General features: G+C 34.1%; 3 protein-coding genes and 1 non-coding gene across 5 annotated transcripts; 2 read left to right on the forward strand and 2 right to left on the reverse strand.

Moving 5' to 3' along the window:
• The first annotated feature begins 23153 nt into the window (after positions 1 to 23153).
• LOC108473500 (potassium channel SKOR-like) lies at positions 23154 to 45274 on the forward strand. The gene is made up of 13 exons (XM_017775094.2): positions 23154 to 23543; positions 30463 to 30687; positions 30764 to 30827; positions 31434 to 31773; positions 32334 to 32629; positions 36610 to 36690; positions 37278 to 37376; positions 38314 to 38538; positions 38743 to 38931; positions 42916 to 42991; positions 43094 to 43388; positions 43888 to 44009; positions 44862 to 45274. The coding sequence occupies exons 1-13, from the start codon at positions 23314 to 23316 to the stop codon at positions 45101 to 45103; spliced, it is 2484 nt and encodes an 827-aa protein (XP_017630583.2). The 5' UTR covers positions 23154 to 23313; the 3' UTR covers positions 45104 to 45274.
• A 12-nt stretch (positions 45275 to 45286) lies between these two features.
• LOC108473501 (uncharacterized) lies at positions 45287 to 49714 on the reverse strand. Of its 2 annotated transcripts, XM_017775097.2 has the most exons (11): positions 49270 to 49714; positions 48917 to 49016; positions 48673 to 48823; positions 48401 to 48458; positions 48192 to 48313; positions 47984 to 48076; positions 47553 to 47825; positions 47339 to 47403; positions 47149 to 47244; positions 45945 to 46148; positions 45287 to 45671 (listed from the first exon to the last, which is right to left on the reverse strand). In XM_017775097.2, exons 1-11 carry the CDS (start codon positions 49389 to 49391, stop codon positions 45567 to 45569), a joined length of 1389 nt encoding a protein of 462 aa, XP_017630586.1. In that variant the 5' UTR covers positions 49392 to 49714; the 3' UTR covers positions 45287 to 45566. The 2 variants fall into 2 exon arrangements, with proteins under 2 accessions (XP_017630586.1, XP_017630584.1); XM_017775095.2 differs by having other exon boundaries at positions 47149 to 47372.
• A 7739-nt stretch (positions 49715 to 57453) lies between these two features.
• On the forward strand, positions 57454 to 59100 carry LOC108471492 (uncharacterized). Its single transcript, XM_017773103.1, has one exon. It carries the CDS (start codon positions 57454 to 57456, stop codon positions 59098 to 59100), a length of 1647 nt encoding a protein of 548 aa, XP_017628592.1.
• A 9813-nt stretch (positions 59101 to 68913) lies between these two features.
• Positions 68914 to 69030, reverse strand: LOC128291056 (U5 spliceosomal RNA). The gene has a single exon (XR_008280833.1). It is a non-coding gene; the product is annotated as a U5 spliceosomal RNA (small nuclear RNA).
• Positions 69031 to 72089: the final 3059 nt, after the last annotated feature.

Genomic DNA, 72089 nt, shown 5'->3' on the forward strand with positions numbered 1-72089 from the left:
ATGACCTTCGCTTTCCCTTGCTTGATTCTCCTTCTTTAACTCCTTGAGCTTAATCAATAAATCAACTAGTTTAACCCTCTTGCTAAACATTCATAATTCAATTACACATGCATATGTATGTTTGTATATTCGCAACCATCCTCACTTATTACCCATTTGGTCAACAATCTAAGCCAAGATAAGGCTTCAATATGGTTGCCTCTAACCTAATACATGCACACCAATCTACTTCCTTTGGCCGAATATGCATGTCTATGTGGAGGCCAATTTTACACTTAATACTACACAAAAAAACAGCATACATTTTCCTAATTAACGATTACATATTGTAGTTCTATACACATCTCTCATTTATTTCATAACCAAACAACATCACAAGCAAATAGACACCTTAAAATAGTATGCATGTCATACCAATTCATCATGTGCAAACATATATTCATGTAGGTGCAATGGCGAATTCTCAAGTGGCTTATATCCAAATATACACACATATCCAAAGCTTAAATCTTACTTACCATGCAACATGCATGAATCATACTTATGGATATAACATGGCGAATACCACAACACCATACCGCTTCAATTTGGTCATGGTTAAACAAAGAACTTAGTATCTCATTCAAAAATGCTAAAAGAAAATCTAAGAATCCCCAATCCACCATCACATGAATCATTATCAAGCTTGATATTTAGCATGCAATGGCATTAACACCATATTCACTTTGGCGAATTTCATTCCCATGACATAACAAAGATTTGAACCATGGGCTAACAAGAACATCAAGCTAGCAACTAAAATATACATGAATCTCATGGCAAAACATCAAACTTACCTTAATCTAGGTACAAGTATGGCCAAACCTCCTCCTAAACCTCTTCCAAACCAACATGAAACAAGAATTCCTTCCTTCTTCCTTAGAATTTTCAGCCCAAAGGAAATGAAAATGATGAACAAAAATTCTTCTTCCTTTCTCCACACTCACGGAATGGGCATGCATGAGACCATTTTTTTTTTTTTTTTTTTTGTTCCTTTCATTATTAAATTCCCATGCTCACTATTTTATTTTTTCTTACATACACCATTGTCCCAACATGTTTTATGACATGTTTTTACCCATAATCTCTTGTCATGGCCGGCCACTAACTATTAGGGGGAAATTTGACATGCAAGTCCTCCCCTTTGACTACATGCACTATTAGGTCCTTATAGATTAGCCTATCACTTTTCAAAAGTGTCACACAAGTCCTACTAACTTAATTCACATGCTATCGGCTAAATCGAAGCTTGAAATTTTCACACATTCATAATTACATATTCTAGACAATAAATATTACGTTCAAACATTTCGGTGACTCGGTTTAGCGGTCCCGAAACCACTTCCCGACTAGGGTCAATTTTGGGCTGTCACACGATAGTGGTCCGAATGGTTTAACGGTGAAAGTAGTTATTTTAGCTTAATGAAGAAAAGTATAACCATGTTGTGAGTGGTACAGGTACCTAATTGGTACGTATGAGATATAAACTTTATATACATGATTTGTGGGTTGTATGGACGGTAATGAGTAAGTTATACTTATGCCTACCTTGGTATCATGAGCATGGTGATTGTTGATGCATTATTGTTGTATATTACTTATATGCAACTTACTAAGCTTTAATGCTTACTCCCTTTCCTTTTCATTTCCTTTCAGTGCTGCCTAATTAGCTCAAGGATCGCCGGAAGTCAGAGATATCGATCACACTATCAGCCGAAGAATCGGTATAGCTGGATTTATATTTTTGAATATGGCATGTATATGGCTTAGACTTTATCATTTTGTGTCTTTAAGAATTAGCCAATCGCAATGAATTGGTTTTGGAACCCTTCATTTTGTATAAAGCCTTGAATGATGGCTAACACTCATTTTGATTTATAAAAGATGTATTGTCTTGGTATTGGTTGGTATTTGCATGGAACTAGGTATATAAGGGTGGCAATGAGGCTTGGTAAATAGCCTTATATTGTCCATATGGGTAGACACACGAGCGTGTGTCTAGGCTGTGTGTGACACACGGTCTGCCGCATGGGCGTGTAGCTCGGCCATCTGTCCCCTACACGTAAAAATTTCAAGTCAGTATGCATGGTATTAAACACAGGGACAGAGACACGACCGTGTGTCTCAACCGTGTAGAGGACACAGCCTAGTACACGGGCGTGTGTCATGGCCGTGTGACATTTTAGGGATGTTGACGTCAGAAACAAAATGTCCAAGTTTTTGTACAAGGGCGTGTCATGGCCGTGTGAGGGACACGGGCCATTGACACGGGCGTGTGTCCGGCTGTGTGAAAACCCCTGTAGGTGTGAATTAGAATTTAATTCCATACGGGTATTGGACACGGGCATGTCCCTAGGTACTTAGGCCATGTGAGCCACACGGGCCATCAGTACGACCATGTTAAAATGGTCACACGGGCGTGTTACCCTTTCACACGGGCGTGTGACTTGTTCAAGGACAAAATTTTCATAGTTAGTTTAGGGACCCGGAATGGTCTCAATTAGTTTTCAATGATCGATTTGAGACTCGTAAGCCCATAATAAGAAGTTTAAAGTAGATATAGAAAAATTTTTAAAATTTGACTGAATCTCGGTGACTTGAGATTGATCGTAAGTATGAGATCAAGTGAGGTAATACCTTGTACTCCGCCCGGCGTGGGTTACGGGTATGGTGTGTTACACGACTGATCTCCAACCTTCGTGAGCTTACGAGCACTATAAAACAGAGAAAATAAAACTTAGTAAGCATTTAATGCTTAGTAAGTTCATATAATAGGAGTTAAAACTTACCATTTACATTTATTAATATTAAGTATACAATTAACATGCTTTTCATCAATTTGACAAGTTTACCTAAACACATATACTCAATCAAGCAAGTTAGTCATACAATATAGTTTTACATCAAATAAGCATAGATGAGCTCATTATATAACCCTTCATCAAATAATTCAAAAGCATTCAAGGCATATTTCAATTTACCGTGTAACAGCCCTATTTTGGGCCTAGTCGAAACAGTGGCTTCGAGACCATAAATTCAACATTGAGAAATTTATTTTTATTATATTTTTATGGTCTACAATTTTAGGAAATGTCTTCGTGAAAATTCCGTTTGAAAATTTTGACGTTTGGGCATTCAATTTAGTCAAAAGGACTAAATTGTAAAAAGTGAAAAAGTTGAGTTCTACATGCTAGAGGTGTCCAATTGTTATGAAATTTGAGATTGGAGGTCCTTATATGGTAATTAGACCATTGGTTAAGCTGGTGGACAAAAATGGACATGGTTAGGCATGTTTCCAAAGTTTTCCATTAAGAGCATTTTGGTCATTTAGTTATTAAAATGAATTAAAAACAAAAATAAAAGCCCAAAAATTTGTCCATCTTCCTCCTTGGCCGAAATTTGCAAGAGGAACCCATGGCTAGGGTTTTCTAAGCTTTCAATCTTAATTGTAAGTCCGTTCTTGACTTTTTTTTTTAATGATTTTTACATTTTTGAAACCCTTGTAACACGATCTAACTATTTATACTATAACATCTTAATTTTGGGCCTAGTCAGAACAGTGGTTTTGGGACCACAAATCTGATGAGGAAAATTTTATTTTTTTATATTTTTATGGTCTACAATTTCACGGAATGATTTCGTGAAATTTTCATTCGAAAATTTTGACGTTTGCGCACTCAATTTAGTCAAAAAGACTAAATTGTAAAAAGTGCAAAAGTTGAGTTCCACATGTTAGAAGTGTCTAATTGCTATGAAATTTTAAATTGGAGGTACTTAAATGGTAATTAGACCATTGGATAATTTTTGGAAAAAAATAGACATGAAATGGGTGAAATAAAATATTTTTAAGTTAAGGGCATTTTGGTAATCTAATAATTAAAAGAATTAAAAAGGGAAAATAAGTCAAATTTGTCCATCTTATCCTTGTCCAGCCGAATCTACCATGGAAGCCATGGCTAGGGTTTGGTTCAAGCTTCCAAGCTCATTTGTAAGTGATCCTGAACCCCGTTTTTAATGTTCTTTACATTTTTGAAGTCCCGGTAACTCAATTTACCTATTTCTACCATTAATTTAAGCTAGGGTTCATGTTTAAAAATTGACCCATGTGTGACATGCATGTATTTTGATGTCTAATGGTAGAAAATAAGTGTTGGGCGTTAAATAAATGACTTTTACTAAGCAATTTTCAATGAAAACGTCCAAAAGGACCATTTTGTAAAAGTTGTAAAAATGGCATATAAGGATGTTTTGATGAGAATTGTAGTTTTCTATAGTTATGAAAATGGTTCAGCTAGGCCTATAGAGTGAGAAAATTGAATAAGAATCACTTTACGAGCCTAGGGGAAAAGTGTAATTTTGATAAAGTTTAGGGGCAAAAACATAATTTTTCCAAAATATGATTTTTGGATCACATTAAATAATGTGACTATTAATTAGATTAAATGTGATATTATAGATCAAGGAAAACGAGGATTGGACATAGATCGGGTGAAAACTGGAAAATCGACGATTAGAGTCCTTTTTGCTATTTTGGTGCCGAGGTAAGTTCGTGTGTCAATAATATTGCAATGCTATATTTGAATTGAAAATTCTATATTATTATTGCATGAATGGCATGATTTAATATATATTGAAAAGTGATGAAAGAATGGTAAATAAAATTTATGAGAACAATGATATATGTCTAGTAGCACATGACATATTTGATGGTTCAATCATTGATGGCTTGCTATATAATAGCTGAATATATTGAGAATTTGATTTAACATGATGTTTTATTAAGTTGGATAACTTGTGAAAGAGTGAAAAAGGAAGGTAAGTCCATTTTTAAGTAAATACAATGTGTGAGGTACGTTAATTGCTCAAATGATGATTATATGATAAATGTATGCTCTTGACAAGGATATTATTTGAATGCTCAATGTATGAAAATTTATGAAACATTGACATGATTGATAATAAGAGGAAGAAAAATCTCGGTTGAATGAAATAGGATATTCGACGGATTCTTGAAAAGGAATTGATGGTAAAAATGATCTTGCCCGGACAGGTGATCCAATCCCTATATAGCCCTCCTGAAGAATATGTGTGAATGGATTTAGCCCGGACGGGTAATCCGAATTAGGTTCTGGATTTAGCCTGGACTGGTAATTCATATCTGATCTCATTTGAGTATATGTCGTTTAGGGGATTTAACCTGGACTGGTAATCCTGACAAAACTCTATGAGTTTATATTATAAGGGATTTAGCCTGGACTGGTAATCCTGCTGTAAGAAAAGAGGCTCGCTGGAGTGTGCTATTTAGAAAGGGAAAATACGAATTGACGGACATGAACTTGTAAAGTGATCTAGCCTCCCAAAGAATATGTGTGCAATATAGATTTAGCCCGGACGGGTAATCCGATTAGGGTCTGAATTTAGCCTGGACTGGTAATTCAGATCCGAGCTCATGAGAGCAATTGTCGTTAGAGGGGATTTAGCTTAGACTGGTAATCTCGACATTTACTCTATAAGTTTACACTATGGGGGATCTAGCCTGGACTGGTAATCCCACCATAAGATGCGGTGTTCGTAAGAGTGCGTACTTGAAATTATCACTTGTACGATTTGACGGTACATGGGATATCAATCGAAATTTCTGAGAAAATTCAACGACATTAATATGAGAAATGAAATAAAAGGTTCTTGCCATGATAAACTCATTTAAGTTATATGATGCTTATGAATTGTCATGTTTGGACGAGTGTTATGCTAAATGATAGCACAGGTAAGTACACGACACCCATGGACTTGTGATAAGAATGAAAATGAATGAGTGATACTTATGAGAGTAATTTCATGAAAATCTTCTGATGGTATCATTATATTGTACTAAAATAGTTTGGACAGCAGCAGTAGTCTTACTTTGAAAATCCACCGAAAATTGTGAAAGTCGAATTAAAGGCTGAATTAAATATGAAATGAAATCTTATTGAGCCTAGTTTCACATAGAATGAATAGTATAAGAAAAAGGAATTTCATATTATGATATATTTGAATTCTTACGAGACAGAGTCAGAATGAGTTCGGAATCCCCTATTTTGACTTGGGAAAATCACTAGAAATTGTACAAAAATAATTATGGACTAGAATTCATATGAATAAGTCCTTAATGAGTTTGTTTTTAAGAGAATTAGATAGGCACATTATCCGAATCCTGTACTAAGAGATAAATAAATATTCGTGAAGAAAGGTCAAAGCTATCAAACAGCAAAATAGGGGAGATTTTAAAGAATGAACTGTACTAATTGGCTAGACCAAAAGTTCTGAAAATTTTATGGTAAGAAGATATGTGAGTCTAGTTTTAGGGAAAATTAGAGGATCTTAGTTTGGAGTTCTTTAGCTCCAGATATAAATAATTTAGTGATTGTGACTCGAGAAAATAGCTTAACTAAACTTTGAATAAATAAAGAGAAATTGAAAAATAGCATGTTAATACATTGCTTATTTTCATACGAGCTTACTAAGCGTAAAGCTTACTCCCTCCTTTCCATTTCTTTTAGTGTTGTCAGGTCGGCTCGGGGTTGGAGATCATCGGAGGCAACATCACACTATCGGGACATCATCTTTGGAGTATTGATATATATATATATACTAGCAATTTCAAGTGAGTGGCATGTATAGGGACTTAGATTTATGATAGATGTCGTTATGATTAGCCAAATGTATTGGCTTATATTGATTCATTGTATATAGCCATGAGATGTGGGTTATAATGGTTATGGCTTGTAAGCCTATTTATCCATGCTAAGTTATAATGCTTATGATGTGAATATGCTTGTTGAAAATACATGATTGGTGTATAACATGTGTGTATGATGAATGTTTCATGACCAATCAAACTGGTCATTGCTATGAGAAAGTGCATGATAGGGAAATAAGATGATGTTGATTGAACTTAAATGCTTAAGGTCTAAAGAAATAAGTGATGAGTGGATAATTCTAGATTATTAGTAATAATGGTGCAATAGTAAGACTAATGGATATGGATGATTGCATCTAGACTTGATATTGCACGAGTATGCGAAATACGTGAATGATGACATGTTAATGTTAAGAAATATATCTTAATGAAGAAGGCTAAATCATTAAAATGATGCCATATGGAATTAAGGGTAACACGAAGGCTTGGAAAATAGTCTAAGCGTTGGCTACACGGGATGAGACACGGTCGTGTGTCTCAACCGTGTGAGGGACATGGCCTAGTGACACGAGCGTGTGGCCTGGCCGTATGGTTCAATTTATTTTCTGATGTCATAAATAGAGAGTTACACGACCTGAGAACATGGGCGTGTTGATGGCACACGAGCATGCCCCTGTGTCCACACGGGCGTATGACTCTGTTTCATGAGAAAAATTTCTAAGTTGTTCTCAGAGCTTTCCAAAGTTCTCAGTTTAGTCCCGAACCATTTCTAAAGTATGTTTTAGGCTTTGTAAACCCAAATAAAGGACTATGTGCATGTGATTGAATGTTTTACAATATGAATGAAATTTTATGGCCCGGTTTGCATGATTGTTTGTGTTTAAGCCTGGTAATACCTCGTACCCTGTCCCGGCGTGAGACACTGGTAAAGGGTGTTACATCTACCATTAATTTGAGATATGATGAAGGTCTAGGTTTTGACCCATGTTAGAAATTTGTGTATTTTGATGTTTAATGGTGGATTATGCATTTTTATGGTTAGAGAAACGACTTTTACTAAGTGATTTTTGATGAAAATGCATAAAAGGACCTATTTGTAAAAGCTATGAAATATGTGTTAAAAATCTAATTTAATGGAAAATGTGGGTTGCTATAAGCATGAAAATGATTCGGCTATGCATGGGTAGTCAAGAAATTGAATGAAAATCATTTTACAAGCCTAGGGGCAAAAGTATAAATATGTAAAACTTTAAGGAAAAATGTAATTTTGCCATAATGTGATTTTTGGATCACATTGAGTAACGTGACCAATAAATAGGCTAAATTTGATATTATAGATCAAGAAAAATGTAGCTCAGACCTAGAACAGGGTAAAAAAATGAGTAATTGACGGTTAGGTCCTTCTTTGCCCTTTTTTGTGTCGAGGTAAGTTCGCGTGTAAATAATTCAACATCATGTTATTATGTATTTGATGTTTTAATATTGCATGAAATGTATATTTATCTCTATGGACTTGATTAATGATAACTCAATGACGATTCGACGAAGTATTGATACCTCCAAATCCCAGTTGAACCTTAGGAATAGTTAGGATACAAATGTCATGACATTAGGGTTAAGTGTGATCCCATGTAAGACTATGTCTGGGACATGGCATTGCCATCGATATATGTGATTCGATGTAAGACCACGTCTGGGACATGGCATTGGCATCGATAGATGTGATCCCATGTAAGACTCTATCTGGGATATGCATTGGCATGGATATATGATTTCGTGTAAGACCATGTCTGGGACATGGCATCGATATGAGACATCATCTAAGACCATAGCTGGGCTATCAACTTCGATTTGTGATCCCATGTAAGACCATATCTGGGATATGGCATTGGTATCTTACTATGTGTATGAGAATTTCTGAGTATCCTTTAGTATTCCAAATAGTTCAACGGAAAATTCACGGGTATGTTAAGAATGAGAAAGTATGAGACTATATTACAAGGGGTACAGGTATGTACACAGAACTCATGTGAATTGAATTTGGTATATGATGAATTCTTGGTAAGAATGCACACGAATAAGTTGTTCTTGTGAGATATTGATAATCTGGTGATTAATGATCTACATTTATGATGATTGGATGCATGATAAGATTTAAAAATGATCATGTGTTAGGCTTATGAGCCTAATTGGGTTGTGATATAGTACGATGTATATACTTAAATTGTGATTCATTGGATATGAGAAAAAGGAAAGACAAGCGTAATCATTGACTTAAAGTCATTATGAAAACATAGAGAGATATAAGCTATAGATAAGTGAAAGATTGTTAAGCTATATGCTGAAATTATGATTACTCGTAAATAATGTGCATGTTGTTAAGAGAGTTGAAATAACGTGTTAAATAATGTGACATGCTATAATAGGGAGATTATGGTTGCTAGTCTAATGCCAGCACATGCAATTAGTGTTTGTAAGATAAAAGAGTAAGCATTATGGATGAGTAAGTGGTAATCATAATATCCTTATGGATGGGTAAAAACAAATGAATGTTAATAGTTTTTTATTATTTGCATATGAACTTGCAAAGCTTTGAAGCTTACTCCCCTTCCTTTCCCATCTCTTATAGGTTAATTTAGCTAGCTCAGGTTGGAGATCGCCGGAGATACTATCACACTATCAAGCTATTATCATGGGGTAAAAGTGAATACAAACCTCTTAAGTTTATGACATGTATAGGTACTTAGTCATTTGAAGTATGAGTCATTATGATTTGGCTAAATGTATTAGCTTGTGACGGCTAAAGGTTGAATGTAATTTGTAGCCATGCAAATTAGCCTATATTGGCTAATTGGTTGTAAGCTCATATAATTATGCATGTGCATATATCAATGTTTTGTGATATGGTTTATATTTGTATGATATATATAATGGATATGAGTTTATTCATATGTTAATGTTCTTTGGTTGTGAATTTAGTATGATATGAATTGGTAAGGCATGATGTTATAATGCAGGATAGATGATGGTATGAAAATGATATGCTATTGCTTGATAGTAGTTGTTTTGAAGGCATTTATATGCCATGAATTGTGCTATGCAATGTTGTGTGTATGTGTACAAGTAAGGGTCACAAAATGGCTTGGAAAATAGCCTTGTATTTGTCCATACGGGTAGACACACGGGCGTATGTCTAGGCTGTGTGTGACACACGGCCCACCCCATAGGCATGTGATCCGGCCGTGTGTCCCCTGCACCTTAATTGTTGCAAAACAGAATGTTCAGTATCGAGCATACAGGCAAAGACACGGGTGTGTGTCTCAGCCATGTGAAGGACACAGCCTAAGCACATGAGCGTGTGACTTAGCCGTGTGACTTCAATTTGTTGATGATGTCATAAACAGAGAGTTACACAGGTTAGGGACACGGGGTGTGTGACTGCATGGCCTACCCACACGGACGTGTCCCAAGCCACATGGGCGTGTGACCTCTGTTTTTATTAAAAATTTACTAAATGTTGGAAAAGTTTCCAAAATTCTCGGTTTAGTCCCAAACCACCCCTAATGCATGTTTTGGGCCTCGTAGGCTCGTTTAAGGGACGATATGAATGTTTTTGAAAAGTTTTAAATTTAACTGGAAATTCATGTCTTGGTTTCGATTCTTTGTTTGAGTTTAAGTCCGGTAATGCCCCGTACCCTGTTCTAATGTCGAATACAGAAAAGGGGTGTTACATATCTCATCATTTTTCTCATGTCGAGAGTTTTATCCATTGAATTATTGAAATATTGATGGATACCCAAACAGTACACTCAAGGTGTACAAATCTATAATTTGTCAATTCATAATTATGGGTACCCAGTAGGGCACTTATTCAGAAAGCCCACTCTCGAGCCATATATCAGGATGCTCAAGTGAGTCATGTAATCATGCAACAAGACACTTATCCGAGCTAATCAGTAAACTCATAAGAGTTTTATTCAGGGAGCTCATAAAGCTTATTAGATATCTCTGAAGAGAAACTATTAGGGAGCACCAGATAAGGTAATAGGGAGTTCAAGCAAGCTTAACAGGACGCTCACAAAGAGCTGCGGTAATGCGCAACACATGCTATATCACTACTGATCAGGATGCTCGTAGGAACTATACATCAGGATGCTCGAGAGGCTATATCAGGATTACTCGTCCGAGCTAAATCCTGTCTGCAACATATGCAGATCATATTCACACACAGGAAATTACACATATCCATCGATTTCCATTATTCCAACGAAACTTAACATTTTAAAAACATTTCCAATCATGTGATCATTTCATGTATTTATAACATTCATATAAATCATATAAACATATACCACACTGAAATCATATACAACATTCAATTGAAACATATTAACATGCATAATTATGTTACACAAACTTACCTCGATAATAGTTCGTATAAGAAAATCAACTAATCCGAAACTTTCTCTTTTCCTCGATCTAGCTTCGAATTTGAGTTATTAGAATCTATATAAATGAATTTAATCATCATTTTAATACAGTTCATATTCAATTATATTCAATTTATACTTTAGGCAAAATTACCATTTTGCCCCTAAACTTTTCATAAATTCTAAGTTCGTCTCTAGGCTCGAAAAATGAAATTTATGCAATTTAATCCTTATTTCAAACCTAACTGAAATTTTAGTATAACTTTTACGGCACATATATTTCAAAAAATTCAAAATTTTCTTTAATTTTCACAACTTTACAATTTAATCCCTAAATCACAATTTTATAAAAATTCACTTTGTAAAAGTTGTTTATCTATCAACAACCTTTCATTTTCTACCATAAATTTTAAATTTTCAGCATATTCATCCATGGAAAAATTTCTATACTTTGATAACTTTTCAAATTGATCCTCGGTTTAAGTAGATTAGGTTATCCCAATCTCAAAAATATAAAAATTACTAAAACCAGGACAAGAATACTTACCCAATTAAGCTTGATCAGTTTCTTTTCTCTCTCCTAGGATTTCCATGCAATTTTGGGGGAAGGTGATGAAAATAAGATGATATTTTCTATTATCATCTTTTAATTAATTCAATTTCCAATTTAGTCCTTGCTCTTTTTCTAAATTTCCATAGATGAATCATCCAAAAATATCTACTAACTTTTCATCAATGGTCTAATTACCATATAAGGACCTAAATATTTGAATTCTATAGCTATTTGATCCTTCTAGCTACTAAAATTCAACTTTTGCATTTTATGCAATTTAGTCCTTTCTGTAATTAAGTACATAATCAGTAAAATTTTCTTATCATAATTTTCATATGACATTCCTATCATAATGCAGACCATATAAATCTATTAAAATAAATTGTCTTTCTAGCTCGGATTTGTAGTCCCTAAACCACTATTCTGATTTCACTAAAAATGGGTTGTTACATACATACATATTGTAACTCCTCAAAAAGATATGCTCATCTATATAGACATCAACCATACAAAGAATCATTATAGATAACATGTAAGAGATGGGTCTTGAGACTCACTAGAGACCTACCTATACCTCGACCTGGAGTTCTGTTTTAATTGTTCTTCCCAATGCAGCAAAAACTACTTAAACGATAATTGAATTTCCATTAGAATCCCCATTTTTAGATAGTTTACTAATGTTTCAACTACATGCGACACCTACGTAGGGTCTTCCACTCACACCTGACTATTCTTACATCTTTTAACATCCTTACTCTTTAACATTCAAAACATATAGAGCTATAAAACTTACCAAAAAGTTGAATCATCCCCTGATTAAATGAAACCTTAGCTCTAGCTTAACAAAAAAAAAGAAAACATTTAGGTCAGAAAGAAAGACCAGAATGTCGAGCAAAAATAAAAACCATCTAGAATATCCCCCTCCCTTCACTTTATATACTCCTAGTCCCTCTGATTCCCTACCAAATCTAGGGTAGGTAAAAGAATATCTGGTAAAAATCTACGTTACTGTTTGACCAGTCATGGGAAGGGTCAAATCAATTCAATTGACTCCCAACTAATCCCGTTACAAAAACCAACATAAACAGTTCTCATGCAAATCAAGCATACTATACCTTGGTAGTGACTTGCTTATGGCAAGGTTTTAAAGACAATTAAGTCTCTTATAGCTTCCTCATATAATTGGTAGGCTCTTCGTGCTCAACCAAAACTTTAGGGCGTAGTCTTCATTGGGTGTATTCTTTCTTCACTTGAAGACTCCTTCTAATTAAATCCTTATATACCGCTAATGGGTGGATACTTTAACGCTAATATGCGCCAATACTCTAATGCATTGGCAAGCCAACAAGGTGGCAAATTATGCTACCATGGTGCGCCAAATAATTAACATGCATACCAAACTCACCTTTTTGGATCCATCGTTTTTAATGTGTGACACATTGTATCTACAAATGGTATTCAGGTAGATCCGAATAAGATAGAAGCTATACTCGATTGGAAGTCACCAAAGAATGTGATAGAAGTAAAAATTTTTCTCGATTTTTCCAGCTACTATAAAAGATTCATTAATGGGTTTTCTATGATTGTGTCACCCTTGACAAAGTTGCTGAAGAAAAATGTGAAATTTGAATGGACAAAAGGGTGTTAGAAAATCTTTGGAAGATTAAAAGTAGCATTGACAGAAGCTCCTGTGTTGATCCAACCAAAATCTAGTAAAGTATATGTGATTTATAGTGATGCTTCCTACAGTGGCTTAGGTAGCGGCATATGCTTCTAGAAAGTTGAAGCCACATGAAAAGAACTACCCAACACATGATCTTGAATTGGCTACGATGGTGTTTGCATTAAAGATATGGAGACATTATTTGTACGGAGAAAAATGCTACTTCTACACAAACCATAAGAGTTTAAAGTATTTGCTAACCCTTGAGATAGAGAAGATGGATTAAATTTCTAAAGGACTATGATTGTATCATTGATTATCACCCTAGGAAGATGAATATAGTAGCAAACGCTTTAAGAAGAATATTGTTGCCAACCTTAAAAGCAATTAATACACATTTAGAGATGAAACAAAATGGTGAGTTATTAGTTGAGTTAAAAGTGAAACCAACTTTGTTGCATGAGATGAAATATGCTAAAAAAGAATATGGAGAATTATAGGTGATTAAGAAATAACTTGAGGAAGGAAAAATGGTGAATTTAAGATTGATAGTGAGGGGAATTTGAGATTTCATGGTCGGTTATGTGTACCTAGAAAAGAAGATTTAAGGCAAAGTATTTTGAATGAAGCACATCACAGTTCTTTTGCATTGCATCCGAGGAGTAATAAGATGTATCATGACTTCAAACCATTCTACTGGTGGAAAAGATGAAGAAGGACATAATTAAATGTCTTTAAATGTTTGACATGTCAACAAGTGAAGGCAGAGCATCAAGTTTGTCGAGATTGCTACGATCAATAATCATACTAGAGTGAAAGTGTGAAAGAATTACTATAGATTTTGTAATATGGCTGCCACTCTCACCGAGGAAGAAGGATGCCATTTGGGTAATTATGGATCGGTTGATGAAGTTTACCCGCTTTCTACCAGTACAAACTGATTTCTTTATGGATAAGTATGCACAATTGTATATAGATGAAATAGTAAGGCTTTACAGAGTACCAGTATCCATCATTTTTTATCGGGACTCGAGATTTACGCCAAAGTTTTGGGAAAAACTACATAAAGCTTTAGGTACTCGACTGAATTCCAACACTACATATCACCCTCAAACTAATGGGCAGTTAGAACGGGTAATCCAGATGTTGGAAGATATGTTGAGAAGTTACATTATTGAATTTGAAGGTAGTTGGGAAGGGGATTTACCATTGGTTGAATTTACCTATAATAATAGTTACCAGTCTAGTATTCAAATGCATCGTATGAAGCGTTGTACGGAAGGAAATGTAGAACTCCTCTATGCTAGACAGAATTGGGAGAAAACAAATTAGTGGGTCTTGACTTGATAAAAGAGACAGAAGAGAAAGTGAAGTTGGTCAAAGACCGTTTAAAAGCAGCCTCAGATAGACAAAAGTCTTATGATGATCTCAAAAAGAAAGGTATTGAATACAATGTGGGTGATAAAGTATTTTTGAAAGTGTTGCCATGGAAAAAGGTTCACTGGTTTGGGAAGAAAGGGAAGCTAAGTCCAAGATTCATTGGTCGTATGAGATTTTAGAATGAGTCAGTCTAGTATCTTATCGGTTAACTTTATCACTAGAGTTGGACAAAATTCACAATGTTTTTCATGTTTTGATGTTACAAAGATATCGATCTAACCTATCTCATGCGATTACATCTGAAGTAATAGAAATTTAGTCAGATTTGACTTATGAAGATGAACTAGTGAAGATCCTTGCTCTAGAGGTAAAAGAATTGAGGAAAAAATGGGTTCCATTGGTAAAAGTTTTGTGGTAACATCATAATTCAAAAGAAGTAACATAGGAAAGAGAGGAAACGATAAGACAGCAATATCCACAGTTGTTTACGTTAAGACAAAATTTTATTTAAGGGGAAGAGAATTGTAACATCCGCGTTATGCCCCAGAGCTGGGTATAGTGAAGTATGGAGTTAGGATTTAGTTGGAAATTCTTGAAATAGAATAAATAGAAATTTTAAGTATTAAATTAAAAAGTATTTAAATCCAATTGGAAATTAGAAAAAAAAAGTTACCCTTTAGATAGGAAAATTTTAAATAGAAGTATTGACTAAATTGAAAGATTATAGAAATTGTTGTGGCCAAAGTAGGAAAAATAAAAGCTAGGAAGTACATAGTAGTGGTAGAAAGGAAGGAAGGACTAAGAAGAAATTTTATCAAAATTTAAGTATGAGTCATCCTAGGAATTATAAAGATGAAGAAGGATAAAATGGTAAATAGCCAAGTAGATATTTTTAGACATAATGATTAGGGGTCAAAGTATAAAGATGGGTGGCTAGAGGACTTATTAGAAATTTTACAATTTAATTAAAAATGGTGAGATATTTTAGTATAATTGTGTAAAAATGTAAAGAAAATGATGAAAAGTCATCATCTTTTTTTACCTTACCAAACTGTCACCCACCCCTAAACTTCCATCAAACTTTTCTTTGATTCCCTTTAAGTCCTTCCTCCATTGTTGAACATTCCAAGTTTATTTCACCAAGATTCATTTATGATTTCCAACCTAAATCAATAGTAAATCTTAGTGGTTACCTTAGTTTTATGAGAATAAGGTCAATATCTATTTAAGAAGAAAGGGAAAAGTTAGGGTTAAGATGTGATATCAAGAACTCAAGGTAAGAGATGATGAAATTTTCATGCCATAAATGTTTATATATATTAAGTAGCTTAGAGAAGGTTATTTGATTATGGTTTTTAACACAGAAAGATTATATGTTTCTTATGAAATTGTAGAAAAAGAAAAGAATGGAGAACATCAAATTGAAGGAAAAGGAAAATAGAAGGTTAAGGAGTGGGAATAGGAGAAAATGTATCATCTCACCATTTTGTTGTAAGTACTACAAGATTTTTATTTATTTTATTTAAATGCTTATGTTGTCATATGGAATTACTTAAGATAGAAATGTAAATTAAATATATATTTAATTATAGATATTAAATAAAGGGTTAAATTATGAAATAATTATAGGTGAAGAATATGAAATGATATATTTGTTTGAATATTAAGCAATGACATTGTGAAAGAAGTATATGTGTGAAAAGGTGTGATATTTGTGATTTGTGATATGGGGACTAAATTATGGAAGATGGAAAAAATGTGAAATCTTTTCCGAAATACTTATGCAAAGTATATACAGATATGAAATTTAGCTTTATTGCGCAAGTAGACAGAGTTAGAACTATTAGGATATTAGTAGCATGTCATTAAGGATCCTCAGTGCGTTTTCTATTTTCTAACACGTTTGTGCTCTCTGTATTATCTCCTCAGTGCCCTCTGTTTATTTGTGTATATAATAGCACCTCTATACTTTATCCGTATATCCTGAATTGTTCTAAATAGTCTATTGTAGGAAAATGTGTGCAATGCAAGTAATATGAGTATTTAAAGTATTAAGGCAAGCATGAAAATTATTTAAGGTAAGTAAGTTAGTAGAAATAGATGTCTAATTATAATGATATTCATGTATGGAATTTTGATATAAATTTTTAACATTTTATACATATGTTATATTCATTTATTCTTGTAGTGCTTACTAAGCTTTCATTGGCTTAACACATTTATTTTCAATGCGTAGGTATAGTTAGATTTGACTAGCTTGATTTGGGTTCGTTAGTTGCTCATCACATCCTCAAGCTCGAGAAAGTAAATATTATATTTTGGTGTAAAAATGGCATGTACATAGGTTTTTAAGTTAAGGGTCTTGAATATGTTAGGTCATGATGTAAACTTTGCAATTCTTGTAAGATTTAAATGAGATTTTAGTAAATTAATGTTGTATGGTAATACATAAGTGTTTGAGTGTCTTTTACACTGAAATTGGTGTTTTGGATTTGAATGAAACTGAAATTTGTTATGCAGGGGCTAAGGTGCAAAAGTTTAAAAAGTTGCAAAATTTCTTTCAACTTTGGATTGTATATCATACACACATTTTGCCAATAACAACTATGAATCATATGTCATATAACATGCCAATTCCAATTACATATTATAAACACACTTATTATTAGCCATTCTTATCATGTTATTACACAATACAACATTACTCCAAACAAATCCTATACTCAACATAGTTAGCTTACAATCATTTGTATATTTCATGTCACACTGCATACAATCACCATACATTATAACTTTGTCATAACATACTTATACTTCAACTTTTGAAAAATTTATCATTCACATAACATTGAAGTAACATGCTCTACTCATGAAATTGCACAAAAACATCCATTCACTAGTTGAGCTTTAGAACTCACCTGTAACACCCCAAATCTGATAGGTCAAAAGTTTTGGTGTATAATTGTAAATAGTTGTCTGGCGTAGGGTTAAAGGCCTAAATGATTGTTTTGGCATATATGTGTTGGTGTATAGTATCCGCCACATAAGAAAGTAAGAATTTAACTTCAAAATATTCTGATATATTAATAAGAAGTCCATGTTAAGAGATAAAGGGTAAGTATGGAATGAGTATTTGCCAAAGGTATAGTACGTCTGATTTGTCAAGAATATTGTGCTAGTTAGATTTTAAGTAACTTGGTTAGAAATCAGCGAAATAGCTAAGCTGGGTAATTGTGATTTCAAGATATTTATTAATATTTCTCTTAGAAGGCAAGTTCCGAAACATATAACACTTGTTAAACTCCACTATGTTAAGTTATATATATGTGTGTGTGTGATGAGTTCTGAGAAGGTTCTTTCTTCTTTCTCTTCCTTAAGTGGTGTTTACTAAAACCCTCATTAAGTCTAAATGTATCCTACTTAAATGATCTAGAGACTATGGCTCTTTTATGATTGGTAGTTACTTTGCATCAAGGTAAGTGCTTTAGCTCTGTATGTTAAGTTCTGAATGAGTAAGTCTAAATGTGGTTTTCGAACAATAAGTTGTAAGTATAAGGCTTCTAAATGAGATTGACAGCGATTGAATTGATAATTAATTTGTATGCACAAGAGTACTAATACTGAAATTATGTTTCTAAGCAGTGGTTGCTACTGGTTTATGATGGATATATTGATCTAGAGGTTTGAATTGCAATAGGTGAGTACTACGCTGACTCTTGCATGTATATTATTTACATTGAAGTATGTCTACAGGAGATTAATCAAACTATGAACTCCGAAACCATGGTAAGTATAGTATAAATATGATATGTATGCGACTATATGAATGATTACCAAATAAAATATACAAGTATCTTATGTATAATCATGCATCCTAAAAAGTCATGCTTATAATGAACTAGCATTTGATTTTATTTTATTTTTTTCATCAAGTAATTGATGCATGAGACACCCACATCTTTTGCATAATGCAATTCAATAAATACATAACAATTGAAATCTAATTCATGCAATAAGAGAAAAACAATAAAATTTGACAAGATCACTGACCTCAATGTAACCACATTTGTCAATAGCCATCCTCATATTACCATACTTGCAATGTCATGTGAATATGTGGTAAACAAACATGCCTTCATTAATTTCTCAAAACTTACAAAAATGGAACCTTAAAATTGTTGGTGAGTGGGGATAAAAATAAACTTATAAGAAATTAACCAAGGCTTCAAGGCATGTATCAATGCCACTTTCTTTAAGGTTTTATTCGCCCCCACCTATATTATGGTGTGCGAAAAGAGTTACTAACAAATGGACCTCGAGGATACAATGAAATCCAATGACTGTCTACATTTAGTATTGATAGAAATAATCCACTGAGTATTGGGCAGAGCATAGAAAGGATATCAATTTATATAATAAATTATTGCATTATAGAACAATCTACGAATATAAAAGATGGTGAGAGAATAGAAATAAATTTTATTCTATGTTTTTGAATGTGTCATACAAATGAAAGTTCACTCCTATTTATAAGCAACCTCATGTCTGTTCATATGGGCATAATTACCCAAATGGATAGTTATATCTTTAGCATTAAACATAATTATTCAATAGATATCTACTTGAATAATTATGACTATTTGTTAATAATCAAGTGATATAACTTTTAAATTTAAGATACGTAACTCATCACTATAAATAGTGACAATTTTTGGTTAATAATCAAGTGACAAAACTTTTTGTTATTTATATAATTTTTCATTTACAACTATTGTAATACCCCGATTTAGGGCCTCGTCGGAACAGTAGTTTTGGGACCACAAATCCAAAGTGGGGAAAATTATTTTTATTATTATTATGAGGTTATAGTATGATTATATTAGTACATGAAAAATCTAGTGAGTTAATTTTAGTACTTTTGAGCCCGATTGCGAAAAAAGACTAAATTGCATAAAAGGAAAAAGTTTCATTTTAGTACCCCAAATGTGTTAAATAGCTAGAGAATTAAATTGGAGGTCTTTAAAGGGCAATTAGACCCTTTTTAGAGAGCTTGGTCGGCCATTGAGTCAAAGGGGGGACAAAAGTTTTAGGGTTGGTATGTTAGGTGACTTATTTGGACTAAAATAAAGAAAAAAAATGATATCATCTTCTTCCCATTTCTTTCTCCATCGAAAATAATAGCAAAAGAGGAGTTTTTTAAGCTTTGAAATTTCAGCAACTTATCACCTCAACAAGTAAGTGATTTCCATGTCCTTGTTGATGATTTTTGCATTTTTGAGACTCTTAAAGCATGAGCTTTCAAATGAGGGGTCTATTTTGCAAAAAATGATTAAGAGTTTAGGGTTTTTCCATGAATGAATTTGTGATGATTTTTGAGTTTTTATGGAAGAATATGGGTCTTAGAAGAGTTCTAAACAATTTTTGTGAAAGGTGTTAGCATGAAAACACCTAAAGGGACTATTTTGCATAAGTTGCAAAATAGGTGGTAAGTGTGTGAAGTAGTGAAATTTTGGGGTTGCTACAAGAGAAGAAAGGGTTAGATTAGGCCTAAGATAAGAGGAAATTCGATAAAAATAGAATTTCGAGCTTAAGGGTAAAATGGTCAAATTGCCAAATCTAAGGGCAAAATAGTCATTTTACAAGAAAATATGAATTTATGATTGCCTAATTGTAATTAGTGATTAAATGAGTTTATTTTATTATTATAGATCAAGATTTTCCAAATCTGAACCTAGACCGAGGGAAAGCCAAGTAAATCGACTAAACCGACTAGTTAAGTACATTTTGTAAACCAAGGTAAATTGTATGTAAATAATACAACTACATTGCTAGTAGATGTGTTTGAATTGATATAGCATGAATTGTTTGTTTGTGAATTGAGAATGCATATTGGTAATTGAGATGGTAGAGATCTCATTGTAACCTTAAGAAGTAAACCGAATATTCATGCCATAACATTTGGGTACTTGTGTGAGCTACTGTAAGACATGTCTGGGACATGCATCGGCCACATTATGAGAGCCAGTATAAGACCATGTCTGGGACATGGCATCGGCATAGAGACGAGTGCTAGTGTAAGACATGTCTGGGACATGCATCGGCTAAGCGATGTGTTAGTGTAAGACTACGTCTGGGACATGGCATCAACACGGATATGCGAGAGCTAGTATAAGACCATGTCTGGGACATGGCATCGACCTCGATGATGATAGCCAGTGTAAGACCATGTCGGGGACATGGCATCGGCAGTTACTGCATGTTGAAGGCATGATAAAATATCTGGTAGGGTTTCGAAAGGTTCAATGGTGAAAGTTATGAATATGAGTTAATAAGAAAAGTATAACCATGTTATGAGTGATACAGGTACCTAACTGACACATATGAGAAATGAACTCAATGTAAAATATAAGAGTAGTGAGTTGGTATTGAGTAAGTCAAGCCTATGTTTATATTTGTACTAAGAGCTTGATGATCATAGTAAAATTGTTGTTGTATAATTATTTATCTGCAACTTACTAAGCTTTTATGCTTACTCCCTCTTTCCTTCCATTTTCTTTCAATGCTACCTAGCTAGCTAAAGGATCACCGGAAGTCAGAGATATCGATCACACTGTCAGCCAAAGCATTGGTATAGTTGGTTTTATATCTTTGAGCATGGCATGTATAGGGCTAGACTTTATTATTTTTTTGTCTTGAGAATTGGCCAAATAGGTTGGCTTGGGATAAATCCCACACTTGGTATTAAGCCTTGAATGATGGCTAATATTTATTTTGGTCATATGCAAATATGTTATTTCCATAGCTGAGTAATTTGTCTTGTGAAAGAATGTCCATTGTGGCTGATCTAGCCATATGGATTGTGTTGTTTTGGTATTTTCTTGCAGTTGTATGGAATTATGCTTATAGGGGTGGCAATGAGGCTTGGTAAATAACCTCATATTGCCCACACGGGTAGACACACGGGCGTGTGCTCCAGCCGTGTATCCCCTGCACATAGAAATTTTAAGTCAGTATGCATGGTAATAAACACACGGGTAGAGACACGGCCGTGTGTCTCAACCGTGTGGTGCACACGGCATAGCACACAGGCGTATGCCTTGACCATGTGACATTTTGTGTGTGCTGATGTCAGAAACAGAATACTCAAGTTTTCTTACACGGGCTAAGACACGGGCGTGTCAATGTCGTGTGAGCAACACGGGCCAAAGACACGGGCATGTGCCCAGGCCGTGTGAAGTCTGCACTTGAATTATGAAAAAAAATTGTGGAATTAAATTGGCCACACAGGCAATGGACCCAGGCGTGTCCCAAGCCACACTGGCGTGTGTAAGCACACGGCCTACCCAGACGGGCGTGTGCCCTGTTTCAAAGTAAATTTTTCAAAGTGGGTTTAAAGACACGGAATGGTTCTGAATAGTTTTTAATGATAGATTTAGGGCTTGTAGGCCCATAATAAGGAGTCCAAAGTGGTTATTAAAAAGATTCTAATTTGGACCGAGTCTCGGTGACTTGAGGTTGTTCGAGTATATGAGAACCAGTTAAGTAATGCCTTGTACCCTACCCCGATGTGGGATACGGGTATGGAGTGTTACAACTATTGGAACACTATAAGTATTTTAAAAATGTTCCAACAAAATAAGTTATTGAAACTTTTTTTCCTTAATAGTGTCAACCGATTTGTTACTATAATATTGAAATTAATTAATTTAGTCTCCTAAATTTTAAATTTTTATTTTATGTTTTAAATTAAAATCAACTTAATTAAATCATCCTGAATAATTGTCTATGAAACTCAAATTTCTTTTTATTATATGGTTTCTAGTCTTTCATTCTAAGCTAAAAGCAAAAGAAAAAATCCTTACAAGTTACAATTAATTAAATGTACCTTTCATGCCAAACAAACCTAGAACCTTTTTTTATCACTTCTTTACCCGAGCAAAGAATAAGCAAATAATTTAATTAATTGCAACATTTTTCTTTGCTTTTAACTTAATATGGAAGATCCGAGATTATATAATCAAAAAAATTTAAATTTTATAGACAATTATTAAATATAAATTACTAATTTTATTTTATTAAAAACAATTTAAAAACTTAAAATAAAACTTAAAAAAATTAGCTTAATTAATTTCAATATTACATTTCAAACACTCAAAACACTGACATGCAACTAAACGAGTATTGAGCAGTGATGATGTATGAGACATGGTAACAAGTATGTACAATGTAAAGGGAACTCTTTTAACATTAAAAAATAATTTCGACCCCAGAGGATGATGATAGCCATTAATAAAAATTGATAAGGTAAAATATAATTTTATTATGTAGGAAATTTCAATTAGGGTTGTAATAATATTCTTTTCCCATTACCGTGATGGTTGGTGTGTCTCAAGATATAATTCCTAGTAGTGGTAAATCCAAATCAAATGACTGATGAGACATAGGATAAGGGTTTGCCTTTTGTCTAAAACCTGTAGAGAGATTCTTTGTGTCACCACAAAACTTCACTTTTTGAAATAAAATTACTATAAGGGAATAATTAAGATGTGCCTCTTTCTCTTCTGACATGGCTTTAAATTGCAGTGAGTCTCAAAGCAGCGCAGGAAACATCAAGGTACATATGCAATTATTGATTTCGTTCCAAATGATTAGGTTAGAAGAGGAGAGGGTGGAGCGGAGACGAAGACCGTTGTGGAAGAGGGTGTTCTCAATGCTGAAAATGGAGCCGGAATTGAGTGAAGGTGGGAGCAGAAGCAGATACCATGCCAATGGATTCATAATTCATCCTCACAACTGGTAACCTATATATTTCTTTCACTTTCCATTACTACACTCCTAAGGTCACAACTATCTCTCTAACTTGTATAAAAAGATGATTAATTAATTCAAGATTGTATAATAATCATACAACTCAAACTTAACATGTTGTCCATTTCCTTCCTAATTATTTTGTTATTTAATACAGCTTTAAAATAATTTACTCACACGTTAAGGTTTTTTTTTTAATTAAGGTGGTATAAAAGTAAATGGGTTAAAGTTCAGTAGAATTTCAGTTACTTCCTCTAATCTTTCTAATTTAGTAAATATAATTAGAATCTATAATAAAATTTAAAATTCCAACCTATTTTACCCTTAAGTTCTACTATTCTATATTAATTTTAATATTCACATCTATATTATTATGGTGGCATGAGTCAATCGGACATCAACTCATTTAAAAATTTATAAAAATATCCATTCATATTATATTATTTGATGATGCTTTAATCTTTTATTTAAAAATATAAAAAATGCTTATAGGGAATTTGGACCTATATAAATGCATAAAACCTTAATTTTACCACCTAACTAAAGCTTTATTTTAATTTTATTATGCACACCTTATTACCTTCATTAATTGTATATATTAATAATGTTGTTGATTGAGATGGTGTTACAAATTATCTCAACACCAACTTAGGATTGATAACAATATTATGATAAATAATCGTATTCATTTAATATCTTGATATATCTGATCCATGTATAATATCATGAAAAATGGATACAAATTTTTTACTGCTACTTAGTATTGGCAATAGGTCCGAAAAAGTATCTAAAAATATCAAATTTAGATATTTGTATCTTGTCGAAGTAAGGAACCATGGCATATATGTTTGGAATAGATTCCGTTTTAATAGAGTTGAAAAAGCACTATCTCAAGTTCTATACATCTACCTTTTCTCAATTCATTTCTTTAGACAAAGACTCCGTTTTTCTGCTTTTCGAGTAGTAAATACTTCTCAAAAAATGGAGTGTGCATCAAACCCATGCACATGATAGAGTTTCTAGTATTATATAATTATTTTTAAATTAAAATAAAAAAATATTTAATATTATATAATTACATCATCTCTCTTGGTATCACTTATCAACGGGTCCTCAACTTAATTAGACAAATTTTAAAATAACTAGTTCTTTTTACCAGTTAAATTATATTATTATAAGGTATTTTGTCATTTTTATTTTTATAAACTAATACAATTTTACATGTAACAATATATGAACCAAAACCTTCAACTTTACCATTTCAATTAAATCACAAATTAGACTTTATATAAAATGTTAACCAATTAACTTAAACCACTTTTATAAAAACCTATAAAAATCAAAATTATTTTGAAAAACTACTATTAATTAAAATAAATAAATGTATATTTTTATATAAATTAATTTCTTCTTTCACCTAAGTTGTGGGTGAGACATAAGTTAATATAGAGAATATTTATTAAGAATGTTATTATTTTTAATAAAGACGCCAAAATTAAATATATCATAGGTTTTAGTTTTTTTTCTTTAGAAAGCATAGGTTTTAGTTGTTGTTTTTACAAGTATAATTTTTAGTTTGAAAAAGAAAATGGGTTATTTCAAGACATCTAAAACTATTTTTGGGAAAAATTAAAATTTTCAGCTTATTAAAAAAGCATTTTTGACAAATTTTTAGTTTGAGAGAATAATTTTTCTCTCAAAAAATAATTTGTTTAGGAATTTTTTATCTTTTGCTTCAGAAGCAATATTAAATAAGTTGACGAATAAAACACTAACAACAAATTTGAGTCTTCAATTTGACCTTTAAATAATGCAGAATATTTATATTTTCTATATAATGGAAAATGGATTTAATTAAGATATTTAAATCCATTATTTTATATACTACAAATATTGAATATAGGTATCTAAGATTGAAAATTATTGGAATCTACAACAATTGAATTAATTTGCATATATTCACTCTGCTCCCCAAATCGACCTTTAAACCAAGCAATTTGTTAGATTCGAATTTAGCTTAGATATATTAGTTTTATGTACACTGATTTTGAGGGTGAAGAAAAATGAAAATTATTTAACTAATAACTTGTTTCTTGAAAAAATTTATGATTATTAATAAAAATCGTAGGAGATTTGGGTTTTTGTTTTTTGTTTTTTTTTCTTCAAACATTAAATAACGTATTATTTGTTTAATTAATTAGTAACAAATTAAAATAATTGAAGTAATGTTGAATGGGTGGACACCTCTGAAGACCAACAGGAGTGCTTGCGGAGCAGCCCAACTTTTCCTTTATATGTCCTTGGAGGTTTTAGCATCTATTGCGAAATAAAAGCAAAGCCAATCTTTTTGTGTCCCCCAATTTTCAACTTTGATTCCTAATCAATTTTAAACAAAAACTTTCTGTAAACATTATAGATATATATATATATATATTAGTTGGTACTTAATCCTTTTTACCTTTTATTTTCATCGCTAAAAATATTTATGGTTTGATATAATAAATTTTAGTAATTAAAATTTAATATAATGATTTATTTGATGCTTTAATTTTATTAAAAATTATTTTTACTTTTCACTTAATTTTTATTTTTAAATTTTTAAATGTATATTTTTGTCAAATCACCGTAAAATGGAAATAGAAAAGCTAACATATTTTAACTTTTCTAGCATGACATGTACATGGCACATGACAGTCTATGAGTATGTGATGTTAGCAACTATTTAATTTTTTAAAAGTTAAAATGTTAAAATATATATTTTTAATAATTTTAATAAATCTTTTGAATTTTTAAAATTTTAAAGAATTATTTAATCTTAAAAATTAATAAGTCAACAAATGTTAACTTTTTAGTTAAAAAGGATGAAAAATTAAATAGATGACTATTTTTTTAAAAAATGGAGGGTGAAATTAATTATTATGCCTTAAAATTTTATTAATTATTATTAGTTTTTTTACATTAATTTCATTATAGGTTGTTATCATATTTGTTCTTTCAAATATAATGTATAAAACTACCCTTAGCCCCTCCACAACTCTTAAATAGGATGATAATGTACTTTAACACACTTAAACTCACGTCCTTCTATACTGACAACAATGCTGATGCCAATTGAACTAAGACTCAATCGGCATTAGTTTAGTGTTTTTATATATCTTTTCAATTAATCAAGTACACACTTATATTTCTTATTGAATTGATATTTTAGTTAAAAATTTAATTTTTAAATTTTTGCTCATAAGAAAAAACCCAAAACCATTACAATATTTGATACCAATTATATATTAACATTATTTACTTTTTTAAACATATATAATCTTTTGTTTTCCTTTTGAAACATTAAATAATTACTATTTTTATTAGAATATATAATTTTTGACACTAAGACTTTAATTCTTTTAAATATTTTTACATAGACAATATTTAAAAATTAAAAAAAATTCTTGAGGAATCTTATACAAGTTTATGATCATAACTTAAAGTTGTTTTTCGCTAAAGGCTAAGCTTGAATAGTCTCAAATTCTCAATGCCCAATCAGGGGTGAAGTCAGAAAAAATTTTTAGGGCTAAATGAAATTTTAATTTTAATAGTTTATATTTTTATAATTTTAAATGATTAAATCAAATTTTTATAATTATAGATGGGTAAAGTACAATTTTATCTTTATTAATTTAATTTTTAAAATTTTTAAAAGATCTAAATAATAATTTTTCATTTTAGGAGTCTTTGTGCCCAATCCAAAATTTAATATTTAAGACTTCTTTTATATATAATTTTATTAGAAATATATTTAATAATTAAAAATAAATTATTTTGATTGCTTGATTAGCGAGTGACATGTATAAATTTGTTGACGCAAAAATTTCTTACGTTGAGAAGGTTATTTTAGGTATTTACTTTTTTAATGAACTCTTATGTTCTATGTTTCTAGTAACAACTGCACAAAAAGGAAGGTAACATAAAGTTTGTATAAACATTTTGTACACCTAAAATATTATAAAACTTTAATATTTCTTATTTTTATGTGCAATATTATTTTTGTTGTCGGATAAATTATACTATTAGTCATTATATTATAGATAAATTTTCATTTTGATCATTTAACTAAAAACGTTACAATTTAATCACTAAACTATTCAAAAAAATTTCATTTAAGTCACTAGGCTATTAAAATCGATGTTATATAGCTTTTTCTCTTCGCACTATCTGCACCAATCAAAAGCTCTCTCCCCATTCTCTTCTACAATTTAATTTTTTTCATGAAATGGTTTTAGACATCACAAATTTGCGAACCAAAATTTAAACTTTTTTCTCTGATATCTAACATTGATTGTTCGATCAACTTAGATCTAAATTATGTTCTTCTACTCATTAATATATACCTGATCCATCATACTAATCATCAAATTATCGCTTGGAGCTCAATGGTGAAACTTTAAAAAAGAAAACCTTAATAACCTAGTGACTTAAATAAAAACTTTTGAATAATTTAATAACTTAAATGAAAACTTTTGAATATTTTAGTTACCAAATTGTAACTTTTTTAACTAAATAACTAAAACGAAAGTTTTCTATAGTTTAATGACTAATAGTAAAGTTTACCATTTGCTAGATTAGGAACCAGGGTGTGGTTTGTAGGCTTTTAACTCTAAGTGGGTGCTACTTTTACAAATACTTTAGGGTAAATTACTTAGTTGGTCACCCAACTTTTAAAGGCATTCATTTTGGTCACACAAAAAAAAATCGTTACAATTTTGTTACTCAACTTTTAGGGCACTTTCTTTTTAGTCACTCAATCTTTAAATTTCTAACAGCGGCTCACTATACACGCCACACTATGTTCACACTTTCATTTTGGTCACACAAAAAAATATTGATTAGGGTAAGAAAAACATTAAGGATTACAGAAAAATGTTGTAGAAACTAAAATAATGCTTTAAAAATTATCGGTACTTGTTTACCCCATTGATGAAAGTTCTAAATTTCTTTTTTTTAAAGAAATTTTAAATTTCTAAATATTAAAATTAATTAAATAAGTTATTGAAAAAAATTGCTTGGTAGTGTCAACCAATTTGTCACTACAATATTGAACTTAATTAATTTAGTCTCCTTCTAAATTTTAAAATTTTAGATTATGTTTTCAAATTAAAACCAACTCAATTAAATCATCTTTAATATTCGTCTATAAAACTCAAATTTCTTTTGATTATATGATTTTGAATCTTTCATACTAAGCTAAAATCAAAGAAAAATCTTACAATTAATTAAATTAATTAATTTATCTTTCATACCAAACAAAAACTCAGAATTTTTCATCACTTCTTTACTCAACGAAGAACAAGCAATTAATTTAATTAATTGCAAGACTTTTCTTTTACTTTTCTTTTCCTTTAACCTAGTATGAAAGATCCAAGATTATATAATAAAAATTAATTTTTATAGACAATTATTGAATATGAGTTATCGAGTTGATTTATATAAGAATAATATGGAAACATAAAATAAAATTTTAAAATTTAGAAGGAGATTAATTTAATTAATTTCAATATTACAAGAATAAATCGGTTGACATTATCAAGTGATAAAAACTTCTCAACAATTTATTTAATTTATTTTGATGTTTTGAAAATTAAATTTTAATATTAAAAAAATAAAATTTTGACAATGTGATAAACAAGTACAATTTGACAATTGTTTAATGCATTATTAGTTTCTACCACTTTTTCACTTTAATCCTTAGTTTTTTTTTTACCTTAATCAATATTTAACAAGAAAGAGTATTTTTTTAGGTGATCAAAATGGAAGCGACCTAAAAGTTGGGCGACCAAAATGAAATTGTGAACATGTTGCGGTGTATATATTTAGGGCTGTAAATGAACCGAGCTTGAATGAACAAATCTCTGTTCATGTTCGTTTGTTTATTTTTAGGCTTGTTCGTGTTCAGTTTGTGTTCGTTAAGAAGTTCAAATTTTTGTTCATGTTCGTTTATTTAAAATTATGTGTGTTTATGTTCGTTTGTTTAATGTTAACAAACATATTCATTTAATTTAATCGAACATGTTCATTTAACTTAATCCAACATATTCACGAACATTAAATGAACATATTCATTTAACTTAATCGAACATATTCACGAATAATGTTAATAAATAATAAACAAATAAACAATAAATACATACGTACATACGTATACACACATATTGTTTAGATATAAAATAGTCAAATATAAATATTAATAATTATATTATAAATGAAAAAATACAAACCAAATAATTTTATTAATATATACTAATGGAACAATAAACGAGTTTTAAGATAATTTTATTAATATATACTAATAAAATTTTTATAAGAAAATATCAGTAATAAATAAACAAATCATAGACGAGTCAATACACGAGCTTATAAACGAGTTTTTAAATGAGCTTGTTCGTGAACATAAACCAACAGAATACACCTTTATTCGTATTAATTCGTTTATTAAACGAATATAAAAATTTTGTTCATACCTATTTATTCACGAACAGTTTATTAAACATTTTATTCATTTATACCTCTATATACAGTTAACTAAATAAAAATATTCTAAAAGTTTGCGTTATTCTTTAATCATTCAGAACAACAGCCCAATACAAATTAAAATGTAAATAAAATATTCATTCACATAAGTTTACATGTAATGTCAAAGTAGAATAGTAAATATGCATAAACACTATCAAATTTGATTAATAAAATTTCCATTTAAACCTATTTTATTTCTCAGATAATTTTAGTTTTGTATTTCCTACAATTTAGGTGTTGAGAATAATTCATTTCTAGTGATTGAAATGATGTAGAGACGAAATAGGAAAAACAATGTAGTGACTGAGAGAAGGATGATGACGCATCGAGTAACTGACTGACACAGGTGGTACGTGGCGTGGACGCACTTCATACTCTTATGGGCAATATACTCCTCCTTCTTCACACCCCTGGAGTTCGGGTTTTTCAGAGGACTCCCAGAGAACCTTTTCCTCTTAGACATTGCTGGCCAACTTGCCTTTCTCTTCGATATTGTCGTACACTTTTTCCTTGCCTATCGCCACCCTCACTCCCATCATTTGGTTTACGATCGCAGGCTCATCGCCCTCAGGTATCTCCATTTCCCTCTCTTCCTTTTTTGCTTCTTACTCTTAAATATTACCCATTCCTTTCATTCCACTTTTCAGGTACTTGAAATCTCGTTTTATTGTTGATTTCCTTGGATGTTTGCCTTGGGATGCTATCTATAAGGTACCCATTTCTTCTTCCTTTTTTTCTTTTTCAAAGGCAAACTAGTAATCGGTTAACAAATTCCTTATACAAGTTATATTTGTTTATTTCCACCATTGCATTTCATTAATGTCAATTATCGAGGAGAAAGAAATGTTTGACTAGTATTGATAAAAATGATAATGATGAAGAATTATATTACTAAATGCAACTGCTAATTTGTTAAATAAACATTGAATAAAAAAGTAATCAAAACTAAAATTTGAGTGACAAAGTTGAATAAAAAATTGGAAGTTTAGTTGCAAAATAAAAAATAAAAAAAAAAACTAGTGTGGAAAATTTGCCAATAGTATCAAAGAAAATGGTATGTAACTAAAAGTATGGTGGCAAATTACAATATCCATTATAGATAGCAATTTTCTTCTTTAACCCACATATATGACGAAAAAGGGTATAGAGATTCAACTCTTCATATATATGAAAATTTTAAAAAAGTTTGGACATATATATTTTGGATACATCGTAGTATAACACACTCATAGGACCCAACTATAACTACTTAGCCTTAGCATATATTTAGGAATGAGTATGATGATTAGTGGTCTGAAGTCATTTTACTGTGACAAGGTTTGTGGACGAAAAGAGCCTGTTAGATACATGCTATGGATTAGGCTAAGTCGGGCTCTACGAGTGACAGAATTTTTCGAGAAGTTGGAGAAAGACATCCGGATCAATTACCTTTTCATCAGGATTGTTAAGCTTATTGTGGTTGAATACTATTGCACGCATGCTGCTGGTTGCATCTTTTACTATCTTGCTACAACAGTTCCTCCTTCCAAGGAAGGTTACACATGGATAGGAAGTTTACAGATGGGTGAATATCGTTATTCAAATTTCAGGGAGATTGATCTGTGGAAGCGTTATGTATTATCTCTCTATTTTTCTGTTGTAACCATGGTAACCGTTGGTAGGTTTTTCAACTTTGTTTGATTTCAATTAGGAGATTTTTGGTGAATATAGAAACTTTAATTGCTTTTTATTATATTTTGGTTTCTTTTTCTTATTCTTTTTTTTTTTTTTATTATGGTGATGATTCACTTTAACATTTTCTTCTCTTACATGTTATATCAATAAAGCCATTAATCATTATTTTTCTCAACTCTTTTTACTATCATCACACAACTATGCATTTCTGCAAATATTTGTTGGTTGAGACATATTCCATCTAGTGGATTCTTCAACCTAGGATGTTGAAGATCTTATAACCATTGAATAGACTTTAATATTGCCTCTACATAATGCTTGTGTTTACAAGTCACACTTTGGTAAGATCTAATCAAACTCTGTTTATCTTTTGAAGAGGGGACTCCATGTATGTGATTCTTCTTTGTGCGAAATTGGTTTTTTATGGACTTTCAAGAAGTTCAATTAGTTGGTAAATCTTGTTTCTAAAATAGCAAGTGGAAGTGGCTCCATATGACTTGGGATTCTCTATTCTCCTTGTTGATCGTGTTCTCTCACCTGCAGGTTATGGAGACATACATGCAGTCAATGTCAGAGAAATGATATTTGTGATGATTTATGTTTCTTTTGACATGATTCTGGGTGCTTATTTGCTCGGTAACATGGCAGCCTTGATAGTAAAAGGATCAAAGACAGAAAGGTTTAGGGATAAAATGGCGGACCTTATCAAATACATGAATAGAAATAATCTTGACAAGCAAATAAGTAAGGAGATTAAAGGCCACCTAAGATTACAGTATGATTGTAGTTATACTGAGGCAACTGCTCTTCAAGATATTCCAGCTTCTATTCGCACCAAGGTAATTCTTTCATCTTTCATAATATTCCCCACTTCATAGAAACTGAAATTCTATAATCCAATGTTTAAAAGTGCTTTTTGATGTATTAGCATCTTTGCTATAAAGCTTATCCATAACCTTTTACCTAGAAAAACCTTTCTTTAGAAACTATTATGGCTTAACAAACTACATCATGCAGACACATATATATTTGATTATGTGAACTTTGTTTTTTTCTCCTAGGAAAAGGTGATTCTCTATACTTTTGCTCTATCTAATGTAGCATTAACGAATAGACTTACACTATGTAGAGAATTTATCTCACTTGAATTAATTCAATTGTGAAAATACAACTTCTACAATCTCCTATTTATACGAGAAATTATTCTATAGATTCTTCCTACCACCTCAACAATAGTTCTATCCAATCACTTTAAGCCGTGTTGACAGTTTTTTTTCCATATAAGATTCTCACTTCACCTCTAACTTTCAATTCAAAACCCAACCCTGCCTCTTAAAAAACACCTCTGTCTCTCCTTTCATGAAAGTGAAATGGGAAATAGGTGATAGGAGATTATGGATTATGCAGAGAACGAGTGAGATGAAAAATAGAGAGAAAATAAAGGATAATGATCAAATAAAAACTCAAATCAAGGGAGCTTTTGAAACATGTACTTCATGAATTAGTTTGTATAAGAACACCAAAATCCTAGCATAAGGACTTTGAACCATTCTGAAAGTATCATTTGGTATTCCATTCAGACAATATTCTTTTAGAGGCCTACTTCTTGATTATTGAATTAAAAAACGAGGTTATTATTAATTTTAATTTGAACTCATTGCTGCCAGGGATAGAGTTTTCAATCTGCAACATACTTTTATTCTATTATTGTCTTCTCTTTTTTTCAATATGGGTAGTATGGATTATTTCCCGCAGTGAATAGTTTGTTTAGAGCTCAAAAAATGGAAAATTTTCTTACATGGACAACATACTTTTATTCTATTATTGTCTTTCTCTTTTTTTCAATATGGGTAGTATGGATTATTTCCCGCAGTGAATAGTTTGTTTAGAGCTCAAAAAATGGAAAATTTTCTTACATGGAAAGTGGTTTGGAATGAATCTAATAGTGGTTAGATAGATGGGTTATTGCCAGCAGTGGTTTGGAATAAGAGCTTAGATGTAAAAAATATGTTTGTGGCATAATTTCATTGGAAGGGATGATATATGTTGTGGTAAGAAGAGGCTATCTAATAATTTGTCTATTTATACACCATTTTGATCCTATCAAACTAGGAAAGCTTAACAGCAACTAGTATCCTACAAAATTAGAAATCCTATATGATATATACACTATATTTGATATATATGGTCCACCAAAACTCAAACACTCACCCACATTATCACTTTATCCGACACTCCCCTTCAAGTTGGTGAATGGATATCCTCCATTTCGAGCTTGTTGACAATGTCTTGAAATACATTATTTGACAGTCCCTTAGTAAGTATAACTGCTTGTTGATCCTTATTGAAACAAATGAGGTACATGTAAGTCTGTTGTTGAGTTTCTCCTTGATAAGATGTCTATCTACTTCATCATGCTTGGCTCCATTTTGTTGCACTGGGTTACATGCAATGTTGATGGTCGATTTGTGTGTGAGTGTTTGAGTTTTGGTGGACTATATATATTAGATATAGGGAATGAAGGGTGACCTAACCAACGATGATAAAGCCAGACTTCCTAAGTATTGAACATGAAAAATTTGGAAAGGAATGATGTAGATGGGGAAGTTTCAATTCCAGCGCTTTCACCTTGGCCATCCAAGTAATAAAGACCATCTCTCACTAGCTATTTCAATCATTCTCCATATGTCTTGTTCGTGAAATAGACAATGCAAAGGGAAAAAAAGTTACTTGGCACTTAGAATCTTTTAGTGAGTTTTTTAAAAAAAAATAAGATTTGCAAAAAGTTAGGATCATGGACAACATTTTTTAGAGTAAGAGCGTTATTTATCCATCAAACATGGTAATCTTTTTGTGGCTAGACAAAGGGGTATAAGAGGAAAAATATTTGAAAGAACTTATATGATCTGTGGTTTTAGAATCTATCCCATATCACTGGAGAAAATTTTGAGGTATTATCAACACAAGTGGAGAAGAGATACTTGAAAACTCCAAGGAACGTTCTTCTCTATGGATCATTTTAGGGTTGCAACATCCTCACTGTAACTCATCTGTATGCACTGATAGGGATCATTTTCCTGCCACAAACCTTGCAAGAGACTTAAATATTTCATAATAGATAGATTCCCTTGTTTGGTTCCTGAAATTTCTTCTCTAACTTCATAGATTTGGGTAACATCATGGACCTTTACATATGTCTGCCAAATAGCATCCCAAATGTCTTTGGCAAAGGCAAGGAACATATGTGTATCACTAATCTCTAAAAGCATCGAATTCCATAACCAAGACATCACCGTGGAATCTTGTCACTCTCATGCCTCAAATTTAGGATCTTCTTTTGGAGAACCTGTGCCCAACAAGAGACTTCATTTCCCTTGACCCTTCAAGAACGTATGAATCAGTTGTGACAATTTCAGATAATTCTTCCGGATGAATCGATAAGCTGGTTGGATCTCCAGTTCCAGTGATTGAAGCAGCGACGTGTTGAATCATGGTAGTTTCCAAGATAGGACTAGTTTCATTTGAATCTGACATGATTTCTTAGAAATGCAGCAGGTAAAGGGAAACAATGAACTTGGGAATAAGATGAACAGAAGAAGCAAGAATTCAACATTATGGTATCCATAGAGTTCATCTCATTTATGTTTCATTTGAACCCTATTTTAGTTTTAAGCATTACTGCACAAGACCAACAACATATTAAAAGGTTAGATATTTATATACGGTTACTTCAATGTTGATAAAAATAATGAAGTTTGAAAGCAGATAAAACTAAATGATTTCTGCTTTTGTTTAGACTGTTTAAATTAAACTAAGATAAAACCAAAATATATGCTTGTAAAAAATCGTGGCACTTCCAAAACTAAAACTATTTAGAGGGGAAAAATGCATATTAGTCATCCAAATTGAGTTGCAATGCCATTGCCTTGTATTTAAAGAGACCTGTGAACCTAGCAAGAGGCTCACATCCCCAAAGTATATAGATGTGGTTACTTGCTCCTCTTCCTATGAACAAGACTTTAATGGACATATATGCAAGTAATTTGAATTGTAAGAATAGAGGAAAATGTTGCAAAAACAAGTGACTCTTAAGGTCATAATTATAAGCACAAAAAAAAAAGAGAAAGAAAAAAATTGGTAATTAGGTAATAGTGGTGTGTGGATTTTTCTAAATAATCACATTAATAAATAGCCATCAAAGTGATCAAGAAATTAAGCCTTGTGCTAATATGAAAGGCTTAAATTATTTTACATAATTATGATGCTAGTTTCAACAATTTAACTTTAAAATTTATGTGGAATAAGGTAGCAAAATCTTTCTTTGTTGCTTTTAGAGCCATGGCTATAGTCAAAAGCATAGTCTGTTGTCATTTTTTTGGAATTCAGCTCAATGTTGCATGGACTTCTTTTAGCCCATGGGTTGAATCTTTAGCCTTCATTTGGGTTTATATTGTTTTTTTCTAGCATTTTGAATCACAACCCATTGTTTTGATTTTAGTTATGATATTAATTTTGTTTTCTTTCGATATTTGAATTGAATTAATACTGCAATTCTGGATGCTTGTTTCTTCATCTTTCACCTATTAACTATTATATCATTGTCAACTAAGCCATTGTTTAGTGGAAAAGGTTTTCCGTTAATTTGAAGTTTCAGTTGACATAAGATCTAGGGTTCGAGTCTGAGACAACCCAATTCACCCTCCCCCTTATTAAAAAAACAAAAAAAACTATCATGTCATTGCTTTTTTTGTGTGTTTATGGTTGGATATCTGGCATTGCTGGTTTATGCTCATACTATACATTAAAACTTTTTGGACAGATTTCACAGAAATTATATGAGCCATTCATCAAAGAAGTTTCTCTATTCAAGGGTTGCTCAACAGGATTCATTAAGCAAATTGTAAGCCATTTTATTGCTTATCTAAAGTAGCTTTTCCGTTAGGATAGGCACTAGTGTTTTTCATTTCACTCTTTTGCATCAATAGGTTAAGTTATTGTCATGGAACTTGTCAATATTGTTGATCAATCATGGATTAGGCTAGTTCTCCTACTTGCATAAGGGCCCCATTTTTTCCAAGACCCTTTTGTTTTCACATGCTGCAACTTGTCATGGAACTATCTTTGCTTTAGATTAATTTTCAAAAAAAAAAAAAAAATGCATTGCTCAAAGCATTAGCTCAGCTACATGGTCAATCATGAGCAGTATATCGGTTTGGAGCATATTTGTAGCCATTAAGCATATTTTTTGGCCTAAATGTAAATAGTCTTTCATCATCCTTTTATGCAAATAAAGAAGAGGAAAAGGGAAAAAAATGTGAAATTGAAAATAAAGAAGTCTATTTCTGCCTATTTGACCAACGAAATAGGAACTCTACTATGCGAATATGAATGGGATAGAATAGCCATTCTCGCCAATCAAGTACACCACAAGTTTTTGGCTCTGTAGCAATTTTTCTAAGAAATGCATCGTTCCTTGTGGTTTGTTAGGCAATTAAAGTCCATGAGGAGTTTTTCCTTCCAGGGGAAGTGATTATTGAACAGGGAAATGTAGTCGACCAACTCTATATTGTTTGTCATGGAAAACTGGTAAGATTTTATTCAACCAGCTCTATGTTGTTGTCTTTAGTTATGTTTTCAAAAGAATGCCTATCTTACATAAATTTTTTTACTAGTTAGTTTACTATCCTTATAAAGTATCTACTGATTGAATTTTAGAGATCTTGGTTCAGTTCTTTTTTCCAGTTATGATTGCTGATTAGTTCCAATAATGACTTTTTATATTGGCATCTTCAAGATTTTCTGGGCTCAACATTAGTCATCCATGAAACTCTTGTTGTTTTACAGAAACATAATGCCAAATTTCTTATAAGAAATAAATCTAGTATATATATATATATATAGATCAGTTATATGATGAAAGGCTGATATTCTAAAATCTAAGGCTAGGGAACTCAAAGATTAACACTTTTCTTGGATACTACTGTTACTGCCTGCAGCAAGACTTCTTTATATAGCATTAAATCCATAAGAAAATATATTTCTTATCCTTAAGATAACTTTAACCGAACCTGCCCAAAGTAACATGAAAAAAAGAGCTAAAAAAGAAAGACAAACCCTCTAAAAGTAAATTCATTATGGTTAGGTAAAAGTAACCATTTTGTTGAATCTTGTTTTCTCGTATTGACCTTCACCTCGTGCATGAAAAAAGTGGAATTCCATGGAAGCACAAATTTTAACTTTTTATATAAGAAGATTGACATCTCCTAAAAAACACCCCACTTGAGGAAGAAAAGCACAATATGTTTACTAGATATGTTATTTTTTATTAGGTTAAAAGTTTTAGACCAAGCTATTGTAAAAGTTGTTATAAATAGTATCCTAATTTAAGATGTTGTGATCGACATATTAAATTTGTGTATATAGTTGAAATTTAGAAAAAGTTGATAACTTTTATATTTACTAGTGTCTTCTTTAATTTTTAATTTGTAGGCCTAGGTAGTTGACAGTTTACAAATATGCACAGGTGGAAGTAGGGAGAGGCAAAAATGATGAAACTGGGGATCCTCTTATGGATCTCCAAACTTATAGCGCTTTTGGTGAAGTTTCTTTCCTCTGCAACACTCCTCAGCCTTACACAATCCGAGTTCGTGAGTTATGTAAGGTTTTACGAATTGATAAACGATCATTTATGGAGATCATTGAGATATACTTTTCTGATGGAAGGATTATCTTGAACAACCTTCTTGAGGTGAATTAACATAAATTACAATAATCTTCTTTTCCTGCATCTCTTGGATCATCATCTTTACATACTGGTCCATCATAATGAGAGTTTTTTTTTTTTTGTATTAACGCTATTGGCATCAAAAACATTCAACTGCCTTTCTCTAGTGTACAACTGTTACATGAGTGGGTTACTGAGGTTTATCTAAACAAATCTATTTTTATATAGGGAAAAGATGCCAATATGAAAAATGAAATATTGGAGTCGGATGTTACCCTTTATATTGGAAAGCTTGAATCGGAGCTAGCTGCAAGATTGAATTGTGCTTCCTACAATGGAGATTTGTATCGACTGAAACGTCTCATTGGAGCTGGAGCGGATCCCAATAAGACTGATTATGATGGAAGATCACCCTTGGTATGGTTTCTTGTGAGCTACCATTAATATTTTTAAACAATTGCTCTTCTATACTCATTTCTTATCTTGTACAAAGCACTGTTTGTTATTCATAGGATTATCACTAAGCTGATTATTTTTGAATGTTTATATCTGAATTATTAACTATTTAGTATTTCATCAATCATCATCCTAATTTTACCTAAAGAGGGATGCATTATTAGATACTATATAAGATTTAGTATTTTCTTTCAAGTGCTATTATTTTTGTTTCTGTTGGAATTACTTTAATTAAGCAGATTTTCTACATTAGTGCTAGGAATTTCCTTGTACTATTAGCCATAATCAAATTACTAATTTTAGGGATAGGCTAATTTCTAAAGATTATTTCCTTTTTATTTTCCTGCTATTCTTTAAAAGGCGTATTCGATTAGAAGTAATAAGAGAGAATCATTCTTCTTCCTAAAACTTGTTCATGGTATCGAGCATCAAGAATCCATTTGATCCTGCTCTTTCTTCTCTTCTCTTGTTTTGGTTTTTCTCTGTTAGAAACCCTACTCCCATGGGTGACACGAAAATTTCTCCGAGACCGAGATCTCACAAATAACTCAAAATCACAGTCAAGGAATCCCACAAGGTGACCTTAACTCTTCTCTTATAATCACAAATCATCGATTAGATGGAAAAATTTCTGCAATGGTCACAATCATCCTTATGGTTCTTCGTGGCGAGGAAAAATTGGGTACATTAATGGACAAATTCCTCGACCAGCATCAACAGACTCTGGTTATGCAACTTGGGAGCTTAAGAACTCAATGGTTATGGCTTGGCTTATAAATTCGATGGAAGGTCATATGTTTAACGTATCTTTTGTTCAAAACGCCAAAGAAATGTGGGATGCAATCAAGGAGAATTACTCGGATCTTGGAAATACTTCCCAAGTATTCGAGATCAAATTAAAGTTGAAAGATATTCGACAAGGAACACTTGAAGTCACTCAATATTACAACAACCTAAAGATCTTATGGCGGGAGTTAGACATGTATTATGAAGTTGATTGGGGCGAGGGCTTGGAACACACCAAGTTCATGGATCATCTTAACAAAGAACGTCTCTATGAGTTCCTAGCAGGACTAAATCATGATCTTGATGAGGTCCGAGGATCGAATACTAGGCGTAACCACACCGCCAACCATAGGAGAAGCATTTGTCAAGTAAGGAGGGAAGAGAAAGCGGCGTCTTATTATGTTGGGAGACGCAAGAGAATTAAAACCATTGACCGTAGCTGGTCATCATCCTTCCGAGAACTCGCTCTTATTTCAAGAGGACCTCAATCTCAAAGGTTCAAAGATGGAATTGATTCTAGTTCAAAAGGCCATGGTGTAGCCATTGTAATCGGGTTGGGCATACCAAGGAGAAATGCTTCAAACTCCATGGCTATCTTGAAGGAAAAACAGAAAGAAAACAAGGCAACAATGATATCTACTACTGAAGAAGATGCTCGAATGTTAGGCTAACCAAAACTCAACTTGAGGCTCTTCATAAACTACTTGGGACTCCTACACCAGTGGGTCACTAGCTATTCAAGGTACTACTTTAAATACTACACACGAACCTATCACAACTTCCCGGATACTAGACTGGGTGCATCCGACCACATGACAGTAATCTAAGTTTGTTTCACACCTATTTACCTTGTCATGATCACTCTCGGATTCGCATAGTGATGGATCTTACTCATCGGTGGGTGGAATGGGGACAGTGAGACTTACTGAAAATTTTTCCCTTGATAAAGTTTTACATGTTCCAAATCTTTCCTGTAATTTACTCTCAATTAGCAAGCTTACCAAGGATGAAAAAGTACTTGCTGAATTTTCGCTTTCGGTTGTGTGGTTCAGAACAAGAATCGGGAAGATGATTGGCATTGCTAAAGTTAATGATGGCTTATATGTTTGGAACAAAAACAGTTCAAAAGAAGGATGGCCTTATCTACATCAAAAGACGATTCTATCATGCTATGGCATCGTAGACTAGGACACCAATTTCATGTACTTGAAGAAACTGTTTCTCTACTATTTCTAAATAAGAAAATTAGTTCATTGAACTGTGAAGTTTGCCAACTGTCTAAACACACTTGTGTCCCTTATCCTCTGAAACCTTATGTTCAATCTCAACCTTTCTCTTTAATTCACAGCGATCTATGGGGAGCCAGTCGAGTAAAAAATATCACAGGGGCTAGGTGGTTTATAACTTTCATTGATGACCACACTAGAATTTGTTGGGTCTATCTCCTTAAAGAAAAATCCGAAGTCTCTAGAGTCTTCAAAAATTTTCATTCAATGATTTGAACTCAGTTCAATTCAAATATTCACACCCTTAGAACTGATAATGGGAGAGAGTACTTTAATTCTATCCTAAGTCCTTATCTTTCTGAGCTAGGAATCATACATCAAAGTTCTTGTCCTGACACCCCTCAACAAAACGGGGTTTCCGAGAGGAAAAACAGACACCTTGTAGCCGTGGCTCGTGCCCTTATGTTTACTATGGGTGTACCAAAGTATTTATGGGGAGAAGCTGTCCTCACTGCTTGTTATCTTATAAACCGACTCCCATCAAAGGTATTAAACTTTCAAACACCTTTACATACTTTTCAAAAAAAATTTCCCTTGTTTCGTGTTCCTAATCTCCCAATCCAAACATTTGGTTGCAAAGCATTTGTCCACAACCATCAACCTAACCGATCTAAACTTGATCCTAGAGCTCACACTTGTGTCTTTATTGGTTACTCACCTGCACAAAAAGGGTACAAGTGCTACTCTCCAACCTTACACCGGATGTTTGTGTCCCTTGATGTTACTTTCTTCGAAAACGAGCCATATTTTTCAGCCTCTCATCTTCAGGGGGAGATACTTAGTGAAGATGAGACCTTGAGCAATCTTCTCATTATACCTCAAGACTCTATCAGCCCTACCACCACTACAAAACCTGCTGAAAATCCTACAGCCACTGTTATTCCTGTTTTGGAACCTGTCAGCCCTACCACAACTACAAAACCTGCTGAAAATCCTACAGCCACTGTTATTCCTGTTTTGGAACCTGTTTTTCCTATCTCCACTGTTCAGCAACAAGAAACAAGGGTCATTAATCATACTAATGAAGAAAAACAGCCCACTCATTCTGAAAAACAACAAGGAAAAACTCAGGGACTTCGTGTATACTCTCGGAGACATCAGCTGCCTGAGACCGAAACAGCAGTGCCTATGCCATCTTTACCCGAGGACTATCCTGAGGAAGAAGTTTCACCTCCTTCATCTTCCATCCATCTTCCAATTGCAGTAAGAAAGGGCACCAGGAGCTGCACTCAACATCCCATTTCTCGGTTTGTATCCTATGGAAACTTGTCTAAATCCTACAATGCCTTTGTTTCTAATGTTGACTCTGTAGAAACCCCAAAGAACATAGACAAGACTCCTATGGAACCCAACCTTAAATTAGGAACTGATAAGGATGGAGAAGAAGTAGACAGGGGGAGATATCAACGGGAGAAACATTTGGAAGCTGCCTACAGGATATTGAGATACTTAAAAGGGACTCCTGGTAAGGGGTTGCATTTCAAGAAAAATGTTTGAAGAAATTATGGGTAAGCTGGGTTTGATTCACATCTACACTCCAGCTTGTGGGGGAGTGTTGGAATTACTTTAATTAAGCAGATTTTCTAGATTAGTGCTAGGAATTTCCTTGTACTATTAGCCATAATCAAATTACTAATTTTTAGGGATAGGCTAATTTCTAGAGATTATTTCCTTTTTTATTTTTCCTGCTATTCTTTAAAAGGCTGTATTCAGATTAGAAGTAATAAGAGAGAATCATTCTTCTTCCTAAAACTTGTTCAGTTTCCAGTGTGTAAGTATCATTAAATGATGTCATGCTTTTTGCATCATCTTCTTTTTAATATTACAGATCTTGACCTTATTTTAGGGTGATCTTAAGTGTTTTCTTTTACAGCACATTGCAGCATCCAGAGGATATGAAGATATAACCGGTTTTCTTATTGAACAAAAGGTAGACCTGAACATATCAGGTAACTTTCTTATATGACATTTCTCTTTAATTTACCTCAAGAATTGTTCACATATTTTCAAAGTAGATATTGCTTCTGAGGAAATCTCCTAACAATACTCAGATAAGTCTGGGAACACTCCCTTACTTGAAGCCATCAAGCATGGGCATGACCAAGTTACTTATTTACTTGTTCAAGCGGGAGCATTACTTGCAATGGACGATGCTGCTTCTTTTCTCTGTATGACTGTTGCAAGAAGAGATTTGGATCTCCTAAAACGTGCTTTGGCAGTTGGCATCGATCCAAATGCCAAAAGCTATGACTACCGAACACCACTTCATGTTGCTGCCTCAGAAGGGCTATATTTTGTGGCCAAAACACTTATTGAAGCAGGAGCTAGCGTTTTGTCAATAGACAGGTATAATTTATAGATTGATCTGGTGTTTAAAGACCAAAATAGGTCATGTGTTCCTATATTCTTCTTTGCATTTTTATGATCAGTTTTTTCCATTGAGAAAACTTGTTCCTTCGAGGGTTCATTTATGCATGGTTTAACCTCTTATGTTTCTCATTTTCCTGGACTTGGTACATACCTCTAAAAGTACTTGATTCTGAGTCTTGGAACTGTGATTTTAGAACTCTAGATATAATTATAAATAGTTGTTTGTTCATATAATCTGTCCAAAAGTTGAATGAGCCATGTGTAGCTTATCACTATTGTAGCTCAGAGCAATTCAGTTTTTCAGGTATAGCCCTTCGAGGGCAATTTTTAGTGTCAATATTCCAAAAATTAATATGAAAATTTCAAAAGAAGAATCATGTTTGTGTGCTAACGGTGTTTAACAGTTTGGGTTTTATATCGCCTTTGCCACAATTTTCTGGAAGTTGAGTTTTTTTAAGCCATTTCATGTTTGTAGATGGGGAAATACTCCAGTTGATGATGCCCGCATAGGTGGAAATAGAAATTTGATTGCATTGCTTGAAGCTGCAAGAGCTTCTCAAATGGCTGACTTCTTTGATCATCCTCAACAAATTCGAGGTACATGCTAACCTGTGTTTGTTGTATGCCTTGTTCTGTGACCTTTTGTTCTAAGAAACATTCACTTGCCATGAAAATTCATTCTCTAAAATTAAAGTCCTTATCCGCCATCCCAGAGAATATTTTGCCTTCGTGCTAGGAATTTATCCGCTAATCAGTACATAGCTAATTTTGATCCTAACACTGGTCCATGAACAGATTTGCTCTTCAAACAATACTACTCTTCTGTTAAATTCTTAAATACATAAATTTTCAAAGAGATCTTCTCCTTTACTCTGCAATGCATTTTGTTTAATGGCCAAAAATTTTCATTTATTTTGTTGCCTTTGAATTGCAATCATCTTCAATCTATTCTTTAACTTTACTATAAACTAGATACGGAAGTTGTGAAAAAAAAATATATGTTGTTAAACTTTTGTTACATATTGGGTCATCTTCCTAATAAAAGGGCAAGATGAAGAGTATTTTTTTTTTGGTATCTTCCATTTTTCTATTGATATATCTTTTCTCTTCAATCTTCCCTTTTTTTCCCTTTCCCTTTCCTTGTGGAAGAACCTTTTGAAATCGTAGTATTTGAAGATTAATGAAAAAGAATACCAACATGGAATAGGAAAATAAATTAGCAAATAGGGCTTCATCATCCCCTGAATATATAACTTATATATTTAACCAGTAGCTCACTTATTCCGTTTCCACATTAATCAATTTATAGGGAGTATTATGAATGTGTGAGACTTCTGTCTAAAGTCTACTAGATTTGATCATCAAGCATATGATCTTTCTAGTTTATAAATGCGATGCTACAAATCAACTTATTTTGCAAATTTAAGCAAATAATGTTGGCAATAACAGGAGAGATGTGGAAGAAAAAATGCACAGTTTTCCCATATCATCCATGGCATGAAAAGGAGGAGAAAAGACAGGGAGTGGTGTTATGGGTGCCGCAAAGCATGAATAAACTCGTCAAGGAAGCCAAGGAGCAGTTACAATGTGGTGATGGTTATTGCTGCATTTTGTCCCAGGATGGTGCTAAAGTTCTTGATACCAGTATGATTAGTAACGATCAAAAGCTATTTTTGGTTAATGGATCGTAAGACACTTTACGTATAGTTCTTTAGCAACTTCATACACACACACACCACACACTATCTGATATTTTACAAGCAAGTAATAAATCAGAATACTACTTTGAAGTTTCAGTTTGAATATGTTTTTTTCTTTATATAATTAATGTATTTGTTATGGGTGGACATTATAGAAGAAAAGTTGGCCTCCTCTGAAAGCAATAAATCAATATTGATATAACCCACAACGTTTGCAACAATAATGATATCACCCCCATTCACATTTACTCACAGCCTGTATTACCCAAAACAAGAGGAATTTAACCAAAAGAGAGGATGATAAAGGAATTTAAACCGTGAACACCACCATGATGTTCTTCCATTTATGTAACTTTGATCATGGTGCTTTACTGTCCACACACGAGTTTCCAGAAACTATAATATATAGCATCGGCCCAAAGTATAAAAAGAAAGTTGATGGTGGCTAGTAATCCTAGCGGTGCCTTGTTTGAGGCCATCCTAATCCAGCATTACCAATGTTCCCGGTTGGCTGTAATGGTTCTGTCAAGCCCTTTATGGTGTTACCAAGAGCCTCCCCCTGCATCCAATTTAAGTTTCAAACAGTAGGAAAATGGTGGTTATATAAGACTTTATGACAAAAGTGTCAAGTATAATCGAAGAAGCATTTTTCTCTGGTGTCTTAATCTTACTTTTTTCCTTTTTAAAAATAATTCTTTCATCCAATCAACATGAGTAATTAGTGTCAGTCATGACTGATAAATATCTAGGATAAAAGGTTTCATACCCCTCAATATCATCATAGATGTAAGTATTTGTCTCATGTACCACATGTAATAAGATCAACACTCACCTCTTTCCAGCCCATGCCTTCCATAATTCGTCTGGCATAACTATCAGCCCCAAATGACATGTTCAAGGCACCAGCTTTGGCATCTTCTATACAGGTAGGATCATTATCATGATCACTTCCTGCATTCTTTTGCCCTGGACCCAGACCAAAGCCACCACGCAAGGCTCTTCTCTCAGCAGCTCTATCACGATATGCATGGCTTCCCTGCAAGAGACAAAGGAAAAGGCAGTGTGTGAAAGGAATCAGCATAGCGCACACAAACTCCTATAAAAAATGGCATCCAATATAATTGAGTTCCAAGACACTAACAAAAATTACCTCCAGTCTACATATGAATTTTCTTATAGAAAAAAACTGATTTCTTTTTAATTTCTTCTTTTGGGTGAAACAAGAAAGAAATAACAGTTAAGTGGGAATAGGTATATAAATTGAGCCTCCAAATTTGATGTAAAGGTGTTGAATGTGTGATGACCATTAGGCAGTCTCTTGGCAACATAAATGGTATTGGAATTAAATGAATTTTTAACAAGCCAAATCAGGAAAAAAGGACTATATGTGAAGATCGTATATTTTCCCATGAAACTTTGGAATGTTTACTTGATATCATCTCATTGGGATGTGAATGAGATGTGCACACAAGCTACTTGAGTTTGACTTGAAAGAAAAAAAACTCTGGTTTAGTAATTTTTGAGTCAAGCTCAAGTAGCTCAAGCTATTGAGTAAACCAAATTCGAATATCTTAATAATTAATTCAAGTAGTTTGCAAGCCTACTTGAGTCCTCTAGTTTTATTTTTTGGTAATATTTAAAAATATCAATTTGAGCTCACACATAAAAATCGAGTTTGAAGTTGATCATAAGAATCAATCTCATTTTTTACACTTAAATGATCCTAACCAAAAGAGCTCGAACAATCTTTTTTTTTTATCTTGAATCGACCTTGGGCTATAAAAGTGAGATTTGAGCTTAAGCCAAATTCCAACCCCAAATATTGAGAGGAGCTCAAACTTCTTATAACTTGAGCTCAGCTCAGCTTAATTACACCCCAAATAAATACTGTCCTCTGCTTCAGTAGAATACCAATTCTTTCATTGTTATTAAATTTCTTATACTTTCCCATCTACTTATAGTTTTTAATTATATTCTTCACATGCATAACTACAGAAAAAGAACTTGGAATTAAACTTCTTGAAAGCAAACGCTACCTTCAAAGATGTAGAGGGCTGATCTGACAACATAGACAAATCCTTTAAGCCTTTCTCTCTAGTTGCTTCTGATTTTTGCTTTTGTCTAGATTTGAACTGGACGAAACTTTTCTTATTGACTAATAAATCAGGGAAGCCCCAATCTTTTGTTGGATCAGAAGAATCATATGTTGACAAGGAAGCTAAATACCTTGGACATGGAGTTCGCAATTTGTACACTTGTCCTGAAATAAATAATGGCGGAGGGGGTACAACCTTACAAATTAGGAGCATTAACATTAGATTTCATGAAGAGAGTTGTTTTAGAAGAAGACATAATTTCCTTACTTCCTCCCGATCAAAACCCAAGAATCACCCTTTGTTTCGTTTGCAAAAGTTGTTCTAGAGAAGTGGCAGATGCAAACCTGTTCTAACTCGTACCAGATCAAGATGAACTTCACATATGGGAGCAGTTTTTAATAGAGCACCGCCAAGAGGCACAGAGGGGTGAACTTTAGCCGACCGCTTCACCAGCCGACCTATCAGTCTAGCCACTTGCTTTTTTCCATCCTCTTTTGGTTTTGTCACCATACTCCAATCCCACAAATCCACAACTGGAAATTCTAGCAAGGGCTCATCTTTGCAACGTGTGACTTGTCCGTATTGGGCTCGCCAGTTCTCTTCATCCCATGTATCACCTGAATGAAAATTTTCCAGTGTGTTCATTTAGACTCGTGGAACTTGTCCCACAGGAATCCCTTAAGAGTTAAAATTTGTAGGCAAAACTGAAGTAGATGTTTATTTCAAATAAATTGGATATCAGTCAAATGTAACAATAGCAACGTTGTCGCAAGACCTTCATATGGGACAACTTCACTTGAACCGCCCAAACCAAAGCTTTCCTCTGGGATCCATTCACCCTCTTCCAACTCGTACATCTCATCATTTCCTGCCCCTCAACAGAACACCGTTAGATAAGTTTCAGAACATAACCAACTTTTTACAATCATCTTCAGAAGCTAGCAAGCGTTTAGAAATTTTGAACAAGCAAATTTGTGACAAACCATCAGTAGGAAACTTGAAATTCTCTTTTTCGTCTGTTTCCAACGAAATACTTGCATCAGCAGCAGAATTGGCAGCTAAGTTATACCCAGAAAGATAAAGGTCTATGAGTGTGTCTTCTAACCTGAATCAAGATGATACCTCAGTAAGAAAACACGTAATCAACTAGTTCAACCAAAATATAGGATATAAAATGTCAGAAGTAGCAAACCACTCTGATGGTGGTGGTGGCTGCTCAGATGCTTGAGCACTGGTGTCCTCTATCGGACCTGGTAATCAGAAGTACCGAGAATTGGTTTAAAGCACTAGAGCGAAAGAGAATCCAATCAACAGAACATTATTTACAAAAGTAGAACTTATTTTTGAGATGAAATTTTGTACTAATGAATCAGATTCACAGATTGCACCGCTCAAAGAAAACTTGTTCCTTCAACTACCCTTCAATCATTCCACAGCATAATATTGAGTAAAGAGAAATTTTACCTGTACTAGTAGATTCATCAGCAACATTTATAGTAGTATTCTGAGCATCAACTTCATTGCCCTGAGACGAAGAGCGATTATACTCGGGACCATTATAAGACGCAGTGGCACAAGGCTCATCTAAAACAGAATTATCAGCCACAGCTCCTTCCTGCAAAATCATTTTGGAATCAAAAACCTAACATGAAAAGCATACCGAACATAGGATTAATCATCCAGATAAAAGAAGGTATGAGCTAACTACCATGTCCAAAAGCACATAATTTCCATTCTCAAATGTGTAATAGAGACCATCTTTACTGCTATAGTACCATCCGGCATCAGGATCATGGTAAAATCCACTACTGCAACAAATCAAACGAAGGCGTACGGTGCCAAAATGAACAAAAGATCATTGAGAGAGACAGAGAGAGGAAAAAAAAACCAATTGTATGACATTGGGATAGAATCATCGAAGTTTAAAGGAAAAAAAAATCTACAATTAATTTCTCAAATATAAAAAGTAATTTCATAAAAATGAGAGGAAGAATTAATAGTAATAGTTTATAGATAAATAAAAAATAAAATAGAAAATTTGAAGTAAATAAATAAATCAACCTGGCATGAAAATAGAGGTGAGTTTGAGGATCCCATACAAAAGAGTAATCGCTGCTGCTCTGCAAGTCCAACTCAGTGGAATCAGCCATTGTTTTATCACTTTCTTTGTCCTTCCTTTTCATGTGAAGAAATTTAATTTATAGAGTACCAAAATTGAAGGAACAAAAAGGAAAAGAGAGGGATGTTATTGTAAAGCCCCAAATGAAGAAGAAAAGACCCACCCCAACTTTACAATCAAATAACTTAATTCTCCATGAATGTGCCGAAATGAAATTTAACATAGAAAAACTACTTTAATGAAGAAGGGAGGGAACAGAGGCAGAAGCATAAGAGAAACAGAAAGGAAAAAAAAAGGGTTAAAAAACATTAAAAAATTTAGTTTACACCGTTAATAATTTTTATTAACTATTTTGATAATTCCAAATTGATGGAATTGTATTTTGCTGACGACATAAGAGGGAGGGATCCACCAATAGAGTTATACTACATGCTAGGTGTCATTATTTGTTTTTCTCTATAAAATATAACTACTTTTGGTATATACCATCACAACTTATCATTCAAAATAATTTTAATTTCACTTACCAAAAACATTAATTATGTGTAGTATTAAAATAAATTTAATATTCCATGAATACAACCTTAAATTTTATTTAAAATTATTATACATTTTAATTTATGCATAACATTACTAAAAACATTTTCTTTCATATATCTAAACTTGTTCATGGGTCAAGCTATCCGATTCAGTCTGAAACTCTGCTCGAAAAGTGTTAGGATTTAGACAAAAATATAGACCCAACAAATAGAAACAATAAGACATATTTAAAAATAGGTCGGGCCTTGGATAATGTATTTTTTGCCCGGCCCAACCCAAATTCACAAAAGGACAATTTTTTTACTATTTTTGTTGTTTTGATGATATTTTTTTGTTGTTTTATTTCTCTATTTTACTATCTTTTACTATTATATTAGTACTATTTTATTATTATTGTTTAGATAATATATAACATTATTTTTGTTAATTTTATTATTATTTTAAAAATATTTACTTGTTAAATTACAACTATTTTAATGTTATTATTCAATCTTATTTTTATTTAAATTCAAGTCAGAAACTGCTTAGGATTAAAATTTTTCTACCTATTTAATATGTATACATCTTACCGATAAATATAATTGCTTTATATATATGAATTCGGTATTTTTTTGGTGTTTTATTTATATTGCTTCTTAAGCCCAATTTATACCCAGGGCCCAATACATTTAAAACCCAAAACAATTAACAAAACAAACTTAACCCAATCTCTAAGCCCAATACAAACCATTACCCAAACCCTAAACCCATCAGACTTAAACCCAAAACAACCTTAACAGCCCAGCAAAATTAAAGAAAAATTAAAACTCTAGCATCTAACGCCCTCAGCCGCCGCAACCGTGGAGGTTCCCAAGCACCGCACGTCGCGCGTCCCTCCGCGTCGTGCACTCCTCTACTAGGCCACATCAAAGACGTGCTCAAATGAACCTACAAACAAGCAAAATAAGTTGTAAAATAGGCTATAAAAGTCTTTGGAAAGTATTGTAATGGGTTTTTTTTTTTTTTAGAAAAAAGAGGGAGATAGATACAAAAATCAAACATATACAGAAATCAATAGCAACAATATTGGTTAAAGCGATTCTAAGTCCCATTTTTCTTTCTATTTTTTGGCTGCTGTCTCTTTGATTTATCTACTGCTTGAAAAAACAACAAAAGGGGAAAAGGGGAACTCGCCTTTGGTTCATCGATTGGAGCATCGGTTTAGGTCTTTTCCCTTTGTTCTCTTGATGTTGAGAGGCGACTAAGTCTCTGAGTATGGCCTGAGCGGAGTCGAAGACTCTCTTCACGCATTACCGACTACCAAATTTAATGGTGGTACTGTGGAGGCTAAAACCTACAGGGTTTTTTAGAGTAAAAGAGAAAGCTTTTGGTTTTCTAAGGAAAAGGGTTTTAATGTTGTAAGAAAAAAACAAAATAATGGTCAATTAATTTTGAAACAGTACTTTGGGGGGTGAAAAGTAGTCTGCGCATTAATCCATATGTTGGATTTGCTCATTCTCCCCTTTAAGGGGTTATTTGCGTAGTTAGTTCCCCATCTCTGCATTGCTGTCCAATTAGGCCAATGTTTTCTCTTTTATTTTTTTTAAAATTTTGCCCAGGAACTTTATATCAGTTTAGTTTTAATCCTTGCCTAAACACGGTGTTTTGGGGTTTTGGGATATTTTCCGCTTAAATCCCCGAATATGTGGGCGCATGTTTTTCGGTCCTTGATCCTGTTCTAATAATTTGCTTTGTTTATAAATTATCCCTTTAGTTTTACTTTTATTTCAATTAAGTTTCTTGGTTATTCATTTTTTTTAAAATATACTATTTAAACATATGATTTTGAATTATTTTATTTCATACTGTTTTATTTTCATTTGAATTTTTTTTATATTTTATCTCATAGCACACTTTTTTGATTTTTTTGTTATAAGTATTCTTTGCTTTAATATTACGCTATTATTTTTATTAAATTGCTTGTATTGTATATATATACTATTTGGTTTAAATTGATATACAAATATAGATATGGTTTTGTATAATTCATTTTAGCTTACTTCACGTGACATTTATTCTAAAATTAGTTTATATATTATTATTTTACATATTAATATTTTTCCTTTTCTCTTCATTTCATGTGAATTATTTATTTATATGCATACTATTTGCCTAGAAGTATTTATATTTTGTATATTATGTATTTTGTTTTTAGTATTTTTCAAAACTCCTTCATATATTACTCGTTTTTTGTTGTTTGTATATAGGTGATTTCACATTTTTCATTTCTCACATTATTAATTCTTCTTTATTTTAAAACTTGCTTCATTTCATTTGTGTTCATTTGCTTGGCACTTTTCTAAAAATTGAATTGTAATTCATTGGCCTTTGTGTGTTAATATTAGTCTTTGCATAAAGTATATAGCCATTACATATACCTTCTTGTCATATGATTATGATTTATTTGCCTAGAACTTTTGCCATGTAATATTATGCATGTTCGTGATTATGTTCTTATCTCCTGCTATCATTGTGATTTAAATTCCAACTTATGTGGCCAACATCAGTGGTTTCATTTCTTCTCCAAACAAACCCAAACAAGTATATTTTGATTCGGCTTTTATCATCGTTAATTCAAACCCTCTCAACTTAAGGAATTATTTCGGTATTTAAAGAATTCGAAGAATCGTTCCCTAACGTACTGGGTTTTGCTTTCTTTGTTTGTCTTGAATATTCGAATATCCTCTTACCAGTTCACTCTAAAAAAATTTCAAAATAAAGGCAATGTTCGGTATTTAAAGAATTTGAAGAATCGTGCCCTAACGTACTGGGTTTCGCTTTCTTTGTTTGTTTTGAATATTCGAATATCCTCTTAAGGCTAAAACGCACGTTTTAAAGGCAAGCTCACAATTGAGGGTCAAAAATGTTATGTCCTAACGTACTGGATGTAATGTTTTACCTTGAGGTGAGATGGTCTTTAATACACATTTGACTTACCTAAATGTTTTAAAAGCTAGTAAAAGGAGGATCGCGTTTTGAACTCTGTCCAAATCTTTAATTTTCGACATTAAGACACTAAATAATCAATCGAGTACCAATTTTGGGCGTGTCGAGGGTGCTAATCCTTCCTCATACATAACTGACTCCCGAACCGGTTTTCTATTTTTGCAAACCAAAATCGTCGTTTTGAAAAAATTATTTATCTATTAAAAATGACCGTGTTTTGAGGTGATCCAATCACACCCTATTAAAAACGATTGGCGGCGACTCCCAACTTTTCGTTTTCAAAAGTCGATTTCCCGTTTTCAAAAAAATGGTTTCGACAACTTGGCGACTCCGCTGGGAACTATAAGAGAGTCGAGCTGTAAATTGATAATTTTATGTCTTCTTGTCGAAATTTAGAAATTCAGTTTTTCTAAAAATACACGATCCTCGCTTTGCATTTTCTGTGTCCTTCTTGAGTTTGTTTTTTCGTTAAACTTCTTTATAAACTCTCGCATCATATCGCATGACCGCTGGGTCACACCTTTTAAGTGGGAGTGAGAAACTATACTTTCGTGAGGTTTTCACCTCCGCACGGGCATAAGGAAATGTATTCCCCTGAACCGAACTTGATCCATATGAACCTATAATGGGCGAGGATCGAGGAATCTGCTAGTTTAGGTACCTTTACTCTAGAACTAAACCACATATAGTGAGCTGTAGGAACCCGCCTTAGGTAGAATTACACCCAGCCCTAGTTATTTCCCGAATAGGCGTTTGATAATTTCTTGATTGCTTTGATTTTTATTGTTATGCATAATTCTGACTTGTGTTTTTCCTTCTTTCTTTAATAGTGATTGCATAACATTTTAATCATAAAAGGAGGTGTCGATATACGGTTCGGTTACTAATAGAAAGTTTTGCCATGAAGAACGAATTCCTTGATAAAGTGAAAGACAACGCATTTGTACAAAGATGGTCGGAGAATGCACAGTTAGAGAAAGGTGACAGTTTGACAAAGGGGTACACGTCAAAGTTATGGGATTTTACCTGTATTAGTGTGGTTCAGAATGATCTTCAAGAGCTGAAAAAATTATGGAGTCACTGGGATGAGGAGATGAAGCAGCTACTCTACTGTAATTATGGTGATATTCATTATCTCATCGATGTTAAGGTAGATAGGTATTTGTTTCGCGCTATGGCTCAATTTTAGAATTCCGCCTACAGTTGTTTTACTTTCAGAAAGGTGGATTTAGCACCTACTGTCGAGGAATATACAGCCTTGCTTCGTTGTCCAAGGTTTCAAGTTGATAAGATTTATTCTAGAGCTGTCAATACCCCAACCTTTGTAAAGAGGTTGATGAATATCACTGGGATGAGTGAGCAGTGGGTTGCAGCTCGAGTCCAGCAGAAAGGTAATGGAAAGTGCATCCCTTGGGAGAATTTGAGAGAGCTGATCCTAACACACCCTGATATGAAGAAAAGAGTTGATGTCTTCGCCTTGAGCGTTTATGGTTTGGTTATTTTCCCTAAGGCTTTAAGGCATGTAGATGAAGCAGTCGCCGATCTATTTAACCGATTTGGTAAAGGAGTCACTCTTGTTCCTACAATCTTGGCTGAGACTTTCAGATCTTTGAGTGCATGTCGGAGGGCAGGTGAAGACAGATTTATTGGGTGTGCATAACTCTTGTTAGTATGGTTTCATAGCCACTTTTGGAGGGTAGACAATGCCTCTTACCGACTTTTTCTCAGAGATTACTCACATTTGAAGGAGATAGTGACCATATCGAGAAGAGATGACATAACAAAGCAAAAATGGATGGCGATACTTTAAAATCTCCAAGAGGAAGATATCGAATAGAAGGCCCCTTGGATGGTTTTCGATGAGATTCTCTACCGTGTGGGAGTTATGATTGGGTCCTTTTGTTTGGGATTTTGGGAGCCGTTGGATACGCCCCTCTGTTTGTATTGAGGCAATATAGATCAAGACAATTTATACCGATGACGCATGGGCTAGCTCAGAGTGGGTTCTCGTATGGAGGGAAAGACTCCAAGAAAAAGAGCCGCGAGATTTATAATGCTTGGAACCAAACTTGCCGGATAAAGGGAGTTGCTGTGAATCCAATAGTGACTCTTGAATATAATGAATGGTGGAGTAGAAGAGTTAACGATAATATTCCGAGGCTAAATTTAGAAGAAGTTCGACCTATAGAGGAATATTTGCGAGTGGTCCCCTCCGAATTGGAAATCATAAAGCAAGACTTCGAAAAGAAAACCTCGGAGTTAGAAAGGAAAATAGAGTAGTTGGAGGAGGAAAAAGTATACTTAAAGTTGGATGTTGATGCTCAAAAATCCAAGGCTGAGAATTTGAGAGAGAGAAAGAGAGAGGTTAAGGAGGACCTGGACAGTCTGAAGACTGATTACAAGCAGCTGCATAAGTCAATGAGAAATGCTGGCTTGGGTAAAACGTCTGAACAGTGGAGGCAAGAAATCCAAGAGGAAAAGGCTAGGGCTGATTGGTGGGAAAGAAAGTTCCACGATGCTCAGGCTCGAGAAGTCGCTTGTAAAAAGAGTTTGGACGATAGCCAGAATGAAAAATAGATGTTAAGAGCTCGGGTGGCAGAGTTAGAAACGACACTACAGCAACATTGAAGTCGTAACTCAGTGATTGAATTAAGGGCTAGCCTAAGTAAGATCGAGAATTTGAAGGGGAAAGTAGAAGAACTTGAGACTACACTTCAGAACTGTGAATATCAATTGAATTGTTGGAAGCGAATAATGATCAACTAGGGGAGCAACTTCACCGATCTCAGGATCAGGTCCGATATAGGGATTACTTAATGGGCGAAGCTATAGCTCAGATACGAGAGGTGGCTGATCATTTATAGACTTTGGCTGTCCAAACAGATGTGCTAGGAGTTAAATATGAGTTAGAGTCAGATCGGAGGCGAGAGTTAGCCTACCTTCTTAAGAATAGCCTACCTTCTTAGGAAAGTAAAAGCTTTGGGTGTTAGGGCAAGACCGTATATGTAATTCATTTTATGTAAAAGATTTTGTTTTTCAGTGAAGTTTTCTAAATGAAATTGAATTTGAATCGACGTCTCCTTTTTGCATTCATGTCATGCATTTGCATTGCATTGTATCGCATAACATCATATACACAAAAGAACCCTATTAATTAGCGGCCATTTATCTAGTTACCCTGGAATACCGGTACTACACACGAAGGAAAATAAAGGATATGGATCAGAGGTTTGAGCAAATACAAAAAGAGATGCAAGAGCTGCTGGCTAAGATCCAGTAGAAAATGAGAGACCAAATGCTGGAGTCCTAGAGAAACATGCTGGAATCATAAAACAACATGATAAGCCAGCTGACACAGCTGTTTAAATGAGGGTCTGACAAAGGAAAAGTCCCTATGAGGGATACGGGAAATGACAATGAGGATTCCGCTTGTCCTACAAGTTACACAACCACCAGGGGTGTCTATTAATGTCCAACCTCTTTATCAAACTGGTACCTCGGCACCAGTAAACTTCCCAGCAGGATCGAGCACCAACCCTGGAGATAATCTGGCAAACCCCCAGGTCCCTGATTTCGACAATGCAGCAGAGGTGGAAAAGACAAAGGCTGAGGTCTCAAAACAATTTGAGGATCGATGCAAATGGTTGGAGGAAAAGTTCAAGGAGTTAGAGAATGTTGATCATTACTGTGGAATCGATGCAAAGAAACTGAGTTTGGTCCCAGACTTAGTACTTCCTCCGAAGTTTAAAATGTCGGAGTTTGAAAGATATAATGGAACCAGCTGCCTTGAGGCTCACATTACGATGTTTTGTTGAAGGATGACGGGGTATGTCAACAACGATCAACTGTTGATCCATTGTTTTCAGGACAGTTTGAGCGGGGCTGCAGTGAAATGGTACAATCAATTGAGTAGGACCCAAGTCAAGTCGTGGAAGGACCTAGCTCAGGCCTTCATGAAGTAGTACGACCATATAACGGATATAGCACCTGACCGGATCACACTCCAGAATATGGAGAAGAAGCCAAGCGAAAGCTTCCGGCAGTATGCTCAGAGATGGAGAGAGGTCACTACACAGGTCCAACCACCGTTGCTAGTAAAAGAAACAACCATACTCTTCATCAATACATTGAAGGCGCCTTTCATTACTCACATGTTAGGTAACGCAACCAAGAGTTTCGCGGACATAGTAATGTCTGGCGAAATGATAGAAAAGGCTATAAGATCGGGTAGGATAGAAGTTGAGGAGAACACGAGAAGGTCAACCCCGAAGAAAAGAGAGAATGAAGTAGGTAATGTGAGCTCAGGCTACACAAAACCTGCCACTATTAACCAGTCAATGGCGATAGTCACAGGCCAGCAGGCCTCACCAAGGCGGGAGCCTAACACAAGACAGAATACAGAGAAGTTTCAATTCACTCTCATACCAGTGACATATAGGGAGTTGTACAAAAGTGTGTTTGATACACATGTAGTGGCTCCTTTCCACTTAGAGCAGTTGCAGCTCCCATACCCTAAGTGGTACAACGCAAATACTTAGTGCGAATACCATGCAGGGATTACGGGGCACTCGATAGAAAACTGTACCTCATTCAAAAGGTGCATGGAAAGGCTTATCAAAGAAAATGTTGTAAAATTCGATGATACACCTGGTAAGGGAAATCCGTTGCCCAATCATACTGATAAAGGGGTAAATGCGATAATTGAGAATATGGAGAGGAAAGTTAAGCTAAATATTGCGGAGGTGAAAACCCCATTGAAGCTAGTTTGGAAGGAAATGAAGAAGAGAGGTTTAGCCCCGCAGGGATTGGAGGATAAAATCCAAGATACACGAAACTACTGTGAGTTCCATCATGAGAAAGATCACGAGATCCAGAATTGTATTGAGTTCAGGGCCCTAGTACAGGGTCTAATGGATAATAAGGAATTGGAGTTCCTCGAGTCTGTCGAAGAGGAGAATGTTTGCTCTCTAGGAGGAGAGTCAAGTGAAGAAGGCCGCAGAGCCAGCCGTCCAGTGATAATTATGTCGAAGCCCAGAATTAGTGAAGTAGAAGCAAGAGTTACACCAAGAGTTATAATCCAGAAGCCAACAGCTTCCCCTTATAAAGATAGCAATAGGGTACCTTGGAATTATAATTGTAGTATAGCAGTTCCAGAGAAGAAGGGTTCTATTAACACGTCAAACACAGAAGCTGAACCAGCAAAAAGGAAACCTGTCATGCTCAAGCAAGAAGTAGAGAGATCAGAACCACTGGTTAATGAGCCAGTAATGGAAAATGAAGCTAATGAGTTCTTGAAGTTCTTAAGACACAGCGAGTATAGTGTTGTGGAACAACTACACCAACAACCAGATCGCATATCTGTATTGGCTCTGCTGTTAAATTCAGAGGTCCACCGCAACGCATTGACGAAAGTGTTGAACGAAACCTATGTTGCAGATGACATTTCGGTTAAAAAATTAGATCGTCTCGTCAGTAACATAAGCGCTGACAATTTCATCTCCTTCAGCGATGATGAGATACCGCCAGGGCGTAGGGGGTCTACTAAGGCTCTGCATGTCACTACACGTTGCAAGGGGTATACGCTACCCGGAGTACTAGTTGATAATGGGTCCGCATTGAACGTATTGCCTTGGGCTACATTAAACCGTTTACCTATAGGCAGTTCCCATATGAAGACATGTCAGAACATAGTAAGAGCATTTGATGGCACAGAAAGAAAAGTAATGGGAAGGATAGAGGTACCTCTTCAGATTGGCCCAAACACGTACGAGGTAGATTTCCTCGTGATAGATATTAAGCCTTCCTATAACTGTCTATTAGGAAGACCTTGGATTCATTCAGCTGGGGCAGTGCCATCCTCGCTGCACCAGAAGCTAAAGATGGTTACTGAGGGACGGCTAATAACAATAAATATGGAGGAGGACATTATTGCGTCATATACCAGTGATGCACCCTACGTAGAGAATGACAACGAAGCGGTTGAATGTTCATTTCGATCGTTAGAGTTTGTAAACACAACATTTATAGCTGAAGGAAGCAGGATTCCGATACCTAAGATATCAGGGGCTACGAAAATGAGCCTGCAGTTGATAGTTGGGAAAGGGGCGTTACTTGGCAGAGGACTCGGGAGGCACCTCTGTGGACAAGTTAGAGTGCCAGTCTTGGTTGGCAAGTGGGATCTCTTCGGTTTGGGATTCAGGCCAGATGCAAGCCAAGTGAAGAAGGAGTTTGAAAGGAAACAAGAATAGCGGAAAGCGAGATTGAGTAGGACAGAGGTCAGGTGGGAACCGATGAACTTCCCCCACATTTCCCAAATATTTGTATCTGGAAGGTTTATTCATTCCATACAGAATAAGGTGAAAGAAGGAATGGCTAAAGATGTGATTGGAATTTGGAGCATCAACGCCACATTTGAAGAGGAAGTAATGGAAAGGAATTTATCAAGCATTTACCCGTATGAGCTTGGGAGTGTTTTGGATAACTAGACTGAGGAAGAAATTCCTGTAATATTTAGAGCTAACACAAAGTAATATTCAAAACCCACCTATTGTCTCCTAGCCTAGGGACAATAAGAATCTTTTGTGAAATAGGCTCATGTTCAAACATTATTATTTTCAATAAAAAATGCATTTTCATATATCGATTCGAGCAATTATTCTTTCTTCCTTTTCATTTCATACACAATTATACCATACAAAGGAATTATTCATTTCATTTTCTTTGGGTATTCTCTTATACTCATAATAGGTCCCCAGATGTCAACGTCATGGGTAATGCTGATGCGAGCCTGGAATCTCCTTTTGAGCGAGACATGTACTTTGAGGGATTTCAGGATTTTGAAGAGGACGAGGATTATGGTTTATCTTCCGATTTGTTAAGGATGGTGAAGCGAAAAGAGGAACAGATCTTGCCACACAAAGAGACTACTGAGATTGTGGCCCTAGAAGAGGGGAAGGAAGTTAAAATTGGCACTTGCGTTAACGAGAAAACAAGACAGAACCTCATTGAGCTGTTGTAAGAATTCAATGACGTCTTTGTATAGTCATACCAAGATATGCCTGGTCTAAGTACCGATATCGCAGTGCACCGTGTCCCTACAAAAAAGGAGTACAAGCCAGTTCAGCAGAAGCTCCGAAGGATGAGACCCGATGTAGCAATGAAAATAAAGGAAGAAGTCAAGAAACAGTTTAATGTCAGATTCCTACAGGTGGTCAATTATTCAGAATGGGTGGCCAACGTCGTCCTGTCCCTAAGAAAAATGGAAATGTACGGATGTGTGTAGATTACAGAGATTTAAACAAGGCCAGCCCAAAGGATAACTTTTCATTGCCTCACATAGACACTCTAGTGGATAATACGGCAAGCTATTCACTGTTCTCCTTCATGGATGGGTTCTGTGGGTACAATCAGATTAGGATGCATCCTGAGGACATGGAAAAACCCACATTCATAACTTTATAGGGAATATTTTGCTACAAGTTGATGCCCTTCGGGTTGAAAAATGCAGGAGCCACATACCAAAGAGCCATGGTAACCTTGTTCCATAACATGATGCACAAGGAAATTGAGGTCTACGTCGACGACATGATTGCAAAATCCCGAACTGAAGAGGAACATGTGCGAGTGTTGAGAAAATTGTTCCTGAGGTTGAGAAAATTCCAATTAAAGCTTAATCTATCAAAATGCACCTTCGGAGCTAGGTCCGAAAAGTTACTCGGCTTCGTAGTCAGTGAGAGAGGAATAAAAGTCGACCCTGATAAAGTCAAGGCTATACAGGAGCTGCCTCCGCCACGAACTCAGAAAGAAGTCCGAGGTTTCTTAAGGAGACTAAACTACATCGCACGGTTTATTTCGCAACTGACTGAGAAGTGTGACCCCATATTCCGTCTTCTTAAAAAGCACAATCATGGGGTATGGGATGATGAATGCCAAAAAACCTTTGAAAAGGTTAAACAATATTTGTCTAGTCCCCCAATGCTAACACCACCAAGCCCTGGTAGACCATTGATACTGTACTTAACAGTATTTGATAATTCGATGGGATGTGTGCTCGGTCAACACAATAAGACTGAGAGAAAAGAAAGAGTGATATATTACCTCAGTAAAAAATTCACTGAGTGTGAAATAAGGTATCCACCAATTGAGAAGCTATGCTGTACTTTGGTTTGGACAACACGAAGGTTGAGGCAATACATGTTGTACCATACAACTTGGCTAATCTCAAAGCTAGACCCTCTTAAATACATGATGGAGTCAACCGCTTTAAATGGAAGGATGGCCCGATGGCAGATTCTGTTCTCCAAATTTGACATAGTCTATGTAAACCAAAAAGCTGTGAAGGGGAGTGCAATAGCAGATTTCCTAGCCAGTAGAGCTTTGAAGGACTATGAACCTTTGAATTTCAATTTCCCCAATGAAGATTTAATGTATGTAGCAATCGCTGAAGGAGACATGCCTGAAGATCATTCTTGGAAATTATATTTTGACGGAGCATCAAACGCCATTGGAAATGGAGTTGGGGCAGTACTGATATCCCCAAATGGAGATCATTAACCATTCACTTGCAAGCTGGATTTTGACTGCACAAATAACATGGCAGAATACGAGGCATGTATCATGGGAATTCGGGCAGCTATAGACCGCGAAATCAAAGTATTAGAAGTGTATGGAGATTCTGCATTGGTAATTTATCAACTTAAAGGCGAGTGGGAAACGAGAGATCCCAAATTGGTCAGTTATCGAAAGTTAGTCCTGGAGTTAATTGAAGAGTTTGATGATATTACCTTTCTTTACCTCCCGCGAGACGAGAATCAGATGGCTGACGCCTTGGCTACATTAGCTTTCATGATCAAAGTAAATGAACATGAGAACATGAAGCTAATTCAGATGAGTATTTGTGAGGCTCCAGCTCAATGCTGTAATGTCGATGAAGAGGAAGAGAGAGATGATCATCCTTGGTATCATGGTATTTTACAATATGTGAAGAGCCGTGCGTACTCAGATCAAGCAACCGAAAATGATAAAAGAACATTGAGGAGGTTAGCCAGTGATTATGTCCTAGACGGTGAGGTCCTATATAAGAAGAGAAAGGATCAGGTGTTGTTAAGATGTGTTGACGCTGTTGAGGCAAAGAAAATTCTAGAGGAAGTCCATGATGGTGTCTGTGGGACACATACCAATGGTTTCACAATGGCTCGAAAAATCATGAGATTCAGATATTACTGGTCTACAATGGAAGGAGATTGCATCAATTACGCTAAGAAGTGCCATAAGTGTCAAATTTATGGAGACAAGATCCATGTGCCTCATTCACCCCTCCATGTTATGACTTCCCCATGGCCATTCTCAATGTGGGGCATGGACATCATTGGGCCAATTTCGCCAAAGGCTTCCAACGGACATCGATTCATTTTTGTGGTCATTGACTACTTTACCAAATGGGTAGAGGCTGCTTCGTACGCCAATGTCACAAAGTCAGCGGTCAGCAAGTTCTTGAAGAAGGAGAGCGTATGTCGTTATGGTATGCCAGAAAGAATCATATCTGACAACGCGTTGAATCTGAACAATAGCGCAATAGCAGAAGTCTGCAGTCGGTTCAACATTAAACATCACAACTCATCACCATATCGCCCGAAAATGAATGGGGCAGTTGAGGCAGCTAATAAGAATATCAAGAAGATTGTGGGGAAGATGGTGGAGACTTACAAAGATTGGCATGAAAGCTCCCATTTGCCCTTTATGCTTATCGGACATCTGTCAGAACTTCTACCGTGGCAACACATTTCTCATTGGTTTATGGGATGGAGGCAGTTTTACCTATTGAGGTTGAAATCCCTTCTCTCCGAGTTTTATCAGAGATGAAGTTAGATGAAGCAGAATGGATCCAATCTCGTTACGATCAACTAAACTTGATTGAAGAGAAGAGGCTGAAGGCTATTCGTCATGGTCAAATGTACTAGAGGAGAATGATGCGAGCCTACAACAAAAAAGTTCGCCCCAAGATGTTCCATGAGGGAGACTTAGTATTGAAAAAGATTCTCCCTATGCAAAAAAATTTCAGGGGGAAATGGATGTCAAATTGGAAAGGACCCTATACGGTAAAAAAGGCCTTCTCTGGAGGGGCATTGATACTAGCAAAGATGGATGGCAAGAGCTTGCCTAACTCGATAAATTCAGATTCTGTCAAAAGATATTTTGCTTGAAGCAGTTGAGGTGAAAACCCGTAAAGGGCGCCAAAAAAAAAAAGGAGAGGCCAATGTGAAAACCCGTAAAAGGGCATCTTGAGACCAAAGGGGTTTTGAATTGAAAACCCGCAAAGGGCAATTCAAATTTCGATCTAAACTGAGGCAAGCGGCAGTCTCACTACACTTGAATAAACAAAGAGGAGATAAGCTACATCTTAGGGCATCAACAAAATGCTATAGATCCCTTGAGCGCATGCCAAGTTTAAAAAGGTCCTCGAGGAGTTCGTGCAGAGAAGCTCAAACTACGAAATCTGGGGCACATATTCTGTTCCTTTTCATCCATTTTTGTATCTCAAACAATGTTTGCTTTCTTTGTTGATACATCTTTCGCAAATTTTGACTCGAATAAATTTCAGTTCTACCTATCATTATAATCTTTTTCGGGTATTTTTATTGAAATAATGATTAATGAACTAATAATGCTCTCAAAAGAAGGTTTTTCATATTACTTTGAAAGGTTTCTAAGCAATACGAGAACCTGAAACAGGACAATTATTTAGAACTCACCGAGCTAAAGAAACGTGTGAGAAATAAGGGATTAACCGCATCTTCAAGTTCTTTTCTACCAAGCTAAACAAGAAGGCATATGTCAGGGATGTTACCTTAGTAAACAACGAGCGATGACAGCCCAAAAATTAAAATGGATCATTCTCATGACATTTTGCATGTTGTGCATTTAACATCCATAATACATGTAGTTAGGAGCATTTGATTCATATTAATCATGGCATCCTAATCATCTAGCATAAACATATCACTCTCCTACAGATGGATTCCCCAGTGGACAATGTAGCAGGATTACAGATATCATAAGCCTTATCTTCACTGAGCAGGAGTGGAGCAGGCTAAATACCAGATCTTATCTTCACTGAGCAAGAGTGAAGCAGATCGAATTTTGGAGAATCTTATCTCCACGTACCGGCGATGGAGCAGATTCCAATCATAAGCCTTATCTTCACTGAGCAGAGTGGAGCAGGCTAAATACTAGATCTTATCTTCACTGAGCAGGAGTGAAGCAGATCGAATTTTGGAGAATCTTATCTCCACGTACCGGCGATGGAGCAGATTCCAATCATTAGCTTTATATTCATTGAGCAGGAGTGGAGCAGGCTAAATATACCAGGTCTTATCTTCGCTGAGCAGGAGCAGAGCAGATCAAATTTTGGTGAATCTTATCTCCATGTATCGGCAATGAAGCAGATCTCAGCCACCAACCTTATCTTCACTGAGCAGGAGTGGAACAGGCTAAATATACCAGATCTTATCTTCATTGAGCAAGAGTGAAGCAGATCAAATTTTGGAGAATCTTATCTCCACGTACCAGCGATGGAGCAGATTCCAATCATCAGCTTTATCTTTACTAAGCAGTAGGGTAACAGGCTAAAATTTATAGATCCTAGCTCTCCGAGCAGTGGTGGAGTAGGTCGAAGACCCGCCTTAACCCCTTAAGTAGTAGGTAACAAGCTAAAATTACAGATTTTTTATCTTCGCTGAGCAAGAGCGGAGCAGATAAAGTTTAAACAAATCGTATCTTCATGAAACAGCTATAAGGCATTTAGAAGCGATAGGATGCAGTGGGTTGCGATAAGGTTACACCAAGAAGCAAAGATCTGACAGGACCAGGCAAAATTGACCTTTGTAATCTTTGCTTCATTCCCATTACATCACAACGAGCAAAGAGGGGCAGCTGTTAAGCCCAATTTATGCCTAGGGCCCAATACATTTAAAACCCAAAACAATTAGCAAAACAAACTTAACCCAATCTCTAAGCCCAATACAAACCATTACCCAAACCCTAAACCCATCAGACTTAAACCCAAAACAACCCTAACATTGACAAAATTTAGAGAAAAATGAAAACTCTAGCACTAACACCTCCGCCGCAATAGCAGTGGAGGTTCCCAAGTACAAGACGTTGCTGCGTCCCTCCGAGTCATCGCTCCTCTAATAGGCCACATCGAGACATGCTCGAATGAACCTACAAACAAGCAAAATAAGTTGTAAAATAGGCTATAAAAGTCTTTGAAAAGTATTGTAATGGGGTTTTTTTTTTTAGAAAAAAGAGGGAGATAGATACAAAAATCAAACATATCGTAAATCAATAGCAACAATATTGGTTAAAGGTGATTCTAAGTCCTATTTTTCTTTCTATTTTTGGTCATTGTCTCTTTGATTTATCTCTTGCTTGAAAAAACAACAAAAGGGAAAAGGGAACTCGCCTTTGGTTCATCAATTGGAGCCTCGGTTTAGGTCTTTTCCCTTCGTTCTCCTGATGTTGAGAGGCGACTAAGTCTCTGAGTATGGCCTGAGCGGATTTGAAGACTCTCTTCACGCATTACCGACTACCAGATTTAATGGTGGTACTGTGGGGCTAAAACTTACAGGTTTTTTAGAGTAAAAGAGAAAGCTTTTGGTTTTCTAAGGAAAAGGGTTTTAATGTTGTAGAAAAAAAAAACAAAATAATGGTCAATTAATTTTGAAACAGTACTTTGGGGGGTGAAAAGTAGTTTGCGCGTTAATCCATATGTTGGATTTGCTCATTCTCCCCTTTAAGGGGTTATTTCCGCAGTTTGTTCCCCATCTTTGCATTGCTGTCCGATTAGGCCAATGTTTTCTCTTTTATTTTTTTTAAAATTTTGCCCAGGAACTTTATATCAGTTTAGTTTTAGTCCTCGCCTAAACACGGTGTTTTGGGGTTTTGGGATATTTTCCGCTTAAATCCCCGAATATGTGGGCGCATGTTTTTTGGTCCTTGATCCTGTTCTAATAATTTGCTTTGTTTATAAATTATCCCTTTAGTTTTACTTTTATTTCAATTAAGTTTCTTGGTTATTCATTTTTTTAAAAATATACTATTTAAACATATGATTTTGAATTATTTTATTTCATACTGTTTTATTTTCATTTGAATTTTTTTATATTTTATCTCATAGCACACTTTTTTGATTTTTTTGTTATAAGTATTCTTTGCTTTAATATTACGCTATTATTTTTATTAAATTGCTTGTATTGTATATATATACTATTTGTTTTAAATTGATATACAAATATAGATATGGTTTTGTATAATTCATTTTAGCTTACTTCACACGTGACATTTATTCTAAAATTAGTTTATATATTATTATTTTACATATTAATATTTTTTCCTTTTCTCTTCATTTCATGTGAATTATTTATTTATATGCATACTATTTGCCTAGAAGTATTTATATTTTGTATATTATGTATTTTGTTTTTTAGTACTTTTTCAAAACTCCTTCATATATTACTCGTTTTTTGTTGTTTGTATATCGGTGATTTCACATTTTTCATTTCTCACATTATTAATTCTTCTTTATTTTAAAACTTGCTTCATTTCATTTGTGTTCATTTGCTTGGCACTTTTCTAAAAATTGAATTGTAATTCATTGGCCTTTGTGTGTTAATATTAGTCTTTGCATAAAGTATGTAGTCATTACATATACCTTCTTGTCATATGATTATGATTTATTTGCCTAGAACTTTTGCCATGTAATATTATGCATATTCGTGATTATGTTCTTATCTCCTGCTATCATTGTGATTTAAATTCCAACTTATGTGGCCAACATTAGTGGTTTCATTTCTTCTCCAAACAAACCCAAACAAGTATATTTTGATTCGGCTTTTATCATCGTTAATTCGAACCCTCTCAACTTTAGGAATTATTTCGGTATTTAAAGAATTCGAAGAATCGTGCCCTAACGTACTGGGTTTTGCTTTCTTTGTTTGTCTTGAATATTCGAATATCCTCTTACCAGTTCACTCTAAAAAATTTTCAAAACAAAGGCAATGTTTTGTATTTAAAGAATTCGAAGAATCGTGCCCTAACGTACTGGGTTTCGCTTTCTTTGTTTGTTTTGAATATTCGAATATCCTCTTAAGGCTAAAACGCACGTTTTAAAGGCAAGCTCACAATTGAGGGTCAAAAATGTTATGTCCTAACGTACTGGACGTAATGTTTTACCTTGAGGTGAGATGGTCTTTAATACACATTTGACTTACCTAAATGTTTTAAAAGCCAGTAAAAGGAGGATCGCGTTTTGAACTCTGTCCAAATCTTTAATTTTCGACATTAAGACACTAAATAATCAATCGAGTACCAATTTTGGGCGTGTCGAGGGTGCTAATCCTTCCTCATACGTAATTAACTCCCGAACCGGTTTTCTATTTTCGCAAACCAAAATCGTCGTTTTGAAAAAATTATTTATTTATTAAAAACGACCGTGTTTTGAGGTGATCCAATCACACCCTATTAAAAACGATTGGTAGCAACTCCCAACTTTTCGTTTTCAAAAGTCGATTTCCCGTTTTCAAAAAAATAATTTCGACATTGCTTATAGTATATACATTAGTTAACTAGTAGGTAAATAAGGGAGGAGTACAGTGATCATACGGAGGAAGGTATGTGGAGGTTGGGAAGGAGATTCTTTTTGGAAGAGTTTAGGAGTTGAGACAGTGAGTGCGTCTTGTGTATGAGTTTTTGCATGACTCCTTTATAGGGAGTGCTAAGTTTAGCTACGTATCTTTAAGGTTACTCGCATGAAAGTCTGATTTAATATTTTTGATAGTGACGTTAACGCTATATTCTAGGATAATATATTTATGATGACTGGTAATCAATTATCTTGAATTCCAACATGATTTTCATATTATCTCAACATAGATATCCAACTCCAAAATTTGACAAATTAAGGTTCACAAACTAATCAAAGATTCATCTTGTTGTTAGTTTCATTGATAAATAAGTGTTAGATTCTTTATGAATAAACACTGATGTTCGTGAAATCCGTTATTTAAAATATAACAAAATTTTATGTGATGTTATAAAAAAATCTATTTAAAAATTTATGATTTTAGGCCTCGAAAACATTTTTTTTTTAAAATTAAACTTCTAATCAGATAGGTTGATTGTGATTATCAAATCCAGGGATAAAACATATTAAAGATAAAGTTGAAACTAAACTAAAGAATTGATCATCACACTTTTTGAGCAGGAAAAATAATATGGGATAAAAATGATTCATTTGAAGCATGTTGGATAAGTCTGACAACAAATTGCCATTTCAAATCACGATTTGGGGTTGCAGTCGCTGCCTCTGTTTCCACAAATTTCATAAAATGATAAATCTTTCAGGTCTGCTGGGAATGCTTATGTTGAAGGTGATGCTTTGAGTGTGAGTTACCTTCCTTGCTGGTGTAGCAGTCACAATAGAAGGATGTAGTTTACATGCTATTAAGTTCACAACCAAAAGTAAGGGTTTATTTCCAGAATCAGTGGAGCATGCCTTTCAAAACTGCTGTTCCATTGTTATACTTTAAGGCTGCTGATCTCAAATCCCTTTTCATTGATTATTCCACTAGAGCTATCAAAATCAACAACCCAATCCTTGCACATCCCTACCTCACTAGGCAAAGCCAAGAATCTAGAGGGTGTCCGAATAAAAATTAAGAATAGAGAATACTAAAACAAACCTACTGTGTTTGGACGAACAAGAAGCCCTTTGTCTTCAGCCCTGCACAACTAGCAAGAGGCACTTCATGAAACATGGTCATGCAGCTTTAATATTATATATGGTGAAACCTTGACTAGTGTATACCAGTTTTCAGTATTACATATTTGTCTATTATTAACCAAATCGCTTGGTTTCTGCTATAGAATCATGTAAAGACCAGGCCAACAAAATCCTATGAAGTAAGAGAAAGAAGAAACCCTACAACCTATGAATATATAGCTTGTAAACCATCACATAAACATTTCACTGACCAAAGCTTTCTAAACTTGATATTGATGGACCAGTTCTAGAAAGAACAGCCCTCCAAAAATAGGCGTATGCCGCAAAGAGCGGCGAGCACACGGTATTCTTTAGTAAAAGGCGAAAGAATAGTTCGCTCTGTGCCAACCGCACGGCTCCGTGCTTTCATAGAAGCCATTTGGACATTATTTATAAAAGTCGATTGGGTTGCGCTTGCTTGTGTTCTACTGATGTGGGATTTTTCTCCATTGGTTTTTCTGACTCTCAAGGCAAGCCGTTCTCCATCAGTTCTCTAAATTTCTGCATCATAATCTCGTAAATTAGCTGTTTTTAATCCATCACTGTTCCATGTGTTTTACGTCTATACTGAATGACTGATTCCCCAAGTTAATGGTTCTGTAAGATATTCCTGCTTTACTGTGAGCTGAAAATGCATGTCGTGAACTAAGTTATGCAAACTCAATACCCACCAGAAAATCATTCTTGTATCCTACTCCTCAGGTTACTCATTCACGTTCATAGAGAATAGGAATGAACTTTTTTCTTTTTACATTTTAACTTGGAATGTTTATTTCGGTGACACTTTTAGTTATTAGTACAATATGTTTCGTTTTACGCTTTAAATTTTTTTTTCAAATTTGCAACTATTCTTTCCAACAATATATAAAAAAAATGCATTATACATTTTATACTTAAAAAATAATATTTAACGTTTATTAACTTAAAAGGGTAATAAGTTGTGATACAAATTTAGAATGCAAAATAATTAAAAGCAAACAAGTAAATTAAAACATAGAAAGACCCCATTCGACTGATACTAGCTGAGAATGTTATACATGTGCCTTCTTTCCATAGAAGATATCATTAAGCACAGTCTTGGACGGCGACGATGCCTTGAGCAATTTCACAGCCTGACACACAAGCAAAACAAAAATTTGATATCTCAAAGTATAATATAGTTAAAAACAAAAAAAGGTGTACGTAATTACCTCATCCATACGGATTTTGATCGTTTTCTCTTGGAGTGCCCCACTATCTTTGACAGAAAACCTGTTAAGCAGACTAGAAATAGTTGACAATGGCTTCACTATAAGACCATCCATAACCATATATGTAACCACCCTTAATCACATATCCTCCCTCTTTACCTTCATTTGATTAAGACAGGGAATTAAAACATGTTTTATGATCTATCTTAACAAGTTTCGCTTGGTTACTCATTGTACAACCTCACTGAGAACAAACAGCCTTCGGATCCTCTGCAATATACAATTGACAGCCATTATTGCTACACTTGTAAAAACCTTGGTTTCTTGAATTGTTTGATGACTCAATTGTTAGGACCGTAAATAATATCTAATATAAAATTAGAATTGTAAACCAAGATTTATCATGCCAAATCATCAATAATAAATTAAGAACAAAACTAGATGCAGAAGCATACCTGAATCTATGGGTTAATAGAAATTTTTTGGATCTTAGGGATTTGATCTTCCAAATTAGCACACAAGAAATCTTGAGAAGTTTAGATCTTTTCTAAAGATGAGATATTAGAAAAGTTATCTTGTATGTAATTTGGAGACCATAACCCTAATATATTTAACTTTGACACATTAGCTCTAATTTCTAATCAGCCCATCATCAATTAGAAATTAATTAGTTACTAGAGTATCTACACATGTTTGACCTATACTTTATTTAATAATTAAAATCCAATAAACCATAACCAAATTAGATCACTTTTAATTTGGGCTAACATATTATGATAGTAAATAATATGTAATTACCCTTATTTTATATGTGATGTCCATATTTTCCAACAATCTCCCACTTGGACCACATATATATATACTAATTACTCTATAATTATATGTCATTATATAACCTTATGAGCTCAAAATTTTACTATCATATCCAAAAGGTATTCCGAACAATCTCGTCCATTAATTATGTTAACATAGAACCAAGGCGACTTTCGTTACATATATCGTAACTAAATCCATCACTGATCACATGTATCAACACAACCAAATGACATAGATCAAATATGGATGTGTAGTATGGAAATTACATGCAATATGATCTAAACATGTCTATTTCCAACTGGTTCTCCTTAAACCTTAGTGAGATTAAACATTACCAAAACTAGAGTGTTAATAAACCAAATAAACTTTATTTCTACAGAAAATAAACTTAATATCCGTAAACTGAAATACCTAGAAATGTTTCTATAACATAAAAGCATTTAAAAGTACAAACTCCCACTAAAACCAAATATCCTTAAATGATATTACACCCATATGAGCAATGTGCTCATGAAAAACCTTAGGTATAGTCCCTTAGTAAGCGGATCCGCAATTATGAAGTTTGTCCCAATATGCTTTATAGACACCTAACACTCTGAACTTTTACTTTAACAATTCCAAGAACTTTAAGTCTATGTACTTTGACTTTGATGTGCTCCGTTGTTATTGGAATAAATGATTATCAATTATTGTCACAATTTGCACCCTAGTGACAAAATTTTGCATTAATATTCTATCAAAATGAGAGTATATATACTTGACAATCTCTAACTTATCAGACCTCCGATATGTGTGTAACAGCCCGTTTTTGGGTCAAATCGGAATAGTAGTTTTTGGACCACGAATCCGAAGTAGAAATATTTATTTTAGTATTTCTTTAAGGCCTACAACATGATAGAATAATTGCGTGAAAATTTTGTTAAGAAAATTTATCGATTGAGTGCTCAATTTGACTAGAAGGACTAAATTGTTTGCAATATGTGCCAAATTGAGTTCCCTTAGCTAAATGTGTTTAATTATTATGAATTCTTAAATTAGAGGTCTTTAAATGCTAATTAGACCATTATACTTTAGGATGGACAAAAATGGACATGGTTAGGTAAAATTTCAAAGTTTAAATGAAGGGCATTTTAGTAATCTAGTAAATAAAAACAAAACAAGTAAAAATAAAAGTGTCCATCTTCTCAAATTAGTCCCCCCATAGCCGAATTTGAAGAAGAAGATATCACTAGGGTTTTTTCTACCTTCAAACTCGATTGTAAGTCCGTTCTTGTCATGGTTTTAATGATTTTTATATTTTTGAGATTGTTGTAACTTGATTTAGCTATTTCAAGGACTAATTTGAAAGAAAGTTAAAGTATAAAATTTTACCCATGTTGAATGTGCTTGTATTTTGATGTTTGATGGTAGA

Source organism: Gossypium arboreum, chromosome 3, assembly GCF_025698485.1.
Source record: "Gossypium arboreum isolate Shixiya-1 chromosome 3, ASM2569848v2, whole genome shotgun sequence".
In the NCBI taxonomy this organism is placed as follows: Eukaryota; Viridiplantae; Streptophyta; class Magnoliopsida; order Malvales; family Malvaceae; genus Gossypium; species Gossypium arboreum.

Excerpts from the sequence above, each read along its gene's own strand:
- LOC108473501 (XM_017775095.2), bottom strand. The coding sequence starts at position 49,391 with ATGAAAAGGAAGGACAAAGAAAGTGATAAAACAATGGCTGATTCCACT. Across the intron at positions 48,459-48,672 it reads TGATGAATCTACTAGTACAG|GTCCGATAGAGGACACCAGT; the intron begins GTAAAATTTCTC and ends TCTGATTACCAG. Across the intron at positions 46,149-47,148 it reads AGCCCTCTACATCTTTGAAG|GGAAGCCATGCATATCGTGA; the intron begins GTAGCGTTTGCT and ends TGTCTCTTGCAG.
- LOC108473500 (XM_017775094.2), top strand. The coding sequence starts at position 23,314 with ATGGCTTTAAATTGCAGTGAGTCTCAAAGCAGCGCAGGAAACATCAAG. Across the intron at positions 38,539-38,742 it reads TCTTGAACAACCTTCTTGAG|GGAAAAGATGCCAATATGAA; the intron begins GTGAATTAACAT and ends ATTTTTATATAG. Across the intron at positions 42,992-43,093 it reads GGTAGACCTGAACATATCAG|ATAAGTCTGGGAACACTCCC; the intron begins GTAACTTTCTTA and ends AACAATACTCAG.
- LOC108471492 (XM_017773103.1), top strand. The coding sequence starts at position 57,454 with ATGGAAAGGCTTATCAAAGAAAATGTTGTAAAATTCGATGATACACCT.